This window comes from Drosophila miranda, chromosome 2, assembly GCF_003369915.1.
Source record: "Drosophila miranda strain MSH22 chromosome 2, D.miranda_PacBio2.1, whole genome shotgun sequence".
NCBI lineage: Eukaryota > Metazoa > Arthropoda > Insecta > Diptera > Drosophilidae > Drosophila > Drosophila miranda.
Window position 1 is genome coordinate 20,882,207 of NC_046675.1, and position 54,904 is coordinate 20,937,110.

A 54,904-nucleotide genomic window follows, 5' to 3' on the forward strand; every position below is an offset into this window, starting at 1 on the left:
TTTCATATGCCAAATGTTGGTGTGTGCACTCCTGCAGGTCGCAACAAAGCCACGGAGCAGCACCGGGAAGGGCCAGGACGGGATGGGTAAGTGGAATCCGTATGCTGATTTTCATGCTCCGATGCTTGCGAACAAAATGAAAACATTCCGCTGTGCGATATCTTATCTGCTCTGCTTGGTTTAGTCTGCTTCTCCATTTGTATCTGTATCTGTATCTGTGTTCTGTATTTTATATTTGTCCCTACTTTTGCAACCTGGGTTGCTCCTGATTGAGGTTCGGTTCAAAGATTCTCTTCATGCTGATGCTTTAGGTTGCCATTTGATGGAATTTTATGCTTCACCATTTTTCATCTCTCTCTCGATATTGTCCTCGATTTTTGGTACTGTCGCAATCCTTAAGCTATCTGGACGAACAGAAATTATGCAAAAATCAACAGGGGACAACGATGAGCAGGAAATGACAACATTGACAAGGGCAACGCGCCACGAATATTTTTGGGCCCATGCAAAACGTGACACAAACGCAACGCACGAATTATTAATACAGAGAGACAATGGCAGGAGAAACGAACAGGACAGGACACGAAAGGAAGCCAAATTAGACCCAGTTGGGTTAACAGGAAGCGGAGACGAGACTGCCGGGACTGTAAACAAAGTCGGTTCTCGTAAAATCGAAAACGTTTGGTGCTTCATTAAACATTTACGCCTGGAAAACGAACCGAAATTAGGAACCACAATATAGCAGATATTTAATTAAATTTGAAGAGCTCTTGCTTCAAGCAGACCATGCGGAAAAGTCAACTGAATCACAGGGAATGGCAGATACTTCTATATTTAGTCAGAGATCAGTCAGAGAAAAAAAGAAAACAGGCGTTAATACATCTATGAAGAAAATAATTTTGCATACCATAAACAATCTCATAGCAACCAGACCACAAAGACAGCACAATGGATGATTTAAGCATCATTGAAGCGGATTAAATATCAAAAAGGGTTAATAAATTGTCTGCCTTGCAGTTGGCAAGGCCCAAGCATAGCCAGAACGAGCCAAAAATGGGCGCAAGGATAACTGCGTACAACGCTGCGTATGTGCAATGTGTGTGTAGAGGGGATAGTAGTGGGGGTTGTCTTTATGTTATATATGGTTTTTTTTGTTTGAGTGGCATGCATGGGCGTAGGGATGTGCCAGAACGGATAGGGCCATGGAGGCACATGGACTGAATCGTACATTTATTGCAACATGAAACATTATTTTGCATGGCCTCAAAAAAAAAGAAATGGGAAGAAGGAGGCTACGAAAAGGAGACAGTGAATGAGAATAAGAATGAAGAAGAGGGGAAATGGCACTGGCAAATGCGATGGCGTGGTGGTGGGGCGCCGAGGAAACCGGAGTGCGCGCGTTGGAAAATTGCAGTAAGGAAATGCGATGTCCTCGTTGCAGTTGGAATTTCCATGCAAAGTGGCAAGCGAATAAATATAAAAAATGCTTTTCTTTTCTACATTAGTGCACCATTTAAGGAAGTTGCTCCCCTGCCGCGCTGCGTCTTCAGATATTTCGCAGCGAGTTTGTCGTGTTTCATTTCCATTTTTTCCTCACAACTCCACTAGCAGCAGGAACAGCAACAACAGGAGCAGCAAAAAATAAAGGAAACGTGCCGTAAACTACAGCAGACAATCAAAATGCATTCATGTGCGCTTACTTTACGTTATTTATAATCAAAGCCCGCACCGCCCCGTCCCGCCCAAGCCACCGTCCTCATCCTGTGCCATTCATGCCCCGGCATTGCCATTCATTCAGCTCTAAATTCCATTCACTGCGAATTGTAGCAAACAGTCAATGTGAATGGGCAAAGGCAAAGGCAACCAACCGACATCTTCTTCGACACTCCACTCCTCGAAGGAACTGCCTTCTTGCTGGGCAGGAATGCCCAGCCCCCACTGGCTGGTGTAATAAGGTTTCTCTCGCGGCCTTTCAACAATTTTTGGCTCATACTACTTAAATTTAACAAGCATAAAAATACATATTAGATATTAATAAAAGTCTGGTAATGGAGGGTATAACACATGACCAGACAAAACAGGAATTCAGATATATGTTTGCGGAAAAACAGCTGATAATTTCCACTAGATCGAGGTTCGAAGAATTCGTACAAAACTTATAAATATGATAAATAAATTTGTTATTGGAAAAATAAACAAATCTGTACATATTTTTTTTAAATAAACAAACAAACTAAAACATAACAAATCGTAATCTAAATAACAAGAGTATTTACTATTTTTTTCAGAATCTTAAGCAATTTAACTTTACAGGAAAGTATTTACTCTTTTAGAAATAAAAAAAGAAAGAGTTACTGATTTAATGAAAATATATCGATGAATAGATAATGATAAATATTTTGATGAATGAATTTTGTTCAAGATCTGTATTCAGATATTTTAATTTATAAGGTTATCGAAGGAATAGATGGCTTTACTCTCAATAGAGTAAATAATATTAAATTTCTAACATTTTCATAGATGGCCACATGAATGGTTTGCCACCTCAGAGCCGCGTCACTCCCGGACGCCCTCCTACCACCCTAAAAATGTTTTCCCATCAAAATCATCGCAAATGTGAAAGTTTCCCTCTACGAGGGTATGGCATAAATTAATTGAATGGAACCCCAACGACAGAAAGGGACTCATATGGCGAATGGCGAAAGAAAACTGGCGAAAAAAGGAAACTTTAACAAGGATGCTCTATGTGCTCCATGTGTTCTTTGGTTTATTGTGTTTTCCTCCACATTGTGCTCTCTCCCTCTCTGGGCAATAAATAAGCGAAACTGAACACAACAATTCTGCAGAATTCTTTTGAGGGCCCCGGCAGGAGTAGCAGAAGCACCAATACAATGACACATAAGCAACGGTTAACGGCTAAGGACCCTGGGGCATGCCAAATAGTACCAGAATGAATTGAAATTATTTTACAACATTTCATGTTTCTTGCCGTTTGTTTGATTTGCCTTTGCCTTCGCTTTTACCGTTCTCCAATTCCTTTTGCTGTTTTTATTTCTCCCTACTTCTTTCTGTATGCATAATTTATGCTCGACTTAAGGCCAATTGCGGGGAAACGATGGCGCCAAGAGAGGGGTAGAGGGGGCAGTTAGAGTGTAGCTTAAGCACAAAAATGTTGACCTAGAATATATGGAAATAATATGTATGTTGCGGCATGCCACAAGTAATCTGAAATAGAAATGTCCAACAGATGTCCAAAAAGGACGTCCATTAGTACTCGTAAAATAAAAGAGAAATTCCCATTTTTGGTTTAAGGAAAATCCCCAAAGTAAAGTATAATTTTAGACCAATCTAAAGTGTAAGAGAACCCAAAATAAAGTCCCAGTCCAGTCAATTTTGTCCAGAAGCACAAATTCCTATACTTATGCCATGAATACAATTAAGGACATAAAGTTCAAATCGAAAGTGTATCTCCAATAAGGTACAATCGAAGACTATACAATTAGCCCAAGTAGCCTACTGGCCCGCTACTTATCTTCATCTTTTCGTCGCTCTTCGTCTAAGTCGCTCCCCAGAATCCCACAAAAAAATACGCATTCTTTGGCGAGCCGCATAACTCGGTCTTTGATACACTCGAATGCAAAAAATTATAAATGATCTTTTTCTAAGGAGTTCTGACGATATTGAAACCATGAAAATATATAGTTTAAGCTGGTATAAGGTGGATATTATTCCATGGAATGCAGTTGATTAAAATTCGACATTTTGCACTAAGCAAAACTCTGTTTTTTTTCTTAAGCTTTGAAAAAGTTCTAAGTGGTTTATAACACAAGTTTGAGTCTGCCTAAACTCAAGCACTCAAAATCTGCAATGGAGCTCTCTCACACAATCCCAGCTTCCAAACACTTTCAAACCACAATTTGTGCCATTTTCAGAGATTGTCATTCCTGCTGCTGTATGCCACAAAAATTTTAAATTAAACAAAATGCCAAAGTCTAACCCATTCACCAGTGACCGACAGCACTCATAAACACTTTGTTCGAATAACAAATAAAAACAAAACGGAGAACAACAGAGAATAGCCTGATTGATAGCCGACTATGGGATACCCATTACAGTGATTTATAGTTTGGGCACCAGCAGAAAAATTATTTTAAAGGAATAAATCCTATCAAATGGCAAAGTTGATGAAATTATATATAAATTACATAATTATCTATTGATTGATAGTATTCCTTATCTATCCTATATTTTAGACAATTTCAAGAAGTGACGACAAGGCTTGAAATCTACCAGAATGTATGCAAACATTTGGAGGTAAAATGTATCCGATTATCCGTTTGAATTTTGGTAGATAAGAATAAATATCTCATGCACTTAAAGTTCTACAAAAAGTGCCATCATGGTAATGAAAATTGGGAATATCACAGCTGTTTCAAAGAAATACATTGTTTCATGCAATAAAAATACAAACGGACAGGAAACTATTGAATCAAAAATACGATATACCTTCTTCGACCTTCGACCGCTGAGTACAAAAATTGCAAAACAAGGAAAAAGGTAACAAGAATTTACAAATGGCACAAACAAAAGCTAGAGAAATGTAACTAAGAGTTTGGGTTTTTGGTTGAGTTTTGTGTGTGGAGTTTTTGTGGGTGGGTTGAGTGGTATGCCCCCACGCTCAAAGCAAATTGTTGCGGAAGGCAAGAATCAGCATTATCATCAGCAGTCAGGAAGCTGCTCAGTCGGTTATAGGATACTCATTCTCGTTCTCATTTAGGGCAGAATGCAGATGAGCAGACAATGGGTGTGGGTGAGGCAGCGTCGCCTGTCGCATATTAATGAAGGGTTTGCCGAAAGCGCTACCATCATCAACCACAAATCGGCGTATGAAGTACATGCTGTATATATATATGGAAAAATATATACTACACGCCATAAATTCTTACCAAAACGGCTTAAACTATTTAACATTATATATTTTTGTTTTTTTTTGCTTTTCACGTTCTTTATTTTTTGGCTCCAATTTAACACTGAAATGCTGGTATATTCTCTTGTTTGTGCACTCCACTTTCCATTCACTCAATAATTATTATTATTTCGCTTTGATTTCTGCCTCGATGGGGCAAACGGAGAAACGCGCAACGGAACGCAGCGCCAGACAGGCGCAAGTGGGAACGCAACACGTGTGGCAGGACAAATACCGAACGATGGCCACACTACTCGACCGGCCGACGCAGGAATTCCAACTGAAAGCAGCCACGGATGACACTGGGGCAAGCCCCAAAAACCCCAACAAGAGGAGCAGCACTCCCACGAAGGCGTTCCGCACGAAGGCAACAGCCGAGTGACGCCTAAACGAGAGAGAGAGAGAGAGAGAGCAAGGACAATAAAGAGCCATGTGGCTGTGGCAGTGGCTGCTGCGTTAGATAAGAATGCGCCCAAAAACCTCTATGGAAACCGATATTTTACTTATGTTTTTTGTTGGGCTTAGGGGAAACTAGCCACAGATTACTTACGGAATCAAAGTATCGCAATTAATTTATATCATACTCGTACGAGTAGTTGTTCAGCGTAAGCCCTAGGAGTACATTAACCTCTTCATTGCAAACAAGGCGCAACTGTGCCAAGAGCATAGCCACTGCGAGAGAATTACTCATGAAAAAGAGTCCTTTTACTCTTTCACTCAAACAAAAACCAGTAAAAGAGCCTACAACTGCACGCCGAGGGTTAAATACCCTCAAATTTTGACAACCATTCTCCCGCCCAGAACAATATTTTTTTAATATGTGTTTTGTTAGGTACTTTTTTCATTGGTCTATCTGTCTTGTCTTTTGATAGATCGTTCTTTTGTTAGCTATGATGTCGGATATTCTTCCTTCTCTGCGTTACAAACATCTAACCACTTTGCAGCAACTCTCCAAAAAAAATACAAATACAGGGAAATTTCAGATTTCTCTCAATCAGCTGTTTGCCCCATTGCATGTGTGTTTGGGTGTGTGAGTTGAGTCCTTTAACATTGGAGGAGGTCAGGCATGGCGTAAAGTCAGTCGCATGTCCCTCATTTTTTCTTTTTTTGGTGTTACTGCTGCTGAGGAGCACAAAAAAATCATGCACCCCTCGAAGTAAAGCAGGTCGCATGAAATTGGGGAGGAAATTCCATGCATTAATTAATTATTAATTGGATACATATTAGACTACGGTGTGCTACCAAAGGAAAGAGTTTTTAAATGGAAAATATAAGAAGGAGTATACCCCTAAATAAAACAACAAATTAACTTTTCAGTCAAATACTTAAACAATTTCAAATTTCATAATTTACCCGCCAAACACTCAAAACCTCAAGCAGTGCACAGCTTTACACCAAGGACAGCCACCCACCCACGCGGTTGGTGCATTCGCTAAAAGCTCTCATTTCGGTGTTTTGCCACACATCTGTTGCTGGGAATTTTTCAACACCGACCACGGACGACCTCTAAACAACCTTTTGACGCGCTCCGTTCGGCCCGTTGATGGAATTTCACGTCAACGCCGACGTCGTCGTCAGCCGCGCAGCACAGCAGAGGCAGAGGCAGAGCAGCAGCAGCGATACGGACCGAAAATAAAAGCGTTGAGCTCTCTCCTCCAGTGCAGCAGCAGCAGCACACCCAGTCAGACGAACTTCCCCCAGATTTAGTCTCCAGTTCGGTGAGTGCGACGATAAGTGATAAAAATGTGTACCCCTTTTTTCGGTGAAAAATAAGTGAATAAAAAGTGAGCCATCGAGGTGCATTCGATTCGGCTATTCGGGCTGCAGTCTCGTAATCCTCAATGGGAAATTTTCCATTCCGTTAGACGGCTGTTTCGTAATCGTTACAAAATATTCTCACCCGAGTTTCTGTGTGTGTGTGTGTGTGTGTGATGGGAATTATTTCAACATACATATATTTATTTACGACATTTTCTAGAACCCTGAGTTGGAGCTTTGTCTAGTACAGTGGTCCGCCTGCTGGAGCGACACCCCTATCGAGACCTGCTATCGGGTAACATCGGTCCACTCGCAGGCAGTTTTACTACCGGCTCGACCGGCTCTCTTTTCTTCCACACAGACAGTGGCAGAGACACGTCTCTCTCTTCTTCTGCCTTTTGGTGCCTGAGCTCATTTGGTTATTGGCAAAGTTTCAACTGCAATTTGTAGTCGCCGCTGCGGTCTTTCTTTATAAATAGTTGCCGCAAATGTTAGACATATTTGTATATACATATGTATATAATCTATCTTTTGCATTAGGCTTCAATTAGCCAACGTCATCGCCAGTTTTTCGGTTTGTTGACTCTTCGGTCTCTCTCTGCCTCTCTCTGTACCTTTTATAAGTTTTATTCACCTTTCGTAATGGATGTATGACAGAGGTATGTATAATGCACTGTGAATTACAGCCGTATGGGCAAGAGCAACAAACTGAGAAACGAGAGATCTTCATCTACGACAGAGAGGGAGAGAGATACACTCAGAGAGAGAGAGAGAAGGGTGTTTGCCCGATAGAAACAAGTTTTCGAACAACAGAGACTTCCTTATTTTGAAGGTCAACCCGAGGTACCTACAACAAAATTAGATAACAGAATGATATGGTAAACATAAGAATAAATGAAGTCAGAGATAACTTGGATGTGGAGAAGATACTTTTCACTGCATTTACTCCAATAAATATCTCTACAGAAAGTGCAGTATTCAGAGTTTGTATTTCCTTTACTCCCATGAACATCTCTCTACAGAACTATAGGTCTTTGCACTGTAGCAATTACTGTATATTTTCCCATAGACTTATTCTGTTTTCACTGCACTCTTTAAATGCATCTCATCTTATATGAGATAAAGAGATAAAAGAGGTTAAAGAATCACAGCAGATGGAAAGAGAGGAAACTTTTCTCAGCTGTTGTCCACTGCTCACTCGACAATTTACAAATTCTCCCTTGACGTCAGCTTGGTTTTATTACATCAGCATCAGTGTAGCGGTTCTTATCAACGCTCGCCGTGGACTGTGGCTGTTCTTTTGACCCACTGTCGTCTGTGGTGCCCTGGGAGGCCGGACCTAAAATCTCGTTATGATAATGTTGGAAAGACCTTTGGATCGTCTGTTCGGGGGGGCTTGTTTTCTGTTTCAGATACAAAATGTGGCCACATCAGAGGAGCAGGCAGAGCTCGTTTCCAAAAATGTTCCACACAAGACACTCACTGTTTGTTTTTTTCCAGTTCATGTCGTTCTCTTTTTTTGTCGTTGCCCGTTTTATCAGCTTGTTTTTCGACACACAGATACGACCAATTCAATACTCGTGCATAGAGGAGGGCGACACATGTGTCGGTTTTATTTTTATACCAGTTCCTTGATAGCAACGTGAATTTACTTTGATTAGTGTCTTTGCTGTTGCTGTTCCATCTCTTCTTTTCTTATATATTTCTCCGACTTTCGAGCAACGTTTCAGTCCTCATTGATTCCCCGACCCGTGTAGGTGTGTATTTTCAAAGTGAATCGGTTATAGATAGATTTCGCTGTCTATAGATACAGATAGCTATCTATTCAAAGTGTTATATGGTGCTTTTATTGTGTGAGATGGAACATTGTTTTTGACACGTTTCGATGGTCTTATCTATAGATTTGGTATTTCTCTCTCCAGTCCTTGACTCAATGTCAATGTCAAACAAGTCAATGCGTGTCTCTGGAACACAAAAGTGTAGCCAAAATATCTTCCTATATGTGTATTTTTTCTACCCCTTCCCTTTTTCTCTCTCTCTTTCTCCGTGCACGCGCCGCACGAATTTCTCAACAACATCTCAGCAACACGCAGCACTGTCTCTAGCAACACTGTTGCCGGCAACATTGCTGTTTGACCTTGTTCAATGTCAGGCCCAAGCAGCGCATGCCCACCCAACCACAGGCTGAAAGTGAAAGTTTCGACGTCACGCATTATGTGGGTGATAGAAAGAGATGGGTACAGCCAGTGGTATGAGAGAATGAGCAGGGGCACACATACATATGTGTGTGTAAATTGCTTCCAGGGCTTTGCCTTTGATTACATCAGAGGAGAGGTTGACGTCGAAAGAGCTTCCGAGTCTTTGCTCAGTTACTAAAAAATCGTCGTCGAGGTTGGTTTACTCTCTAACCGCTCTCTTTGGTTCTGTATATTTAGTAGGTTTGCTTAAAGGGCAAATAGGTGAAAGTAATAACTCAAATAGTGTCATAAATCAAACAGGGCTTAGATACACAGAGTGGGGTGATTTATCCGGAAGAAATATAGTTTTGGTTAATTGTTTTCACTTGCAAATATAATGAAGGAAAAAAGCTGAGCAACATTTTGTGTGTACTACGTGAAATGTGGTGGGACGGAGAGCGCACTCGCACTCGCGCTCCCACTCTCTCTCCCTCTCTTTTCTGCTTGCTCTTTGTTCTTGCCATCAGCTGTGTATTACACTAGCCAGAAAAGAATTTTAGTCAATGAAAATAAATTCTTGCGATCTATGGTAATCGTAAAGATATAGGATGAAGAAGAGACCCACAAAATCTGGTAGATACACCGTGTAGGTATTATGGTGTGTCCGCGCAGGTGAAATTTAATAAATTGAAGTGAATAAATAACCACGTCTATATCTGAACTTAGGGACTTAAGGGGATCGAAAGATTTTAAGCTCAAAACACAAATCTGACAAGTCGTTTTAAAATGTATCCTTCGCACTAGTGTTCTTATATTCTAAACACAGATCTTTCAAAATTGAGTACACATATTTTTGCTGCTGTCGCGTTCACACATAAGCCGTCAAAATTCTTCGTATAGGACTTTCTTTGGTGTCCTGCAAGCCATTGCAGAACCCAATTTATCGCCTACTAACATGTCACGAAAACTCTCTTTCTTCTTGCCACATTTGCGTGAATCCGTCGCAACCATCAATTGGAAAAAAATGGACTCGCATCTTGCAGAACTACACTCGAATCTCAAACATGACCACCTACTTCAACTACCCCAGCAAGGAGCTGCAGGATGAGCTGAGGGGCATTGCCCAGGCCATCGTCGCACCCGGCAAGGGTATTCTGGCCGCCGACGAGTCCGTCTCGACCATGGGCAAGCGTCTTCAGGACATTGGCGTGGAGAACAGCGACGAGAACCGTCGTGCCTACCGTCAGCTGCTGTTCAGCACCGACCCCAAGCTGGCTGAGAACATCTCCGGCGTGATCCTGTTCCACGAGACCCTCTACCAGAAGGCCGATGACGGCACTCCCTTCGTTGATATCCTCAAGAAGAAGGGCATCATTCCCGGAATCAAGGTCGACAAGGGTGTCGTCCCACTGTTCGGCTCCGAGGATGAGGTCACCACCCAGGGCCTCGACGATCTGGCCGCTCGCTGCGCCCAGTACAAGAAGGACGGCTGCGACTTCGCCAAGTGGCGTTGCGTGCTGAAGATCGGCAAGAACACCCCATCCTACCAGTCCATCCTGGAGAACGCCAACGTGCTGGCCCGCTACGCTTCCATCTGCCAGTCGCAGCGCATCGTGCCCATTGTGGAGCCCGAGGTTCTGCCCGATGGCGATCACGATCTGGACCGTGCCCAGAAGGTCACCGAGACCGTCCTGGCCGCCGTCTACAAGGCTCTGAGCGACCACCACGTCTACCTGGAGGGTACTCTGCTGAAGCCCAACATGGTCACCGCTGGCCAGTCCGCCAAGAAGAACACCCCCCAGGAGATCGGCCTGGCCACCGTCTTGGCTCTGCGCCGCACTGTCCCCGCCGCCGTCACCGGTGAGTCCATCCGCGAGCCCTTCTATTCTGTTCTTAAACTAAATGATCTCTTGTTTAGGTGTCACCTTCTTGTCGGGAGGCCAGTCTGAGGAGGAGGCCACCGTCAACCTGAGCGCCATCAACAATGTTCCTCTGGGCCGCCCATGGGCCCTGACCTTCTCGTACGGTCGTGCCCTGCAAGCCTCCGTGCTGAAGGCCTGGGGAGGCAAGAAGGAGAACATTGCCGCCGGTCAGAACGAGCTGCTGAAGCGCGCCAGGGTGAGTTTTCTACTCCTTGAACGGATCTATATAAGATTGGGTCTAGCTAAGTGGTGTCTAGTTATATAAGTGCTGGGTGACAGAATATTTTCCATGGTATAAGCCCCATTATCGACCTATATAAACCACACAATCCGAACCTATTGATCCCATTATGAAACGAAATTGCTTCCTATCTTATCTCCAAGCGAAGTAATCCTCATTCTTAACCTTTAATCGATTTCATTATCTTATCCAGCCAATCCTAACTCACATTCGTTTCATTTAAGTCGTAAAATTTCATTATCGGTTTCAAGAGCAAAGAGAAATTCCTTTCAATTTAATCGTTAATCGAGTTCATTCATTAATCAACTAATTTCCTGAATCAATCCTAATTCTTAAACACATTGAACCCATAATCTCGCTCTAATCTCAATCCTAACCCCATACTCAGGCTAATAGTGCGGCCAGCTGTGGCTGCTACGAGGCTGGTTCTGTTTCCGGTGCTGCTGGTGTGGATACATTGCATGTGGATGATCACAGATACTGAAAGCAAGAAAGAGATGTACAATGATGTAATATTCGATAAAAGATGTAACTTTTGCAATATAATGAACATAAACCCATTAAAAAACCCCACAGACATTAACAGAATGCTTTCCCATGATTAACTCTTCCATTCCATATTTAACCTATTCGCATGCATTAACCCCCATGCACGCTTCGCTAGATGTAACCCTAAATCCGAAACCCAACAAATGCTCCCTAATTGACTAATCCCAACCACAATCCTACCGCTCTCCTTCCTTTCCGCACCGCACAGGCCAACGCTCTAGCTAGCCAGGGCAAATACGTGGCCGGCTCGATTCCCTCGTACGCCGCCAATACCAGCCTCTTTATTGCTGGCCACAAATACTAAATAAAAAGCTCAGACCTAACACCGAGTAAGAGCCCCAATCAAAATGCAATAACCTCAGGCTGAACTCTGCACTTGACTCGAAGGGCCTGGAGCTGAACTGCGACTGGCAGACATTCCACTACACATGGATCACTTTCTTTTATTAGACTTTCCTATACACTATATATTTACTGACTAGACTTTATGATCGTAATATGTTGCTGATGATCTGATACTTCAAATTCAGACAAAGAAAAACCGACAAGCAAAATAAATTATCTATTAAATTTTACACACTTCTTTGTTTCATGATTTAATCTATTTATATTAATTGTATATTAGTTAAGGCTTATATATATTTTGTATATTTTTTTTAAATCTATACTTTTGTATACACTTAAGGCAAATGTTAAGCTTATTGTGGGATAACCAGACACCCCCATTCACAAGAATTGGGTTCGTCTTTTCACCACTTCTAGTGGACTCGTACTGGAGTTTTTAGTGTATTTACATTTAATCGAATCGGGCTGTTCCTCAAAGAAGTTTTTAAGTTTTTCTGGTATTTGTGGGCGTAAAATGTTCCTGTGAAAAGTGCCGCAGGTGGGCGGGAAAAGTTTTTGAGCGAAGCGAAAATCACAGGGGAAAACTTGAAAGAGTCAACGAGATGGCAAAATATAACTTTTCTCCTGTGGCATCCAAAGTTATGAGTTAAGGTATAATTAAGGAAAATTGTTTGTAACTAAGCGAGGAAATGGGTTAGTGTTTTCCACATGATACTAATGCTGTAACTTGACTTTTCTTTCGCAGGCTAACGGCGAAGCTTCCGTCGGCAAGTACGTGGCCGGCACCGCTGGCAGCGGCTCAGGCTCTCTGTTCGTGGCCAACCACGCCTACTAAGGAGCTGCGGCAAATCGCCCACCAACACACACATATATTTATACATATATCTATCTATAAAGCAGATTGCTTGAAATGTTTGATTTTTGGCAGATTTGTTTCTTCATATTTAACTTAGTTTCGAGAGCTAAGCAGCAAGCATATAAAAACCCAAAAAAAAATACAAAAAACGAAAGATTACAACACAATAATGTTATAATGTTATCATATATTTGAGAATTGAATACATAAACAGCCCCCAACAGATATAATTAAACAAACAAAAAAGTGAATACATATATTAAAGAGAATTATGTTGATTGAGACGCAAACTCATCTTTAGTTGTAAGCACACACGAAAACACAATTGTTGAAGTTATGCAATTTCTATATCTATCACTATGATTACTATGAGTAAGATTTCAATGTGGAAGTGCAAAGGTCGTAAATCGTTTGAAGCATACTAAAAAAAAAAAAAATAAAACCTCCTCTAAGAACATCTCTAGCACAATCAACATCCAAGAACCTGTTGGTCTCTGTTGTCGCGGAAGCATTGAAATCGCACAAATGTTTTTATTACTTTTTTAAACGTTTGTATACAAAACTGTTAAATGAAAAACGAACGTTTTATTATTATTATTATTATTACAATTTATATTTATGATTAAATAAGTATAAGTGAAAATACAACAAATGACGCAAATAAACAAACACAATACAACAAAAAAAACCCAACAGCAACAATCACAAGAACTACAACAACATTCATTCAATGTGAAAAAACATATTGCTGTTACCAAAAAAAAAAACAAGAATATATAGGCCACGGTGCAGCAGTGCATCGTGCGATTGTTACTCGTGTTTATCGTTTCCACCCACTGAGCCACGATCCAAAATGTGTGATCGATATCGATTGTATCCGATCAAACTAAACTAACCCAACAATAATGTGCATATATTCCTATGTACATGTCTATCATATTTATATTTATCATATGCATATACATATGTCTTATTTATTTATATGTTAATCAAAATTCGATATCTGCACCTGTTAATAGAAAGAAAAGAGGCATGGCATACAGAAAAATACCTGTAATTTAATGAGAAAACGAACAAAACCACAACAACAACAGAAAACACCACCAGGAACTGAAACAACAACTACATGTTCCACAAATATTGAAGAAATGAACATCACAAAATTAATTATGGGTGTTTGTTGAACGAACATCATTCAATAAAAGAACCTAAAGAGCAAAAACAAAAACATTGAACGAAATCTTTTCATTTTAACTTGATCAGGGATCAGTGATGGATTTCTTTCGATATGGCGAATGCACATGATTAGAGATTCATTGCATCAGATTTTCAGAAATGGGACGTAAAAATAGTACGATCCATTTTCTTGATGCATTATGTACTGCTGCTGGCTGACATATCGATTAGAATACGCACTAAAGGAATCGCTAAAAATTAATAGAAAAAAAAAAAAAACATGAATATGGCTCAATAGTTCGATTTTACGTGATTGTTCTTTGGTCGCGTCTTGAAGCTTCGAAGCCAACATTAATACGTTCTAAAACGAATATATTTAAGACGGCACGATAGTAAGAAATGTACTATGAAAGGCGCTCATCAGCACTCAAAATATGATAGATGTCAACTGATACAGGAAATGTATTGAATATGCGCCGGAGCAACATACAGTTAAAGAAGCACTGGAGCCTACCCAGGACTCAGTTCTATTTTCAATTGAAATCCAAGAAATTCGCTCTGGGGGCTATGTTGAGTGGGAAAAGCTAACAGAAGTCAAGAAGTGTAGGAGACCTAGGGACTTACAATTCAAATTTAATCAATTATTAAAAAAAAACTTTGAAAATCTTGAGTTGAGATTAATTATATTTGTATTGTTTGCTGCTGAGAGTGGCTTTAGTTGACAGCTATAATTTATAGTTGGGTTATCATAATGAACAAAGAAAAAAAGAGAACAAAAACGACGAAAACTTGTTCTGGAAAATGTTTAACCATCGATTTCCGTTGTTTCCTTAATTTTCTTGCTTTTGAGACGTGCTAATGCGAGAGCGGTCCGTGTGCCCTTTGGCAAAACCTGATTGGATTCTGGTGGAAGGCTATTCATGCTATTGGCAATAGGTTCCAGGGGATGATCAGCTGCGAAAAGGACTTTGGGTGGTTGGGGTTTCACTCTCAATACGTGTGGTCTGGGAACAGGAACCCCAGCGGATATCTTGTCATATAGTGATACCGAGTAATCGGTGCGGATAATGCAGATATGGATAAAGGAGCCAGAATACAGATCGTTTCTTATGCCAGATCTCACCGCATCGATGACTAGAGACTCTGCACTCTTCTCGTCGAGACTTGCGTTCCAGCCTTTTTCCAGCACAAATAAGCCAGCACAGCTTCCCGAGCCCTGAGCTGCGAAGGGAAGCTTTGACGTGCTACCCTCAAACCAGGTGGAATAGAGACTGGGCCCCCCATTGTCAACCCCACCGATCAGCATGGTGATCTTGATGTTGCCCTGATAGCGGTACAGCATATGCTTGACAAAATGGTTAGCGCAGACGACAGGCACCTTGCACCCCATTTGGAGTTGATGCAGATCCATTTGGGCGCGAGTGAGTCGTGCGACCTGGTGCAGATCGCCACAGACCCCGGATCCACCTGCGCTGTATTATCAGAATTCATTAGAACGATAAGAGCATGTGGCACAACCACCAACAAATACTCACTAGATGTTCTCCTGCAAGCGATATATTTTCTTCATACAATTTGTGGTTATCATGCCGTCGGCTGTCCCCTGTCTGTCGGTGGCAATGATGACGCCGTCACGGTACTTTACACCCACGACAGTGGAGCCGGTGGTCGTTGGCGGCTTAGGAATGAATCCTTCGCGCTCAGCAAGTTGGTTGTCGCTGCAGATTGTTTCATATAGAATATGAGCAGAATAGAATAGAATAGAATATGAATATACCAAACATCAAAACACGGAGCACGGGACATACTTACCGTTCGCGATTGTCAAAGTTGAATCCTGTTGAACTTCTTTGGAATAGCGATTGGCTAGGCGCCTGGAGATTTGGGGTAATGTTTAACATTATGTGTTTATAGGATTTTGTATATGATATTTTGAACAATGTTCGAATGTTAAATCCCGGACTACGTGTGATCTTTAAAGCTGTTAAGCCTATGGCCTCCGGCCCTCTCCAGACCTTACGATATTTGCTGCGCGCCTAATAAGACGTTATTTTGGAACTCTTTGACACGTCCCATTTCCGGTATGAGTTCACATATCATTTTGATGAAAGATTTGCACCCAAAAAATCAATTTTGTATCGCAATCATTTTTCTTGTTTCGATGGCAGCATGTGCTGCCGCTTTCTATAAACGGTACTAGCAGATACGAAAGGTATATTGTATTCACGGGCATGAGGTATATGTATATATAGGAGGCATATACATAGGTAAATTTGCCAGACAAAGTATCAAACAAATATCAAGGAAAAGTATTTTTCTTTGTCAATATCTATTAAATGTCCTCCCGGGTATCCCACAGTCGGAATACTGTGCCATTACGATTTTGTATTTCGTTGACCACAAGTTCAAGACCACCAGACAGCCTCGAGGCAGAGCAAGAATCTTTGTTCCTCTCTTAGTCTGTAATTTTATTGAATTTTGGTCGCATTTCGTTCGATTTCAATTTACAATTTCCTTAGTTGTAAATGCAAATGTAAACACGAGAGCAACCAGCGACGTAATCTGTGCACTGATCCATTTTCAATATAGCTTCTGTTCTGCTTTTGCTGCTGTTGCCGCTGCTGCTGCTGCTGCAGCTGTTGGCTGCTGTCCGGAGTGCAAAGTTCGCTTAATCGTAACCAAATCCAATGCCCAACGCACCAGACACGGACGAGCCGAAGATTCTCAGGGGCCTTGGAGTATGGCAATGGAGGAACGGAGAGACGGTGACGACTCTGGGGGCAATGTAATTGCCATTGCAGCGGACAGAGGGTGCACGGGGGGAGGCATAGCTTTGGAGGTCACAGATTTACAGCATGGAGAAGAACATTCATTTGATGAGCCATTGCGTCATTTGTGGTCTTCGATTGCAGGCAATTTTGCACGCCTCTCAGTTCATTGCCGTGAACTAAGGATGGTAAAATGATCGATATTTATTTAGCCTTTGGATATTGTGCATGACTTTTGAGTTCAATTTGCGGGAGTTGCTTGTTCCTATGAATATATATAATCTCATTAACATCGGCATTGTACCTGTATAATTTGCACCTGGACAAAATATCCTACTTTGAGCACAGCTCCCTTCGAAATGTAGCGGAAATGTTGCACAAAGCTGGGGTTAACACTCATGTCGAAGCAGAGAAGGGTGAAAATATAAGAGAGAAAGCAACAAAAGGCTTGCTGACATTTGGCATCCTGATCCATCCAGCCTGTGGCAGTGTCAACATTTCCGTTGTCATTCACTCGCTATCTGCCCCTCTGTCTCTCTCTTTCTGCGCCTCTGTCCCTATACCATTTGCTGTGGCATCTGTTGTGCTGTTGGGCGGCACTGGTGCTAGCTGCTGGCACAAAGATTGTCCACAAAAGTGGAATTAATTGTATTTGCATAGCATGTAAACATCATCACGTTGCCGGCAGGATCTCGCCCTGCTGCTGCTGTGGCTGCCATTGTCAGCCAGTCGCAACAATTTCGAAACTGTTCACTCTTTCCCAACCCCAAGCTGCCACCCACACAACAGCCATTGTATCCTTCGGCTTCCTGCGGTGCAATTGTGATTTTGCCTTGTCCTGGCACGTTGCTGATTACGCTCCAAGGAGAGACCAGAAACTAGAAAGGAGCAAGGCGACATAAATATCAACTGCACGTCATGTGGCGTCAAAGAGAAGGTGGAAGTCGAAGGCGCAGTCGAGGCACGCAAATGTTGCGCCATCAACGTGTTCAGGCGGAAATTGACACGCCGTGGGATGCTCGATGTGCCCTGAGCCAGAGCCAGAGCCCAGAACTCCAGACTGCAAGTGATTGAGCTGTGGATAATTCAAAGCCATGCTACATCAATTATTGTAAATGCCCCGCCCCGAAAGCCAAATCGATACGAAATCATTTCGCCCCCTCATTCCTGGATACGCGCAGAGATGTCCTTTCTCCCGTTTCACATGACCTGACCCAATCACGGCCAGGGATAACCACATTGCGGCCAGCCAGCTCCTCGCCAACTGTAATTGCAGGTGGCTTCTACGTGCTCCCCACATGCGGTCATGAGTGTGTGTCTCTCTCTGTCTCTCTCTCTGCCACTTTATGTATATATGAGTAGTTTCTAATTAGCAGAAAACACCACTCGAGGGCCCAATAACAAAACCAAACGCGTGACACCAACGCCAACGCAGCAAAAATTTCTCAAAGCGAGCTTCGCCAACAACGAAGGCACCATCAGAGCCAAGCCACAACAGCGTCCGCTCCCAGATGCATTAGATTGGTCACCAATGGCTGCACAGTGGTCACAGACATCGGAGATGTACGAATTAAAAGTGAGATAACTGAAGGTACACATAGAAGGCAAGAAATAAGGAAGATAAGGAAAGATCTGTATAGGGGATAATTATAACAAGCCTATATCCGTAGGGCTTTATGTAAACAGCTTCTTCAAAACTTTAACTAGATATAATCAAACTAGTTTCCGAAAAAGATATACAGTAATAACCTAGTCGGAGAGGTTTCTTATTACAGAACGATATCAAGATATCAAGAATCTATTAGAACAGCCCGCTCAAAATTATCAATATATATGCATAAAATCTGCATAAAATAAGTACATATATTTATGTAGGTAAGAGTAGATGCAGAATGCATCGAAGCTATTCGAAGGACTCTGTTTTTTGTAATTCTTAAAGATTCGTAGAAATTAGATCCCTATTATGCATATAAGATTCTTAAGAATTCCAGCAGTAATCATTTTAACCATCCTGTTTAATTCCTTCTAACTGGTATTTAAGGAATGTTTGTTAATTACTTACTAAATCTGTTTCAAGACCTTCGCAATGATTTCCATTGTCAGTTGGTCAGTCCAAATGTCCTTTTCCTTTCCTCCTTCCTCTTTTCTATTGCCACTATTTCATCCTCCTTCTGTCTTTCCCTTTTCGGTTTCCCTTGGGGCTTGTGTGTGCATTTTGGGCCATGTGCGTTGTCGTCGTCGTCGTCATGGCGGCCAATGTGAAGGTCGATCGATCCATTTGCTACTCCCAGCCATTGTCCACCCGTACTTCTCTTGCCATCCAACAGCCAACCCTTTTCGTTCCTCCCCTCCACGATTCCCTCCCTCGTCTTGGCAATTTATGTTCATTAAGTTGATGTTGATTTGTGCGCCGCGGCATGATTTTTTAATGGAATGTATATTTTTGCGGGGCGTGTGGAGAGTCCAGTGGAATCGTAGACCGGCAGACGGGCGTGCACTCGACTGCATTTTGGCCCACTACATTGGCCGTGCGCCAAGTGCAACGTCGAAACGAGCGACACAAATTGTTTGGCGCTTGCATTCTGCTGTCGTCTCTTTCACTCGTTGACTGTCTGTCTCTCTCCATTTCGGAATCTCTTTCTCACGCGTTGTCTGGCTATGCATTCTTGTGTTACAATAATGACAATCTGTTATTCAAAGTATTTCAAAATGTCACAATGCTGTTAAAACATAAAACGGTGGCTGAGGCATTCAAATCCTACAATTGCTATCAATCTAAATAAAGTTCGATTTAGTTCCTGAAATATCAGACGCATTCGATACAAGCCATTTTATCTATATTTGTAGTCTGTTAAAATCGTATGGAGTCAATGTGAATGTAAATTTATTGACTAATTTTCCTACTTTCAATCATCTGCAAAGACATCTCCAATTTTAAAATTGTTTAAAGCTATTGTGAGGGAGGATCTGAATAACAAAACCGAATTTCAAACAGTAAAACCGCAAGGAAATTTACTGACTTCTGGTCCTGATTTGCCATTTTTGGAAAACAGTTTGGATGTTGAGCCACCCACTCCGTTCCGAGCATGAATAAATTACATAAGCCGAAACAATTAATTGTAGCACTCATTTTGTGCTTCTTATGGAGCTTAACAAAAACATGCAACAAGAGGCAATCCCAGCCGAATTTTGACAAATCCATTTATCTTATTTGCACGCATTCGCTGCCACACTCGACAGAGTAAATAAATTGAAAGCCAGAGAGCTGGCACTCAGTCGGAGGAGTATTTTCCATCTGCAGATTGAATGCTCGTGCTTGCTTCGTGGCTGTCAGCGGAAGCTGGAACTGTGCCTGGCTTATATTTATAATTATATATGAAGAAAATCTCAAAATGCTTTTCATTACATGCTCCTGACTCATTTCGTGCTGTTACGTGACCCGCTGCCATCTCCAATGAACGCTACTGCGCGCCGGTTCTCGTTGGAAAGCGGAGTCGCCGCACGGCAGAGAGAGGAAGAGTTTGCGGTAGACTTCTGTAAATCTTATGCGATACTCGTACACGATTCGTAAATGGCGCCGCCAGCCAGCTGCAGTGCCGCCTCAATGAGATATTGTCAGTGGAGTGGAAATGCGGGTGAAGTGGAGTGGAGCAAACTGCCAGGTGAATGAACGAAAGAGTGTTGTCGCGTCTCAGACTTTCACTCCGATTGCATCATAGAACTTTCCCAACACGCCTTGACATTCTCTCTGTCCCCGCTCACGTGCAATTAAAATGCCTTTAAAATGCAATCTGTGCGACATCGCGTGAGTTTTCGCTGGTTTGTGGCTGCCGTTTTGCGGGTGCTTGCATAATGGCCGCGATTTCCCTGGAACTTCTGAGTGCGGCGGGGGAGAGGGAGCGGTCTGGAAGTAATTATATGTGCAAATATTTTCTAACGAGCAAATGCAATGAATACCATTTAATTGACATGGCTGGGCAGGAGAGAGCCAACGTTTTGCAATCATGAATGTGTAATGAGAGAGAACTCATTATAGTCTTTATCTGTAGTCTCTGTAGATTTTTCTCTTTTGCCGTATTTTTCTTAGTATGAAAAATGCAAAGCCTTTTAGCAGCTTACATGAAAATCCCCTGCCTTGAAAAAGCGCAACATAAATTGGATTTCAATTGGAATTGGACTGCGCTCAAGGACTTCTTCAGAAGTGTTACAAACCAGCATCAATGGAGGGCAATCAGCTTATAAATTATTCTTTTGAAGGCTAATTAGTGGGAAATAAGAAACAGAGGCAGGTAAGAAGCTCAAATAAATCCACATAATGGCAGTCCAAAAATAAAATGTTAGGAGAATTTAAAATTATTATTTGTTTAGTTGATACATTTTTTCCACGAAATGCTCCACACTATAAACAAACCCCAAATGTTCTACAATTGTAAAAAAATAAAAAAATAAACACTCGTACAAAAACCAAAGAAAACAAAATAAAAAAGAAAATCAAGTTTTACCGCAGAAGCAAAAAAAAATTTCATTGGCCCGCACGGCCGAAACATATTGCGTATACGTCAGTGGCTGAGACCTTTAACCTTAACCATAGTCATAGCCAGGGAAATGAGAGGACGCAGAGGATCAAGAACTAAGCCAGAGGCAAAGTAGGTCCGCTCCCATCGCCATCGCCGGGCCAAAGGAAACTCTGATTTCACAACCCACTTGATGTCCTTTTGTTAGCGGGAAAGTCCTTCGCTGTCAGCCAGCCAGCACGTGAAGCTGACAAAATATTTTGGCATAATTAACTCCTGCCCCGACAAAGGGCTCGAAGGATATCTCGTGGGAGTGCCACCGCCCACCGCCCACTCGTGCAATTAAAGTTTATGCCAATGCGAAACGCACAAAAGCTATTTTACCATTTAGATTTCCCATTAAAGATTGTCAAATAGAACAAAACTGTGCGAAATCTGTGTCAAACTGTGGAGAAACTGTTGAATTTTCAACTTTTCATTTCGATTCGTCGGAGGAGTGCATTTCCAGAGGCAATGTAGATGGAGCTGCCTGCCTCTGCTTATTCTTTGCCACTTGAAATGTGTCTTGCGCTCAGTTGATTTTTGAAATTAATTGAAATTGCTTGTTCTGAAGGGCGAGGCGTGCTGAAGGGACAAGAGGACTCAGTCTTCAAATTGAAATGCTCAGTTTTGAAGCCACTGTCCCAGTCGGATGTCTTAAGCTCCAGTTCTTTAGATGAAACGAATCGAGGCAGTGAGAGGCTCAAGTGGCTTTGGCATTGAACAAACTTTTCACAGATATTTAGCTGGTTGAGAGCGCAAATTGAAAAGGTTTCCTGGCTGCCTGGATTAGGTGAATTGTTAATTTGAAATGGAAAAGTTTGAGTCCGGATAATGGGACGAGCTCTTTCTCCACTATGAGCGGGTGTCTCTGAATAGCTGTCCACATTTCAATTCAGCTGTATTCCCACCGCGACTGAGCATTTTTTACTTTGCACTTTCCACTTTGGTCACACTCAATAGCCGTGCGTATGCTAAGTGCAATCATTACCAAATCATTCATGAATCACGTGAATTGTGCTCGTAACTGCAGGAGCCACTAAGTCCAGAACTTAAAAAATTACGGAGGATGAGGGGAATATCACTAAGAAAAGTCGAAAAGTCACACAAAAACAAAGAAAAAAACAACGAAGTTCACTAAAGAAAAGAATTAATACGTCAAAATACCTCGTACTCCGGTAAGACATATTTTTACTCATGACAAAAAAACCTGGAATGGATAGAAATTTTCCAACCTAAATCTCGAAAATTACTACACTCAGAGAAAAAAGTCCTGCAATTTTACTATTCATATTCCGACTTAAAATGAATACCAATATATTTTCTACGAGAGTGGAAATTGTAGTGTCTTCGCTAAGATTTTTTCATTAATATGAAAATATATACTAAACAAATATTTTCATACTTTTATTAAATACAAATTTAATTTATATTGATTTTAAGTGTTTAAAAAGACTTTTTAATACATTTATGTTTAAATCAAAATAAATTCTATTTAGTGTCTATATGTTTGTATTTAAAAACTGTATATTTCATTTGAATATGGGCGTGTTTTAATTTTAATATGATATTTTTCTCCGAGTGTATGGTTTCTGCAGCTCCTCTAGTCCCGGTATTCTTTTCTTTCATGCAGACATTGAAATTCAGATCCAAAAACTATATACATTTTGAGCTCGCAAAACCTTTTCTCAGTCTGTCACATATTGCACATGAATGACATATACCCCTGTTCTCTAAAATCACTTGGCATAAGTTCTTTTTTGTGGCGTCAGTGTCATTGTCAATGCAAAAGAGAGCGTGGGGAAGAAGTAGCCAAAGTTGAAGGCGAGACAGTTTTTTAATGCATTGCTCGTCTGCCGCGTATTGCATTTTGCCTTCAATCAATACCTTGAACCCCTGACTGAGTGGCCGACTGCCCGATTGGCTGACTGACTTACTGACTGACTGACTGACTGACTGACTGACTGACTGCCCGCCCGGCATTTCATTTTGATTGATGTGCGCTGATTTATATTGATTTCTCCTTTTTGCATTTTTATTTGCATAAAGTGCAAAAATGTGCTCAACTCGCCCATTGGGATGCCGGGCGCGATGTCGTGGATGCCTCAAGTTCAGTCGACTAAGCAATTAAAGCAGCAGCAACAACAAACGAAAACTGCAAATCAATCAGGGGGGCGCGGGGGAAAGTCGCGAGTCGATCAGACCGAGACGGCGACGCATAAATTTCATTAAGCTGCCAGCTGTCGCTTAAACAAATTCAAGAAAGTCGAGACTTTGACACGGCTTCGGCTTCAGTGGGGCACCCAGTCCCTCGGGTTGAGAGACCTCAGAACTGGCAGATAAACTGCGCCTCTCTCTCAGCTGGAGAACAGTACGTTTTCCCTACACACACCTCGTTGTATTAGCCGGAATGCATTTCTATTTCAAAAGCTGTTTATAAATAGCCGGGCAGCGCCAAAGGCTACACAATCTAGAACAATTCACCTGACAGAGCCACTGCCACAGACAACTTTCAATGTTGCTTTCCCAGTTGACTTGACCCGACTTTTTTCATGACTTTCACTGCTTTTGGAATTCAATTCGCCTTTTTTCCCCCACATGCTCCACGTGGCTTTTGTTCTTGGCCATGCGGAAATTGTTTTAGCCGCAGCAGCCAAAAATTTCGTTATCCTCAAAAACTTTTTCCACTCTCTTTTGCTGCCCAAAAAAGTTCCCGCAAGGAACGGAAGGAAGCAGGGGCCACTAAAGTTTGCCACAAATAAAAAAAAAAAAAAAAAACAAAGACAGAAAAAAGGCCAAACAAAGAAGTAATATTAATAGGATTTTGGCTAATGAGGATGTAGAGGGGCATCTCCAAAGTGCCTAAACAATTTACGGCCCTCCAATGTTAAGGTCCAGAAACGGAATTTTGATCGAGAGTGTAAAAGTATACAGTTTATTGAATTTAAACTTATCCTTGAATGTTAATTTAAAAGGAAAAAACATTTAAGAGGCTTTGTGTGTAAGGAGATATTTGGATATATTTCCGATTTTTGGCTAGTACTCGTATGCGAGATTAAGATGAAAAGAAGCGGATGTAAATACTCTATATACTTGAAGCCGTTATTTGTCATTTGTTCTGTGACAGAACGTAGTTGATAACGTTCATCTCGTGCCTCTCCCGATTGAAATTTGTTGCAAACACATACAAAAATTGACTAAATTGATGTTTAAGCACAAAATTTGGTTGCTCATATAGGCTCTGAGAACTAGGCGTCAAACAAGACCGCCAGACAGATTGACAGACACGGCTATATCGACTCGGCTATGGAAGCTGATCAAGAATATATACTTTATGGAATCAGAACGCTTTCTTACGGGCGTCACACACATCCACTTTCCCCACAAATCTAATATACTATACTCTACACATACTCTTTTTAGGTAACGGGTATAAAAAACAGAGTAGTGTCTTAATGTTTATTGCCAAAAGTAGAGAACAAATAAGGCAACGATTCTCGATGGATGAAAATCTAGTCGAAGCGTTCGTCAAAGCTGGACTCAGATCATCCTGTCATAAGAACCCATTATAATGTGCATAGACTCTCTTTCCGCTTCGCTTAAAAGAAGTATCTGCAAATGCATAAGCTTGGTTTTATAGTTTTTCTTTTACTAAAAATATGTACCAATCCATTGCGTTGATCTTGTCATATTTTCCGTGCCATATCGTTCTCGATTTGAAATTTTGGAAATATTTTTTGTGTACACGTCTCCATTTGAGGAAGTTTGGGTTATTTCAATGGTTACCACATTGTGTATTGCATCATCATTGTCATTGTGTCAGATGGATAATACTGTCAGATGTTCCACCTTCCGGATAGCTTTTTAGAGTGTAGTGATATTTACGCATACAGCCACGGAATAGGAACTATCAATCGGAATGATGAAGTTTGGATTATTTCACAGGTAAGAACATAAGCTCATGTAACGAATAGTCATTCGAGTGTCAGATGTATACAAAATATCCGAGTAGTCCGAGTAGTCCTGGTTGACTTAAGAGTTTGAAAATTTGTTTCCATAAAGCCAGGGAGCAGGAGCAAGTTTTTGTTTGATATAGAACCTTTTACATTTCCCTCCCACATAGGGCCAATGGGGAAAATATTTGCTGCACAAAATAGATGAAGATCACAGGAAATAAGCCAAAATGTTGGAGTTTTGTTGCGCCTCCTTTTCTCCCTTTTCTCTTTTTTCTACTGTGCTCTTCTACTTCATGGCACGGACACCCCATTGGATCTGATTCTGTGTTCCAATTCCATTTGGCACATACAGAGCAAGGGTTTCTTTTATAGGCTTTGCTTCTTAGTTGCTGACAACCCGTCTGAGGTGTCCAGAAGCAACACATTTGGCTAATTGCCTCTGAAATTGTAAAAAATAAACTGGTTACCCTATAGGTTACAATAGCAGTAGAAATAATCGAATTCGCATACTTTTGTTGATAAAATAATAATGTTGGGGTATGCACTCCGCCAAGGAATCCAAGCCTTTCGATAAATTGCCGTCATGACTGTAATGAAACTCCATCCTGTCATTCTGTGAGGGACAAAAAGAGCCAGTCGTTTCGATTCTGCAATCCTGTTGAGCGTCACATTGTCCACATTCCATTGACCTTAAATACTCCGGTATAAGATCCTTCTGGCCATTGGCCACTGCTGCGATGAACGCGAAAATTAGGTAAAAGAAGAGCCCGGACATTTTTGCTGTGTGTAATATATTTGAAACTTTCGTTGAATGAAATATCTGATATGTCGTCGAAATGAGCTTCTGCGTGTTTACTGAAGCCAATAACGTGGCCACCTTTGTTGTCAGGCTGAGGCTAAACGAGGTGGAACGTTGTGAGTTGCTGCGGACACCGCAACTCTACAGTTATACCCGATACTAAGTCAGTATGGCTCTCCTCCGGCAGACGCCGCTAATATTGAACCACACGACAAAGAGTGCGTGCGAGAGAGACAGAAAATCAGTCTGAGCGTGACGTCGGGCGCTGCGTAGCCACTGAAAATTGATTTCTTGCTTTTGGCTACAAAAAAGATCCGATCTGATCCAGATTCAGCAATCTGATAGATATGGTCATTATCTATGATTCTGCGTTTTTAGTTTTCTCGAATGTTCAATATTGTGGATGCAACAGATTTTCGTCTTTTGTGAGGGCGGAAGGGGGTGGGGCGAAATTCTGAGATATACGTTTTATAGTGAGATTTAACAGAAGTGCGGATACCAAATTTGGTTACTCTAGCCTTAATAGTCTCTGAGATTTGTGGATGCCCCAGATTTTCGTCCTTTGCGGGGGCGGAAGGGGGTGTGGCGAAATTTGGACACGAAACGGTCAAGGTCCGATATCACAGGAGTGTGGATACCAAATTTGGTTGCTCTGGCTCTTATAGGTTCTGAGATCCTTGAACTCATATTTTGCAATTGACAAAACCGACCATGAAACCTGTGTGTTAGAGAGAGACAGAGCGAGAAAGAATGAAATTGTTTTCTTGATTCTGGCTATAATCATTATACGATCTGGTTCAGATTTTGCACTGTAGAAGATATGGTCATCCTCACTGATTCTGGTTTTATCGTATCTTTAAAAATGTGGATGCCACAGATTTTCGTCCTTTGTGGGGGCGGAAGTGGGCGGGGCGAAGTTTTGAAATATTTTTGTAGCAGTGACATATCACAGAAGTCTGGATCCAAAACATCGTTGCTCTAGCTCTTATAGTCTTTGAGCACTATGAAGGGGACGGACGGACGGACGGACGGACGGACAGACAGACAGGGCTCAATCGACTCGGCTATTGATGCTGATCAAGAATATTTATACTTTATGGGGTCGGAAACGATTCCTTCTGGACGTTACACACATCCACTTTTACCACAAATCTAATATACCCCAATACTCATTTTGAGTAACGGGTATAAAAATGTATGTCATTCGTGGAAAAATGTGATTCAAGAGGCACATTCGAAGGAGAGGCAGTCCTTATCCCGGGAATAGCGATTTTTCCAATCCAAGAAGCTTCAGCTTCCCCTTCGATTGGCCTTGGCGATGACAATCAATATATCGATAGGCCAATCGTTGCGGAGTCTCTGGAAATTCTGTCAGTCTGGATCTTTGGGGCCCCGTTGGCAGTGAACAGGCTTATTTATTAATAATTTCTTTCGATATTCGTGTACGAAAATATTTGAACAGATATAAACGCTAAACAGGGAACTAAAGTGGAATGCAAAAACAAACAAACAAAAAAAAACGTTAAACAGTAAATACAAATTTGGACAGAAACTACGATTGTGGGAAAGAATTGGCGTGGGAACAGATGAATGGGGAATTGGTGATATTTTAAGTCGACCCCGAGGGTTAGGTTGGGTTGGCTAAGGCGTTCGTGATTTAGCTTAAACTAACATTTTGCCTTAGAATGATAGTCCGCTGGTAAGTTGTGGAGATGGTGAACATAATCCAACAATTAAACAAACATCTTCTCCAGCATTTTTCTAAGTTTTTCTTGGGCATAGCGTATCTTTTGATATAAATCTTTGGACACACCGTTCTCCACGATGGTCGAGAAGCGATATGGTCGAGAAGCTTGTGTCGTAAATACTACAAAAATTGTAAAAGTTTCTTGTGTTTTACAAAATGGAAAATACGAAAAGCAAGATATCGTTCCCATCGAACGAAACAATGCGCAAACTAACTACTACAGTAGTGAGATTCAGAGAAGCATCGACTGGCGGAGTGGCAACCACACAGGTATCGACTGGCGGACAACCCTTGATTCAGCTACTGGGCAAATCCACTCAACCCGATACTGAAGACGACGATCAAGCTGGACCATCGGCTGCCAAGCGTCAGAAGACCAATGAAGAGAATACAGAGAAGCTGTCCTACCCTTTCTGCAGCGTGTGTCGAAAGAAGTTCACCGATGGTTGCGCCATGGCCCCAGCATGTAGCCATATCCTTTGCGAGTCGTGCCTATCGTGGTTGACGGCGACCATTCAAAGCCCCCGCTGCCCCACATGCAATCGGGAGCTGCGCAAAGCATTTCGGCGCCTTTATTTCGCCTGAGATGTGGACAAACTGCGACAGAAAACGAAAAGCGACCTAAATATATCAAGGGGAAACTGAATCTTCTTCAATTAAAAGGGAACGCCATTATATTATAGAGTTTTACTGGATTGTAGATGGGTGGATCAACCACTTGGGCTCCAAATGAGGTAGTTTGAGAGCATCTAATGGATGGTTTTCCAATTTTCCAACCGATACCAATGCAGCAAAGATCTTTGTGGGCGATTGAGGAATTGTATTCGAAAGCGATCAATCGCTGAATTGCGCTCAAGGCTATCTGGAAGGAATCTGGATCTGATCCAGATTCAGCAATCTGATAGATATGGTCATTATCTATGATTCTGCGTTTTTAGTTTTCTCGAATGTGCAATATTGTGGATGCAACAGATTTTCGTCCTTTGTGGGGGCGGAAGGGGGTGGGGCAAAATCCTGAGATATACGTTTTATAGTGAGATCTAACAGAAGTGCGGATACCAAATTTGGTTACTCTAGCCTTAATAGTCTCTGAGATTTGTGGATGCCCCAGATTTTCGTCCTTTGCGGGGGCGGAAGGGGGTGTGGCGAAATTTGGACACGAAACGGTCAAGGTCCGATATCACAGGAGTGTGGATACCAAATTTGGTTGCTCTGGCTCTTATAGGTTCTGAGATCGAGATCGAGAAAGAATGAAATTGTTTTCTTGATTCTGGCTATAATCATTATACGATCTGCTTCAGATTTTGCACTGTAGAAGATATGGTCATGCTCACCGATTCTGCGTTTTTGGTTTTATCTTATCTTTAAAAATGTGGATGCCACAGATTTTCGTCCTTTGTGGGGGCGGAAGTGGGCGGGGCGAAGTTTTGAAATATTTTTGTAGCAGTGACATATCACAGAAGTCTGGATCCAAAACATCGTTGCTCTAGCTCTTATAGTCATTGAGCACTAGGCGCTGAAGGGGACGGACGGACGGACGGACGGACGGACGGACGGACGGACGGACGGACGGACGGACAGACGGACAGACAGACAGGGCTCAATCGACTCGGCTATTGATGCTGATCAAGAATATATATACTTTATGGGGTCGGAAACGATTCCTTCTGGACGTTACACACTTCCACTTTTACCACAAATCTAATATACCCCAATACTCATTTTGAGTATCGGGTATAAAAAGAACCTGACACTTTGTTCTGGTTTTTGCCATACGTCGATTATGGGGTAAGGTTAGGTTGAGGCGATAGTGGGAGAGAAGGGCGAACCAGAGACGAAGATGAGAAAATCAAAGGGTCGGCCAGCGCCATCTTAAGAATGCTTGACATTTTTATATGAATGCTGGGAGAATGGAGCACAACGTAAACTCATGGAAATGAGCGTGTAAGCGTATGCTTGGATCTCCCTCCATTTTATTGCAACTGTATAGAGGCACGCAGTGCCTACATATATAGTAAAATTCTTTTAAAATTCATTTAATTATATATATATAATCGCTTAGAATCGTACACATAAGAACGATAATGAAAGAGTTGCAGTTACAAAGTTTTCCTCCACCGCAACTCGGCCCACATGGACAACCATCTTCCCCGTATGAGGTACATGCAGAGCAATGCGGTTTTTTTGAATAGCCTTTATTTAGTAGTTGCTGACAACCCATCTTAGGTGTCCAGAAGCAGCACATTTGGCTGATTTCTTCTGAAATTGTACAAAATAAAATGGTTACCCTATACAGAAGCAGTAGAAATGATCGAACTCGCATACTTTTGTTATAAAAATAATAATGTGGAGCCACGCATTTCGTCAAGTGTTCCAAGCCCTTCGATATATTGCCGTCCTGATTGTATTGAATCTCAATTCTGTCGAACTGGTCCGGACAAAAATATCCAGAAGTCTCGATCTGGCAGTGATCTTGAGATTCACAATCGCCACATGTCATTTTTTGTAAATACTCCGGAGTAGTCTTCGCTCCATTGGCCGTTGTGGAGGTGAACCTGAAAATTAGGTAAAAGAGGAGCGCGGACATTTTTGTTATGTGTATTATATAAGGCAACATTTCGTTGGGTGATATATGTTGTCAGGCTGGTGCTGACAAGCCAAGTAAGTCCCAGAATATACGATTTACACAGCCGATGCCGAAAACCCGGAGGACAAGGTTGAGAAAATCAAAGGAGAGTCCAGCAACATCTGAAGTATTCAGCAGCTAACTTCAGAGATGCATTTGGATGCTTTGAAAGTGGAGCACAAGGTGGAAAATCAATGTAAATTTATGGAAATACAAGTGTTGCTTGGCTCTAATTATTGAACTTGATATTAGAGGCAGATACTTGGGGCTAACTCAGCCATTAAAACAGGTCCTAAAAATGTATCTTCTTACAATGCCTATCTGTTAAAATGAATTAATTTATTATATATTACCATACAATATCGTACACATCATAAAAAGAATAATAATGAAAACGATGCATTCAAGCGGATTTTCTGCACCGTTTTTTCCCTGTGGCCCACATGGACAGCCCATTGGATTAAGATCCAGAAAAGAGCCTCTTTCATGGTAGGTAGCACAATCAGAGCAAGGCTTTGTGCGCATCTTGTTTTTGACTTGCTGGCATCCCATTTCTTGTGTCCAAAAACAGCAGGCCGCCGAAATTCCCTCTGAGCTTATTTCAGCAGATCATTAATAAGCACATATATGGAGGTAATTCAGGAAAACTTACCTTCAATAAAAAAGAAATGATCAGGGCCCATGCAATTCCTCAGATGTAGCAATTCCGCCTCGACTTCTTGCCGGGCATCGAGCTTGTCACTGTCGTCGTGCTCACGGCAGTAATACCCAGAAGATACGATTTTGCATTCCTGGTTTACCTTCTCGCAGTCACCACATTCCATCGTTTCCAAATAATCGGTTCGGTTTGGTGTTAAAGTATGTGTAGTAACAACTATGGTGGTTGCGAGTATAAGGAAAATTATTGGATGCATTTTTATTGGCTATAAAAATGTGACGTATGACATTTGTTAAATTCAAGGCCTTCTCAGTTTTGTTTTTTTGTTTAAAATATAAAAAAACTGATTTTTACAAAGTTTTGTTTTAGTGATTTTAGCAGGTATATGAATACTACGCTCCGAGCAATTGGAAGGCACAAATATTCAATATTCCGCTCATCCGCATCAGCATCTGGAATTAAAAAACCAATACCAAAATTGACTAGCGCTGACTCTGACTCAAATCTGTTCCTGAAAAACATTCGCATATATAATCCATGCTTCCAAATGACATGGCTTTCCGGGTCAGCTAGTAAATATATAGGATTTTGCTTGAATTTGGTTGGAATTGCGTTCGATTGTTCGCTAAGAGCCTTTATTTTCTTTGAATATATTTACTGCCTCAAATACTCGTTCGCCTATCCGAGCACTCTTTTTTTTGTGTAAATCTATTAGTTCTCTAGGCCTTATGCAATTTCCAATTCAACTGGCCGGAACCTTCTGGGGGAAATATTTTTTATTGACGTGACAATTTTACATTTTCGTTAAAACTTGGAAGTGAAGGCGTGTGGGGTTGGAGGGCTATTTATATTTCGGTCTAACCCAGAGACACTGCCAATGTCTGGTTGCAGGTCTGGGCTGGGGTCTCCTCGGTCTTTGTGATTGTCATTCCACCGATCTTTGGCTCTCTGGCTGACTCAGACCGCAACCCGGTGAGAATCTACAAATAAACACGAGCCATAAATGTGAGTTTATAAACCAATGCAAAGACCAGTAATGAAAAAGCTAAAAGCCCAAAAGCCAAACTGTGAATAGATACAAAACTCATTTAGTTTCTTGCTGGTATTCTTCCAACGATTCAAGCCAACTTTAAACCATTTTAGGCACGTGCCTGGCTTTATGCAACTCCCATTGCACGGCACACTAGATTTCCACAGCGGAATAGCCGCCGTAGTGACTTTCAAACTGTCAACCAGTCATGGCCACATTTGGGTAGATTAGTATTGGTTTTGGGCCTGTGGTCTGTGGTCTAGTTCGAGTCTGAGGAGCCCTTGCGGTGTTCGTCTCTCATCTCTGCTTTTCTGTGCGTGTATCTGTATGTATTTGTGTGTGCGATATAAATATGCGATTGTCTGTAATAGCATGAAATCATGACATCATCGATGTGAGACTTTGGTGTGTAGAAGAAAGCAGCTGGCATATAATTTACCAATTGTCCCCTACCACAGCAACGAACCCGATTGAAGCAGGAGAAAGTTTCTTAGCTAGAAATTATTAAACATGGTAGCTCTATTTGAATAGTTTTTAATTTTTTAGTTTTAATTTCTCTACAGTCGCTGAATAGCTCTTTAAATCAATGTTCTATACTCTCCTACCGTCTCTTGCAGCGGCCCCACAATTCTCTAAAGCTGGTAATTTCTTGTTTGTTTTTTTTTTGACTGTGATTTTCTTTTCTTCATATCTTTGTTTTTGTTTTCGCTTATTTGCCGCCAGTTTGGCTAATAATCCACATAAAATAAAAGCCAACAGCAACAATTCAACATTGTGTAGGAAAATCACAACCAAAGAATGAAAAAAATAAACAACATCTAGCAGGCAAGAGTCAAAAACACTATAAATGTCATAAATAAAAGAGTGCTTATTGCTAATGGAGGAAAATTTGGTCGAGAAAACGCGCCTGAAATCGCTGCCAATTGGCAAGAATTGGGAGGCCCCTATCACAAATGTACGAGTATATCGTATGTCGATCGAATGATGAGAACGAAGTTCAAGCGCAAGGCAGCGCGTAATGACAGCAACATTAGCCAGAAAACAAAATTGCCGCAATTAGCGGGGGGAAATCGCTAATTTGCATAACAATGGATACCCAATTTTTCCAGGCTGTGACTCCCCACAAAAGTTCACAAACCAGAGCAAAATTTAACAGGTTTTAGGCTTCCAATAAGTAACAATTAGTCGAGACCCAGCCCCATTCCCATGCCTCTCTGTTTTCGGTACAGATTTTCGGTTTGCCTCTTGTTTGGCAACCGAAACGAGTGCATTCCCGTGCACCACGTTGCGTATGAGCGATAAATAAAGACGGCTAAATTCGGTGTCACTGTCAGATAACAAGATTTAGAGGCCAGTCCCTCTATAAATATCCTATATACTCGTGCACTCGTATGTTTGGGCATGTGCACGCATCACATGCAGACTTTTCTGTCTCTCTTTTGTCGCACCCGAAACACACGAGTATTACGCATACGTTACGTTGCCGTTTACCTGCATCATGCCTGGGTATGAAATGAACCACTTTGCTTAGAGAACCTCATTTTGGGTGCAAAGCTGGTCTCTGTTTCAACAGTAACTAACGATTGTTAGTCATAACGTAGCGATTCGAGTGGACTTTGAGCCAACGGGATATTTCATTCCAGCGGGAGAGTTCATTCTATACATATCATTATGACGTTGCAGATTTGGTTTCTTTAGTAGCGAGTTAATACCTTTATGAGCTGTCCAAAGTCTTTCCTCCGCAATTTTCCCAATCCAAAAGTTAGATCATGCTTTTGACTGACAACATTTAATTGTATATAATAAATGGCTTTGGTTGTTCGCCATTTGTTCATTCGTCTCGCACGGTTGACTCTGTCATTCTCTCTTTCTCTGCGTGATTTGTGATTTTTTAGAAATTTCTGTGCGAAGTTTTCTTTTCAATTGATTCTTGATTTCTATTTAACACTTTAAATCGATATTGCTTAATTTTTTGTTTTGATTTTTTGTTTGAATCAACCTCAATGCCATGAAGCAGCAAAGTAGTACCTGGTTCTGGCCGCCTTTGTGTTTTATACCGCTTCATTTTGCTGTGGTTTTTGCTGTGCTTTTGCCTTTTTTTGGGCAGGCGTTGTCACTCTTTTTAGGAATATTTTTTTATTACCACTGGGCATAAACGTTGACGAAATGGATACTTACCAGAGTGCGAGGTGAACCCCAGTCGACGATGAGGCACACGACTCGACCATCGATCGATTTGCAGTCCAAGTCGGACAAACGAAACAAGATTCTAGCGTCTTGGCCCATCGGCAGTTATGAATAATTTACGTGCCCGAAATTTGCCCTCGGCCGGGCTCAAACTTCTCTATCTCATCTTGACTTCAAAGCCTAGCGACGCCGCTGTGTCTGGCAGCAGTTCTCGAAATATCTGGACATCATTTTTATGCTCTAGCGACTTTTAATTTAATTCGTTGTTTTATTTTTAGCAAATCTCGATATACTTGTATTGTCTACACAGCCACAGCCCCCAACTCTCGATCGATTTCATAAATATTTATTACTCTATTGGTCTTATTTTATGCGTACACATGTTGCCCTCGACGAGGGATGCCACAGCACTGATTTCACTCCGACGAGTTCTGGCAAGTGAACGGATCCCATCTACTTTATTGCTGTGGTTTTCATTCAAGCGAATTCCCAGGAGTTTGGTGGAAAACCCCTTTAAGTTAATCAGCGAATGTATCTACAAATAGTTGAAAGTTTTCTGCAAAGTCATGGTAAAATTAAATGAACATAATTCTTTGTTTCTAAATAAATTTAGCGAATTACAATTTGCTTATCACAAAAGCTGCCCAAAGATTTGCCAGCCCTTTCGAATGTATCAATTCTTCATCGTGCATATATAGTATATATATAGATACAGATGTATGTATGTACATATGTATCTATAGACAAACCGAAAACAAATAGCAGCCACATGGATCAGGCGTTATAAGAGCCGTAAACATGTTTCAGATTATTGCGGTTTCTTAAGCAAATCTATAAAAAAAAATACATTGTGTTTTTGTTACTGTTTATCGGAATTGAATTAGCATATTAAATAATTAAAGACCGCACATAACCCACTCCTCCAAACGAAAAGTGGCAAATAAATTTATGCAAAATCGTGTTTTTAATTATCAAAACCTAAAAAAAGATTAATAAATGACCTTTCTATGGATAGTCGATCTTCTAATACCCTATTACTTCGGAACAGATATTGCAAGGATAAGAATAATTTTATGATATAGAAATATCAGTTATTTATTTATTTGTATTAAGTCCCAGCAAGAGTGTATCTCTTCCTATTTTCTCCATGCAAAACCACTATCAAATTCAAAATACCTTGGAAAAAAGGCCATGACTCACCGGGCTGGAAATAATCTAGAAGCTTAATCAGTGACATGAAAATTGTAATTGAAATTAAAGCCCAAAGCCGCAAATAATACATATAGAATCACAAAATAATAGCTTCTCATGTATCATATATACGCAAAAAAAGATTAGCATTTGTATATTATAAAAGAATTCGCACATCATAGAAGTTCATATAAAATATCCTTTTTTAAATCACTTTTAATGTTAATAACAAACTACTATTAACTGAACGGTTTATAACGTTTTCCACTTTATATGGAATCAAATAGAATCAAATAATTTTGGCATTTATTTTGCCCCAGCCGCAATAAGAGCTCAATGATCCAACCCATGCCCCCGGACGACCAGCGACCAGCACGCGCTGTGCCTCATTTGGAATGCCAATCAGTTGTCGTGTTTATTGGCATCCCATCCCCCTGCTCCTGGAAGGGGAAGTGAAAGAGAGCAATACGTGCAACAGCCGCAGTAGCAAAAGCAGCAGCGGAAGTTGTTTTTGAGGGCGGCTCAAGTTTGGCATTCTGCACACAGCATTCGAGGGGGCTCGTGTGTGGCTGGCGTCTATTGTTCGTATTGAAATCCTCTCCTTATTTGTGGTGGCTGCAATGGAGATGTGGCACCTCTTTTGCATTGCAATGAGCGTGCGGAATGCGAATGCGGAAGCACAAAATTGCGACAACACGGGTGAAAATGGTCCGAAGAAAGGTAGGAAGTGATTTCGGAATACATTCCCACAGAATGGAAATGGAAATAAAAGGGAAGGCATTCATAAATATGGATACTAAAGAACGCAAAAGATACAATCATGAACATGAAATTGTTTTCCAATGAATGTGGAGGCTCGGCAATCTCGAATTACTCATACGCAGGCGACTGCTAAAATGAATGGATTAATTATGAACAGACTTAGGCAAAACAATTCATCTCAAGGCATGTTGACTGACAACCTGGACCTTACGGGGCAATTATCTATTCATCATCTAAGAACTGCGGCCATAACGAGTGTCGTTATCATTAATAGCCAAAATGTCAAATGCTGTACACCGAAAAACGACAACTTTATTTGCGTGTTGCCCTTTACCCAGTTTCGGTATAAGTATATTTTCCCTTTGGCTTAGTTTTAGCCATTTTCTGAGAGCCAATGGCAGACCACATTTGACGCTAAGCGATAAAGTCCGCTATACTCGTAAGCAATTAAGTGTCTGAGTCTCTCCCTCTCTCTCTTTTTCTTTCTGTCTGGGCTGAGCAGAGTCCAATGTGGTTAAGACTGCTTGTCGGCACGAGGAATAGTCGCAAAGCAGCAGCCGCTCATAATTGGCCAAAGTTCAAGCAGCTGGTGACGAGAAGACATCTGCCAGACGTCAACCCGGGACGCACTTGAGAGCCCAGTCAAGAGCCCAGCCAGCCAGCGGCAAGTAATGCACTACCAGGTGCACTGAACTCTGCTCGGTTAGATCATCGGCCAGCCAGCCACCCAGCCAGCCAACAGGTCTATTCTTAACCACCGGATGCTGGTCAGGCAGCATTCGTGATGATGGCAATCACAGTCGAATTTGTTTAAACTGAAATTTATTTGCTGCGGCACGCAATTAAATCCCATTTTCGACGTACACAAAACATTGCCACCCACCAGGAGGCAGGGACTATCAAATCCCAGGTGAATTACCGCAACTCTTTGGCGACAGTTGACCTGTCGCGAGGGAGCAAAGGTCGCTGCTGACCCTCTCGGAGTGCACTGTCGCCGGAAGTGGAGGTCCGTCCACTCTAGTGTTTGGGTTGGGATTTTTTATTTGCTTGGGTTCCGTTTGCATTCATTCCTTTTTGCCTGGCTAAATTCGCCAATTGTTTAAACTTTCCTAGAGGAAAAATCTACAGAGAAACAAACAAAACTAAGTTGCGAGCGACAGCTCGTTGAGCGATTTACAAGCTCTGAAAATTTATTTGTTTTGTACTTTTTTTGCACTGGTACTGGAACTTTTTTCTTTTAAGAGGCAATCGCTTTGTCACTGTAAATGAAACGATGGATGGCGTTGGAAACACGATTCAATCGATTGATTGGTGCTGGTTCCAATTTGGCTTAGACCAAAATCCACTCCCACTTCCACTACGAAATTTGGAGTTCCCAAAAAAATAAATGCCGATGCAATCGCAGCGATGGAAAACCCACAGCGTCCGAAATATGGAAATCATATTTATCGAATCGTGAAATATGCGCACTACTCGTATAATTAAGTGGAAGCTAATATTTTTTATTTTATACAACATATTTTATACTGCCACCAAAAGCATAAATACATTTGAATAGTTTTATTGCTTTTTTGGGTTATCTCTTTTTTTTTGCCTTAGCTGCATGCGGCGCTTTGACCTAGAGGCCAAATCACAGTGGGGCAAAACTATTCACAAAAATAATAATATAATATGGTCTATTATTTTTTTCTTTATTAAACATCAAATTAAAATAAATTTATACATAGCATAAAATAAATTAATAAATTATTATTGCTATATATTATTTTATTTCTTTACTTTCCGATCATGTTCCAAATGGGAAAATATTGATAGATTTGTAAGCGCTTTTTTCAGTCCCAACTCGCTTGAGCTCTGCCCACTGTAGTAGCAGCTCAAGTGGTCGTTGGGGTCAATCCACAATAATATATCTTCTTTGTATATATACTCTAAGAAAGTGTGGATTCATTTCCAACAGAAGTTTGTTCCATTTTAATCACAGTTCACGAAAATTATTGAAACAAATCTCAAAATAATTATGTTGCTCATATTTTTAAGAAAAAGGTTTCATTTGATAGTTATTTCTTTACTTAATTTACTTATTTCATGCTTTATCCTAGCGCTCCAAGTTTAAACTTATTTTTATACCGCCAGTCATTTTAAATTTATAATTCGTGTAGAAGGCTGATATTTATCCATTTACATTTATTTAAAAGCTTATATTTTTCCAATAATTGTAATTTAACATATATACATATATATTTTTAAAATTAAACTAATGTTTTTGGCAGCTAAACCTATAAAGCGTATTCTTATCTTCGGTTTGCTGGATATCACATATTTCACCCTCGCTTTTGGTATTTTCTCGAAGCCAAAATAAAACAGTAAACAGAAAAAAAAACCGAAGCAACAGCACAAACATAAACAAAGCTCAGCATCAACTGGAAATACCCCAAAAAGCAAAAAACTGCTCGTAAATAAAACAGACGCCCCGAACAGAAGTGGAAAAACTTCAATGACTGTGGACCATAGAGAAATACCAAAATTGTTTAGCAAGTGGCCGAAAAGTCTCAGTTCAAGTGTAAAATGTCAGTCAGCCGGTGGGTGATGCGTGGGACAGCTTTATGAAATATTCAAAATCAATGGAAAATCTAGAAAAAGTGGCCAGCGGAAATATCTGTCAGCGATTTGTCAGAAATGGGCCTCTACGGTTGCCATCCATCATATGCGCTGCTCCACAGCTGGGAAAGAGACTAGCAGAAACAATGAGTACAGCCCTGGCCGTGGCAGGAGAACGTGTCGTGCATTCGACCACAAAGTGTTGCATGTTTTCCAGCTGCTGCTGTTGTGCACTCAATTGCTGCCACATGACAATGCAATAAAAGTGCGGCCTCCAAGTCAAATGCAACCGCACGCAAACAGCTGCCAAAGTTTCGCCTGGTCCGACCTTGACTTTGGCCCTGTTTTGTGGGTTGCTCAGACCCTGCCCCGTTCCCATTTTCGATTTCCCATTTTCCGTTAACATTTACAATTGCACAGTGTGTGATGTGAAGCTTCCATTCGTCCTGTGCCAGCAGAAACTAAAGTGAGAAATGGCCAAAAAAGCAGAGAAGCGTCACAGCCACAGCTGTACCCGTATCGATTACCGTCACTAGCCTGGTTAGGGGTGTAGTTTCAATTTCAATCAGAGGTGTACAGTTCCAGCCATCTCGTCATCGTCGAGTTTAAAACAATATTCTCCACAATACACCCACACAGTGTGCCACTGTGTCCCGGTTGCCACTCTCCAGCTCCTTCGCTAGAGACCGTAGTTGCATAATGTCGTTGTCGGTTTTCATTTTCGCACGCCATCGTTTCGGAAACCCACATATTGCTGTGACCAGGAGGAGCTGGACATCCATACTCTGAAGTTCGCTTCTCGGATCGATTGCACTGATTCATGCATGAAATACGAGTATTTCAATCTGATTTCACTTAGCCCATAGTTCTCTCTTTTCAATGCAATGAAGTATTTCAATTGTACTTGCATATAAGGCCGCAGTTTCGTATCTTCAATGGACGTAGTATATACTTGGAGTATTTCACTTGGCCAAAAGTTCTCTCTTTTCAATGCAACGAAGTATTTCAATAGGACTTGCATATAAGGCCGCAGTTTCGTATCTTCAATGGACGTGGTATAGTACTTGGAGTATTTAATAAAGTTGAGCATTCTTCCGGCACTGTTTCAGTGAACAACTCTTCAACTAATCACAGTGAAGCATCGTAGTTTAGTCACTCCTTGTGCTTGCCCTACTTTAATTCCGGATGGCAGGAACGACAGGAGGCTGACGCTGACGATGCCTGGCAGGCTGGCAGGATAGCAAACAGGCAGGCTGGCTGGCATATAGGCAGGATGGCAGGCAAAAATGCTATCAGGCATAAAGCAAAGGCAAAGGCAAAGAACATTCTGCGAGAGTGGTTTCTGGGGGCAGGACATCAGAGAGAGAGAGAGAGAGAGTGATAGTGGATGGCTATGGTGGCTCTGCGGCTGGCGGTTAACCCTAAGTGTTGTCGTGCAACAGCCCCACTACTCCCTCTTCAACCGCGCCACACTCTTGCCCCACTTCACTACCACTTTGCTGGCTGTTGGCGTGAACTGCAAAACTCGGTAATTTTCAATAGCAAGGAAGGACCGAGAGCAGAGGCGTCATCTGGGCTGGCCTGGTGACAGTGTGCTGTGTCCTGCCTCGCACGTGTGCTCGTTCTTGGCTCAAAATCGTGCTTGGTTCGTTCTCTGCCGGCTTGTGCAAGTTTAATAAACAATTCACCCCGTTGTGGCCCCAATAGACCTAAAGAGTCGCATGTAAATGCAAGTTTATCTGGCGCCATTCCATTGTTTCCATTTCGGTCTCTTCGCTCTCTCGGATGACATAGAAAATGCACGATTTACAGCACATGGCTTGGGGAATAAAGTCAGCAAACAACAAACATGCACATGCCGCATGCTACATGCCACATGAAGGGCCCACAAGACGAAAACTGAATTACGAGAATGAGAAAATGTCAGTCAATATTTTAGCTGCACGGCTGACAGGCTCAGTGGCTTGGGGACTGAGCAACAGCAACTGCAATTTGGATGTTTTCAGGGAGAAGTCTATTGATCCATTTTTTGTTACTGTGCAAAGAGACCAAAGGATAAGTCCATTTGTTGTATAAGGACTTAAGGTAAAATCCTGCACACTCCCGTAGAATTGCAGAAAAATCAAGCCACAGATCAAATCTGTTACCAAATATTACGCATACGCCGCATGTGCCACTGTGGCCGGGCACGTATTCCGAATGTGTTTTTCCATTTATTTTAAATCAGTTTGCCACAAACACTGCCATGCTACTTCTTGAATGAAAGTTAAATCTCTTGTGGCGCTCTTTTACCCTGCCCCGGTTCGGTGCAGCTCGCTTCGGCAGTGGCCGACGCCGTGGCGCCCCAGAGCAGGAGCAGAGAAAACAAAGTTTTAGCAACTTGTACAAATAAAAATAAGAAATAAAAATGTTTTTCTGTAGTAGTGATAATACGTTTTTTATGGCTGCAGATGGCTGGAAGTTCGGTGGCTATCGCTGGAGCCCAGAGTCGATCTGAGCTGAGCCAATATTTGCTTAGCTGTGTTCAAGTTTGGCTCGACTCGACTCTACTCGCTTTTATGCAAACAAGCAGATCAAACAGCAGTTTGAGAGTCACAGTTATGATACAAGTGTTCTGCTGGCCAGGTTCTGTGAAAAGTTTTTCCCCCTTTTTTTGGGGCACCTTTTCGCAGCTTGGCCCCAAGCCAAAAAGTGCACGGACAAGTCCAGCCAACTGTTGGCAATAACCGTAGAATGTCGACGGGGGAAAACGGCAGACTCTGCTAACTGCCACAAATCCAATATTATTGCCCAACCGTCTCTCTTTTCATTTTCAGCTGTTTACTTAACTATAAACTTTTTCGTGCGACCCCCTATTGTTAATAAATATTTAAGCGGTAATATGTACAAGTTAGCAAACGAGTAAAGCTAAATTTATAATCATGCGGAAATGAATTTGTTTCTGCTGCGATGTGTGGCACTGACGATGGCGGATGGTTGGCAAAATCGAACCATAGAACAATATGTGCATCGCATAGGAAATGCTTCGTTGTCTCGAGCGGCGGGCTTTTGTCTCTCCGCTTAGTCATAGACAGTTTTGTATTTTGGCAGATATAATAAAAACGAGACATCTGTCACCGCCAGCCCCCGCAGTGCAAAAAGGCTGACAACTATCAGTGGATGGCAGACAAACATTTAATTGAATTGATAAAAGCAGAGCCAAACAGATAATCGATAGTGGAAAATAGAGACTATTCCCTGACACTGAGAAGTGCAGGAGGATGCAATAAAAAAAGACGTGAGAAGTACGGAGAAAGGCTTCCGTCAGGCAGAATATCCTTCTCTGTGCGCTTCACATATTATCAAGCTGAATGGGGAAGCTCATCAATCAAATTTCAAATTAATTTCACTCCCACTTTTCTGGGAAATAATCCAGTTTGAGACAAGAAAATCCCATATTTAGTGGATGCCAGCTGGCAGCTCCTGCTTGAACACGATTCAGCACTCGACAGTTTCTTGGAAAATGCAATAAAATATTTTTGTTTTCCTGCTATTTCGTCTTGGGCTCTGACTAATAAATTCATTTTTGTCAGCACCAGAAGTGCACTCAGCCATACTTTGGCTGCTTTTCTTCTGTTTTCTGCTTTCTGTTTTCTATGCATACATTTTACAGTACTTAGCTGCACGAGCCAAAACAAAACTAAAAATAAATTCTATGCAAAATTGGTAGGAGGTTGGCAGCCGAGCCAAATTATTGGGAAAGTGTCAAAATTAATTTAAATTTATTTCTTCAAGAGATCGCATCTCCTTGGTCGTTTTATCTATGAGATGTCCGATAAGCGGGACAGGAGAATGGTAAGAAACTTACAAACAACTTCGGAGGAGATAGAATCAAGCCTCCAGCTGCAAGGCTTTTGCTTGCTCTGCGACAATATTTGAAACGTGTCATGGAATATTCCGTGAATCCGAGTTGAGAACTTGCCTCCGCTGCCTCTACTGTTGACGGGCCACAATAACAAGGCGACACATCCCTTGGCCTCAGCTCTGTGCAAGTTCAAATATTGTCAGGCAGAAGTCGCGACTTTGGGGGAGGGATGGGATGAATGCCTACATAGCGTACGAGTATCTATGTATGTTTCTATTACAGCTGTGACGTCACCATTAGCCAAACATCAGACAACGAATCGTGAATCGTGAAACGTGGTAGCTGGTTATATGTGAGCGATAAGTCGAAAGGCAGCCACGGCTAGCAGTAGACCGTAGGAGACAGCCAGCCCGACGACGGCATATTTATGAGCCCATTTCCACAACAAATCCCTACCAAAAAGATAAAACACTGTAAGCTGCGTGAGAATGGCACAGTTTTGGATGGAATTCAAAACGAAGAACCTTTCCTGCCAGCGGGTGCATTTATATAATATTACTCGTATTTTTTAGAGAAGACATTCGAGAAAACAGAACCCAGGAGAAAACAGAAAACTCGCCTCGTTTATGAGCAAATATATTAAATCATTTTGATTATGCTGTTAGATGTTCTAGAGCCCCACCCATCTGTGATAACGCGGAGGGCTGATAAGGCCGTCATATATTTACATATTATAACGTGGCCTGACTCTGACTCTCCTTCAGTTCAATTTTAGTATAGTTTGGCGCAAAACAAACCACTTAACATTATGTTTAGTCTGGCCGACTCGGCTGCAGCTGTCGTAAATATCTCTCCCTCCTAGTGGCTTCGCGGAAAACTGAGCCAAAATTGAACATAACATAAAACCATGTACCCATATCAGAGACATGGGCTCTGTTCTCCATATCTGCTCAAGGGTGTGCAGCCAGCAAAGTCAATGCACTCATTGCCTCATTCAAGTTCACATGCAAATTGGATAAATCCGAAATCGTTTAGATTTATGATACAAAACAGGCCGCACCGCATCAGCGATTGATTGATATTTCATTCTATCCCCAATACCTCTGACAGCCGCCACAACTTCCGCGAGGTTCATTGACACGACACGGAGTTTAGATTATCAGCTCAGTCGTCGTTAGTTTTCCATTCTTCTGGCATCTGCTCTGGCATCATCTGGGGGCACTGACGTGTCTTGTCGTTTCATGCTGAAAGAAAAAGGCAATATGTCGCAGTCGAACAATTCATTTCCTTCTCTTGCCTAATCGACAAATTTGCTTAAGATGACAGCAGCTTGTCCACCCACACCATCTTTCCTACCTATTCACCTGACTCTTGACTCTCGGCTGTTTTTAGAATTTAAATCCCATTTATTTTTTTGCTCTGAAGAAACACAACAAAAAACCATCAAAATCTGTGCCTCTGTGCCAACAACCAAACTTTGTTCTAATGACATTTGGTCGTATTCTCTTTTTCCCGTGAGTCAAAAATTGTTTTTTAATATTATTTAATTTTTATTTAATTATGCAGCTATTCAAATGGATGTGTTTTTATGGCTTCACACCACGGAAGCAAGTTGACATTTTGGGTAATGCTTTAGTTTGCAAAGCCGAATAAGAGCGGGTTTATATTTAGGACAATTATAAAATTATAATTATAATTAATGGCAATTTTGAAAAAACCTGATTTGCTTATAATTTCAATTAGTCTGATTCGGTGTTGGCGTATAACGCTGGTTTTTTATGAGATTCCATGTACTTTTTAATATTATACATTTTAATTGTGTAGTCTCCCATTATGCCTAATTTATATAAATGGAAAACATCGAACAATTAGGTGTGTCTAAGAATACCAGAAGAATACTTTCCATACTACTCTCGCAAGCATAGCTCAAAGAAATTAATTGAATAAAGGACATCAAGAAGATCATCAAATTTCACAGTTAAGATAAAGGCTTAAAGCTCAGCTTGGGAATTTAATGGGTACTGGCGACTCGAATTTTTCCTTGTGAAATCATACATATGTATATATCCTACAGGAAAAACTTTACGTTTGGGAGCTGGTGCGATGATCCGCCAAACCATATTGCGTCAGAGCCACTATCACTTTAAAATTCCTATATGCATATATCAATCAGCAGAGATTATTTTATTTGGGTTCCTGTGCTTCAAGTTTCTGTTCACCATTATCATGTAAAAAGCTAATGGCTGCTGCCCCAAGAACAAGTTCATATCTCGTTTAGTATCGTCTTAATTAATGTATGTATTAAATATATAACTAACTAACTATAATGCCATGTATTGGCCAATGGTTGGGTTAGAGCCTCACTCACTGCCCAAAGCTGAACAGTAAAATTCTTAAATCTAATATCTTTCAAAGGACCCTTCAAAATGCTACAACTATATCGAATTAAGATTCGTTCTGTGCGCTTGTTAAATGGTTTTATTTCCTAAAAGTTTGTATCTTTCAAGAGCGACTATCATAAAAATTCTCATAAAATTAATTCCTAGCTATTCTATTAAGTTGATTTTTTCACACCGCTTTTTATGAATAAAACTGGAAATTCTATTTTCAGACCATAATTGGCATATAACAGAAGTCTTTCTGTATATCCCCACTCTCTCTGTTTGCTTCTGATATAAGAACGAAAATGTCAGAGGCCTCATTCCCTGGGATCCATGCTAAACGCACTATGGAGCAAGCCTCAAAGTGAATCATAAAATAAATAAATAAGTGCGACGCTCTCAGTGACCGATTTGTTGAGGGACAGATACGCATCCGCTAGATACTCGTCGTACTCATTCGCTGTGCACACATGCCGGCTTTGGGTGTCTCTGTGGGGTATCGCGGGTGCTGTCGGGTGTTGGGGGTTTGACTTTGGCTTTGGCTTCGGTTTTGATTTTGTTTATGTGAGTGCCGCATTTTTTCTGGGGAAAGACCAAACAGACGGTTCTTTGTCACCGCATTGCTGCAAAAATTAGCAGGCAGGGAAAAGTTTAAATAAAAACATATGGAATATGGAATATCAGATTTACTTATCACTCAGCAAACTCAATGTCCCATGCCTGGGCATGACATGAGTAGTGGACCTGTCCGGACTGGACTGGACTGGTCTGGACTGGAATGTGAGTCAGTTTGTTGAGGTAAGCCATGACTTCTTTGATATTAAACTGGTACCAGGTGCCAAGCGATTAGTCACGCCTCCCATTTGCCGGCAAACTGCAATCAGAGTTGTCAACGCCCATGCGCCCTGCCACTCTCGGCTTCATCTGGGTATTTGATCTCCCTCCCTCGGATGCTAAATGTTCGGGTGGTGCTTGCCTGACTTTTTTGAGTAGCAAACCCGTTGGTGCCAATCACCGACACCCATATAGAGCAGACATCTCTCAACCGCTGTCCCCCTTTGGGTTATACAATATACATTTTGAATTCTGAATTCTGAAACGGAACACGCGTTCCGTTCGCCTCAATCAGACCAAATCAAATGTGTAATATTTTTTGCTGCTGCTGCTGCTGCGAGTATTTCTTTTCGTTTTATGAATCAATTAATACGCTTATGGGCAGAAGCAGAAGCAGAGGCTGAAATGCTCAAAATGCTGAATGAAATGTTGAACTTGTGCGCCCCCCTTTGGTCTGGTCTGGTCTGCTCTGATTAAGTGCTTGTTCGTGTTCTAGAGCTTCTTGTCGGGGAAGTTGAGGACAGAAAAGGTTGGATCGATGAATTCACTCAAAAGAGTTCGGCAAATTGCTCCGGCTTCTCTGCCAATATGCTGAAAACTTTCTGTTGTTGAAATTAATTGGTTGGGAAAATGTTTCACTGCAGAATGGATCTGTTTCTCTCGATCTGCGCGTGGGTTGGAGGCAAACAAGTTTCAAGCCAATTCCAATTGAAAGGCCCGCAATAAAAAGTCAGGAGATTAATTCTTTTAAGACACATAATCTTTTATTTGAATAGAGTTTTGTTGCTTTGTGTGTTGTTTGGTTTGGTTTTGTTTTGGATTGGTTTTTTCCATCGATTTTTCGATTAATAATTAATTTGCAGTTATAATATTTTTCTTTCTCTTTTTTTGTTTGCTGCATTTGGATTTTTGTATTTGTTTCGGTTTCAGATTAAAAGCTAATTTGTCACATTGAATTATTTTAATGCTTTCATTGCATTTACAATTAATCGTAATGGTTTAGCGAATGACAGTTGAATAAATTTGAAAAAATATCACTACTATATATAGTAAATGTATACATATATGCTTTGTGTGTGTGTGTGTGTTTCTCTGCATCTGTATAGGTACACACATATAGTATGTAGTATGTAAACTATTAATACATGTTTTAAGTTATTTCTCAATGCATTTCGAAATGACATTCTTACATTCTTGTTTTCCTCTCAGCTCAACATCACAATAATTGGTTTTGAAATACATTTTCTTTGTCCGAACACACATGCATAAATATTTATAGATATTCGGTATGCACACGCTCTATACATATATAAAATATAAACTTTAGAAATATAAATTCGAGGTTGGTTTTTGTGTTGTATCTTGTGTTTGTTTGTGTGGAAAGCGAGTCAGTTGGGCAGGCGGAAAATCAAAGCGGGCTAAAGCGAACTTAGGATATAAAGCTTTCTGGCCTGGAGGCGGCGGCCAAGGCAGAGAAGAGACAAATGCCAGGGCCATTATAGAGCACTGCAGACCCAAGTATGTATAATACATGAGCCGAGGCCCGCCACCGATGATGGCTCTGCTCTGACTTCTGACCTACTCGCAAAGCCGCCGTCCATCTCTCACTTGAAATTAAAACTAATGAGGTATTTAGCTGCACGCAATGCCTGAATTCTAAAGAAAGAAAATTGACTTTAATGGACCGACCGCCCGCTCTAAAATAAGTTACTGACTGACTGACTGTCTGGCTGTCTGACTCTCTGGCTGGTTTTCTCTGGAACTGGAGCTGGAGGCGACCATTGCATTGACTGACGCGTTTTCAATATGAAAACAGCGGCCATTCAATGGTCGCCCCTCTAGGACACAGGACACAGGAATAGAGCCACAGGAACAGGACAGTTTGAAAAGCACTGATCGGCACTAGGTGCTCGGTTGTAAGACTACTATTCTTATGGCTCTAGAATACACATATGCTTTGCACATTGACTTAATTAACTTATAATTGAATGTTTAGCGTTTCTCTTAGCCAGAATGTTTTGGAGTTAAAGCTTTTCGTGTTGGTTTTGTCTAATAAATATTTATACAGATTTCTAATGATAATAATAATAGTTCTATAAAGTTAATAAATAATAAATTAGCTGGTGCTTTCGTGTGTGACTGGTTAAAACTGTGCTGTCTTTGCTATTTTTGTCGATTGGTTTTCGATTTGTGGTTTTTTTGTTTTGTTTGAGTTTGAGTAAAAACATTAAATGTTAATATGCTTTTGTTGCTTAGGTACATTGATTCCCATCCGATCCGATCCGATTCGATCGGATCCCGACTTGGCTTGGTTCCAGTTTACAGTTTGATATTTCTTATACGAATGTGCCATTGTATTTTAAATTTAATTTGACTTGTACACAGATGTTTCTATTTTTTTTGTTAATCGTTTTTTTAAAGGTACTTTTGTTCTTCGTATTTTTCTTATATTTTTTTGTGCTTATAAAACTGTTTGAACAGTTTGACAAGCACTCGAATTTATCGTCTTTCCTTCTTTCTTTTGTTTTTGTTTTCTTTTTTTTTGGCATGAGAAGCTTCTAGAGACAGCATTATTTCGGCGTAAAAATTCAAAGTCAAACACTTGTTGTTGTCTTTGCTAATTGGTAACTTACAAATTACGAATACTGTTTTAGAATTCTTCAGCAAGCGAGTGTACTCCGCTCTTCGATCTCTCAGGCATCTTAGACCTCTGTGGGCATGCCACAGTTGGACTGCAGCTTCTTGGAGCCGCGGAAGAACATCTCAAACAGGCGGCCGCGGCGCGCCTGGTACTTACGCGGCGTCGGCGGGCTGAGGGAGATGTGCTCCACAATGGTGATGCCCCGCTGCAGCTTGGGGCGCATGTTCCTCGTCTGCGACGGGGGTGGTGGTGGGGCCGGTGGTGCCAGTGGTGCCAGTGGCGGCGAGGGCAGGTCCTCGGACTCTGCCGATCCCCGTGTGGTCGTCCCAAAGTTGATGATGGTACTACAGCTGCTGTTCGGACGCAGGGTCAGGGTAGTGTGCACCGCTGCGGGCTGGCACTGACTTACGAGGGAGCTCTGGGGCGTCAGATAGCGACAGCTGTTGCTACTGTACTGCGAGAGCTTGCTGCTGTTCCTCTGCAGCTGGGCGGCATTGGGTCCGGACACGATTCCGCCTGCCCCACCAGTGCCATTGGTCTTGATGCTGCTGCTGCAGTGGCGCTGAAGGGAGCTCGAGGACTCCAAACCAAAGAGCCGTTTGACTCCACGCCGCACCCGCTTGTTGCGATACGCAAAAATGAAGGGCGAACTGAGGTTGGCCAGCAGGATCATAAAGATGGCTAGCTGCGAGGAGCCCCCAAAGTTGGCCGCGGAGAGGCGCGCTTGCAGGAGCACCAGCAGCCCGAAGGGCAGGTAAGAGACCACAAACATGATCACCACCAGAATGCTGATGCGGGCGGCACGCGACTCCTCGCGGTATTTGAAGAGCGAGCTGGCATTACTCAAGCGATGACGCAGCGAGCTCATGTAGCTGAGGGCCTTGGGGGAGGCGTGGATGGCGGGTATTTGGAGGGCATGGCCCGAGGGTCCGCCCAAGCTTCCATGCAGCTGGTGCTGATGTTGCAGCTGCTGGTGCCGAGGCGAGCTAAAGTGCGGGTGGTGCTGCTGCTGATGCTGGTGGCTTTGCTGCTGCTGCTGATGATGCTGCTGGATCGTCTGCTGCTGCTGGAGCTGTGCGTGCCCCAGCAGGTGCGGCGATCCACACTCATCGCTAAGCGAGTCCTGGCGCAGCTCCGTGTACTTGTGCAGATTGGGAGAGCTGTGCACCTGGCGGATGCCCTGCAGGCGGTTCGTCTCGCGCAGATCCTGCGAAGATGTGCCCAGGAGCGGCAGCTGGCGGGCCGAGTAGTTCCGCTTGATCTCGCCGCTGGCCGTCTGGAGGGTCAGCAGGATGTTCTGGTTGCGATCGGCCAGCGTCTGCTCCGGCACCGGCATTAACTGGATGCCGACGTTGCTCTCCGCGTCCCCGTCTGAGCCTCCGTCATCGGAAATGGTGGGCAGGAGCACCTTGGCCGCCGAATCGCGTCGCAGGCAGCTGGGGGAGCTGCGCTGCTGGCGCTGATCGATCTGCATCTGAAGACCCCCTACGCTGGAACTGCCTCCTCCGCCACTGCAGCCGCCATGGGAGCTGGCCGAGGAGATGGAGTGCCTGTGCACGCAGAGGCTGTTGGCATACTGATTGGCCTGCGCCGCCTGGTGGGCTCCCGTCAGATTTAGGGCGCTCTGCAGCAGCGGCGAGGATCCGTTCTGCCGCATCCGGAGTCCGTTGCCTCGCGCCTCGCTGAAGATGCGCCAGTACATACCGCAAACGAAGCCGAAGGGCAGCATAATTATCACGATGAAGTACACGCAGGCGTAGACCACCCCAAAGATGCTGTTCGTGCTGCTGATGTTGAAGAAGGTGGCTGCCAGGCGCCGCTGTCGACTCAGCAGCGTGTCCGCCTCAAAGTCGAGCACCCGGAGGGCCGATAGTGCTCCAAAAAGGATCCCCACGGCCCAGGTAAGGGCGATGAAGACCCATGTCTTTACGCCCGAAATGCGGCTGTGATAGCGCAGAGGATCGGTGACCGCGCACCAGGTGTCTCCAACGACCAGAAGCACAGCGAGGGCGCCCAGGGCCGCCGTCATGTCGATTGACCAGCAGCGCATCTCTACGGGTGGCAACACGAACGCCGGAGTGGGCAACGGACTGGGGGTGCTGCCAAAGGCGCTCAGGTTGTCCTCATGGGTCTCCGTCTCCGTGATGACGATGCCGCCATCGCCCCGCTCGTCGATCGTTAGCTCTCGGCAGTAGGTGGCGTTGCACTTGAAGATGGTCTCGATGGTGTCACCGTCGCTGATGTTTCGCCGCACGACGATGCCGTCTTGCTCCACGACCTGGCCATGGCGCCGGATGGTGACCTGATGATTGCCCGGCTTCGAGTAGAACTCGATGCTCTCCGCAGCGGGACCGGACTGGGGCTCGTTGAGGCTCCTGACGCCGCCCAGAAAGAGGGTGGGTGCGAGTATGCAGCAGCCGATCAGATTGATGGCCAGCAAATTGATGGTGAATCGATTGGCCGTGGTGCGTAGTCCGGGCGTGATCCAGAACGCGCACAGCGCCAAAAGGTTGATGAGGAACGAGACGAGCAGCAGGGCCAAAATGAGGAAATCTATTGCCATTCTTCTGGCTAGTTCTGTTGGAGTTCCCCGGCTGATGGTTGCACGCACATCACTTTACAGTTCGACAGTCACCTCTGTCTGATTTTATTTTTTAATTTTTTACTGTTTTGTTTTGGTTTTGGTTTTGGCTTTGCGCTTATGTGTGTTTGGCTTTGCTTATGACACAAATTTCACTCGCTTTTAACGTTTTTGGTATGTATGTATCTTTTTCACAATTTACAGCCAATTTCTGTTGTATTTTTCCCGAAAAAAACTGTGCGGTTTTTTGGTTAAAAATGTTTGTTTCTTGTTTCTTGCCGAACGCTTGCTAATTTACACGCGAAGTTCGTCGTCGTTGGTACAAAATAATATGAGGGTTTCTTTTCCCTCTGCCAATATGTGTTTTCAGTGATTTATTTCTCGCGGTGTAGGGCGCGCACCGATCGAGCACGATCTTCACTACGAAGCGTTCCAAGCACAACTGTCGTGTGGGGCTGCCGAAGCGCCCCCAAATATACGCGATGCGAGACTGGGAGAGCGGTAGGCCCCCAAATCAAGTTATATTGCACGGCGAGGTATGGCGAGCGCTGTGAGAGCGGTGAGCGTTGTGAGAGAGAGCGAAAGCAAAAGCGTTGTGGCTGCTGTGGCTGGCTGCTAACTGTGATTTGCAATTCCCACGCTCCGACTTTGAATTGCTGTTTCTGCTGCAAGTTCCTCTGCCGCTGCCTGCCGCCTCCTGCTGCCTGTTTATTGCCTGTTGCCAGCCGGTCTTTATCACAGAGTCTCTGCCTCCGTCTGTGGCGGGTTGCTGCTACTATTGCTGCCGCTTCTGTCCTAGTTCACGGTGCCTGCCAGCAGCAATACAAATTGTATAATCTCTTTTTTCTTTGTTGCAATGGCAATTGCTTTGCTGCTTCACTTTTGCTCTGTATTACATCAGAGCATGCTACTGGAGCGGCTATGGTTGTGTTCTCTCTGCAACATCCAGTAAAGTGCAGTGCAGTGCAGTGCAGCAGCAGTGGCCACGCTCTATTTTCCTAACCATAAAAATCGCATTTTTATTGGGCCGACCGCTGTGCAAATAAACAACAGCAGCAACACTTATTGTTTCGCTTTCCTTCGCCTTTTTCCAGCTGATGAAATTCTCACTGCAAGAGAAATAGAGACAGAGAGAGATGGAGAGAGTGAGTGAGAGCGAGCGAGCGAGAGAGATATATAAGCGATAAGGCTCTGATTGTGGGGACTATGCTGTTTATTATTTTTTCTGTTTTGATTGTGAAATTAAAAGCAAATACAAACTGGACCAAGATGAGACAGCAGAAAGAGAGGCTGGTTCCCAAACCGCTTTTACGAGTGTACCCTGTAGTCACAGGCCATGCAGGGTATGTGCTGCTTGTAGAGATAGCGACCTCCAACATTCAATAATATTATATTTGAATTAGTAATGGGCATCTAATAGTCTCAAGATGGATTACAAATAATTGTCTTCCCAGTTTTTCCACCAAACAATGAGTCAGAGGCGGAGTAACTTGGTTTATATTTAAATATGGCACGCGTCCGCTATGACTACATTCTCTTATCGAACGGATGATAAGGCAGAAATATTTCACAAGGGCAGGGAAAAAGCCAGAAGTCTCCAAGAGATGGACATTACATGAGGTTACCTTCTACCATTCACGCTCTGTTCACATGGAAGCTATACCCTTATACCTAACTAGTTGTTTACCAACTACTACGCATTATCCCCTCGGCCCTCGACCACCGATCAGCCGCTTACAACATGACTCCAATGAGCTCATCGCCACAAAGTATCTGACGCAGTAGCAGATACAAATACTCGAAGCTATTCAGCCAATTGCCTCCTCGAGATCATCCAAAGCGCTCTATGGAACACACGAGCGCCCCATCTCCATGCCCGATCTTCGCCAGAATCAACCACCACATTATTGAACACGCGACCAGCGACTGTGAAAAATCAACAGAAATCGTTTTCCATCTCGGGCGTTCTTTTTTTTTCGGTGTCAGGCCTGAGCGGCATTTGCATGCCCTACTTACGCTAGTGGGAGATATGCACATCTATATTTTTATAAATAGCCGGCGTGTCCACAAATGAGTCGTGAAAATGACAGAAGACGCCAATGAAAGATGGCCAATAAAGATGGCGCAATTAATTGCTGATTTTCTTCAGAATCAAGTCAGGGCTGAATTATTACGATTATCTGGATATGATTTACGATAATTATGGAATAAAATTAATAATTTTTCATCAGGGTTAAATATTTAACACATAGGATATAATTTATTATAAATCAGAAACAATTTTTTCAGTGGGCATTTTGGACTTGAAATTATTTCAAAAAGATCTGAACCCAATCTGATACCCTTCCCACAGCTGAAAAGTTCAAAACGAAACCTCCTCCCACAAATTAGAGTGTTATCAGGCAACTCAGAGCTCGATCAATGTCCGTCAGCCATCGATCATATGTAAAAACCAACTCCCCTAAAAACCCATCAACCATACATATATCAACCCATCCATCCATCCATCCATCTATCGCGTGTGATGTTGTGTCAATAAGGTGCCTGCCTAACTAATTCGTATTTGCTTTAGGTTCAGTGAAAGATCTCTCCGTAGATACCTATTATCTACGGCACTTTAAAGTGTGAGAGCGATCTTTTAGCGGCATTTTAGGGGTGTGAATTGTTTCACACTCGTTTCAACGCCTCCGCAGCCAAGGAGGGAAAATAGAGGAAATCGAGGTGATATTCTTACTCTTATCAGAGAGATTTGAAGGCACTGCATTGAAATATTTCGATTATTTATTGATAGTTGAACACAAAAGGCAATTTGCACTTGATTAAATATGAGTGAAAATGTTGATAATACAAAATACACACTGATTGTCGAGGCATACAAAGGGAAACGCAGTTTGAATTTACTTTGTTCTCAAATTAGAGCTTCCGCTCGCGTGCAGAATCTGAAAATTCTTAGAATTTCATGTATCTATATATATATATATATTCAGAGACGGGAGATCAAAGTCGATTTACCGCCCAGAAACGTGTTGTTCTTTATATAGTACCCTTGCAGCGGGTATTCTAATTATTGGGGTGAATGTTGCAAGTAATTGAGGAAAGAACTTCCAAATATATGTATAAAGCGGAATGCTCTGAAGTGGATAGTGCCAGGGCCCTACTGAAATCTGCAATTCTCTTATTTCGATTCCTAAGAAAATTATATTTATTTTTTTGAATAAGCAATTCAAAACATAGTTTTATTTGTTGATAGCTAAAGTTTAACCGCCTGGGACTAGATCTAGAATAAAACAAAATATCTCTTCTTACACAAATTCCTTTGGTTTTCATCTCCGAAATATGCTATGCTTTTTCTTTTTAGTGGCGTTTCTATATGGGTATCATATGGCCAAGATTTCCCAGAATGTAAGGGTATCGGTCTGGCTAAGCCACTCGCCCTTTGCTGTATAAATATGTATGCAGTTTTTTATTACTCGCGACAATTGCATCGAGATTTGGCGGAACAAGTGTTTGCGGCTCCGTCTGGAGGTGGGTGGATACATACCGGGGTGCTATCTATTTGTCTGGCTGTACGTTGTCTAGGGCGTAGCCTCAGTAGCTGGGTCCCCGCCCTCGCCCTACAGACTGTTGGACTGTTGGCACTGTGTCTGGCGAGCGGCGGGCAAATAATTTGCTCATTTCCATGAGTTGGCATGAAACAGTCACAGCACAACAGTCGCTGGCATTAAGATAAATTTTGCAGCCTGAGTAAACGAAATGTT

General features: G+C 42.2%; 5 protein-coding genes and 1 long non-coding RNA gene across 10 annotated transcripts; 1 reads left to right on the forward strand and 5 right to left on the reverse strand.

Moving 5' to 3' along the window:
- Positions 1-6,574: 6,574 nt before the first annotated feature.
- Positions 6,575-14,044, forward strand: LOC108156486 (fructose-bisphosphate aldolase). 3 transcript variants are annotated; one of them, XM_017287967.2, is made up of 4 exons: positions 6,575-6,684; positions 9,945-10,761; positions 10,820-11,019; positions 11,822-11,963. In XM_017287967.2, exons 2-4 carry the CDS (start codon positions 9,966-9,968, stop codon positions 11,915-11,917), a joined length of 1,092 nt encoding a protein of 363 aa, XP_017143456.1. In that variant the 5' UTR covers positions 6,575-6,684; positions 9,945-9,965; the 3' UTR covers positions 11,918-11,963. The 3 variants fall into 3 exon arrangements, with proteins under 3 accessions (XP_017143456.1, XP_033244664.1, XP_033244665.1); XM_033388773.1 differs by lacking the exons at positions 6,575-6,684; positions 11,822-11,963 and adding an exon at positions 12,704-14,044; XM_033388774.1 differs by lacking the exons at positions 6,575-6,684; positions 11,822-11,963 and adding an exon at positions 11,453-11,647.
- A 612-nt stretch (positions 14,045-14,656) lies between these two features.
- LOC108156487 (proteasome subunit beta type-7-like) lies at positions 14,657-15,947 on the reverse strand. The gene is made up of 3 exons (XM_017287971.2): positions 15,803-15,947; positions 15,526-15,708; positions 14,657-15,462 (listed from the first exon to the last, which is right to left on the reverse strand). Exons 1-3 carry the CDS (start codon positions 15,889-15,891, stop codon positions 14,796-14,798), a joined length of 939 nt encoding a protein of 312 aa, XP_017143460.1. The 5' UTR covers positions 15,892-15,947; the 3' UTR covers positions 14,657-14,795.
- An 8,809-nt stretch (positions 15,948-24,756) lies between these two features.
- Positions 24,757-26,132, reverse strand: LOC108154338. 2 transcript variants are annotated; one of them, XR_001774950.2, is made up of 3 exons: positions 25,778-26,131; positions 24,977-25,706; positions 24,757-24,923 (listed from the first exon to the last, which is right to left on the reverse strand). It is a non-coding gene; the product is annotated as an uncharacterized LOC108154338 (long non-coding RNA). The 2 variants fall into 2 exon arrangements; XR_004472133.1 differs by having other exon boundaries at positions 24,757-25,706; positions 25,778-26,132.
- A 3,698-nt stretch (positions 26,133-29,830) lies between these two features.
- On the reverse strand, positions 29,831-30,484 carry LOC108153899. Its single transcript, XM_033389547.1, has 2 exons — positions 30,139-30,484; positions 29,831-30,072 (listed from the first exon to the last, which is right to left on the reverse strand). The coding sequence occupies exons 1-2, from the start codon at positions 30,428-30,430 to the stop codon at positions 29,846-29,848; spliced, it is 519 nt and encodes a 172-aa protein (XP_033245438.1). The 5' UTR covers positions 30,431-30,484; the 3' UTR covers positions 29,831-29,845.
- A 280-nt stretch (positions 30,485-30,764) lies between these two features.
- On the reverse strand, positions 30,765-31,421 carry LOC108154551. Of its 2 annotated transcripts, none has more exons than XM_033389548.1 (2): positions 31,092-31,421; positions 30,765-31,029 (listed from the first exon to the last, which is right to left on the reverse strand). In XM_033389548.1, exons 1-2 carry the CDS (start codon positions 31,351-31,353, stop codon positions 30,782-30,784), a joined length of 510 nt encoding a protein of 169 aa, XP_033245439.1. In that variant the 5' UTR covers positions 31,354-31,421; the 3' UTR covers positions 30,765-30,781. The 2 variants fall into 2 exon arrangements, with proteins under 2 accessions (XP_033245439.1, XP_017140343.1); XM_017284854.2 differs by having other exon boundaries at positions 30,769-31,034; positions 31,092-31,420.
- Positions 31,422-46,666: 15,245 nt separating this feature from the next.
- Positions 46,667-51,639, reverse strand: LOC108157356. Its single transcript, XM_017289378.2, has one exon. It carries the CDS (start codon positions 51,126-51,128, stop codon positions 48,627-48,629), a length of 2,502 nt encoding a protein of 833 aa, XP_017144867.1. The 5' UTR covers positions 51,129-51,639; the 3' UTR covers positions 46,667-48,626.
- Between the last annotated feature and the right edge of the window lie 3,265 nt (positions 51,640-54,904).

Coding starts and splice junctions, on each gene's coding strand:
- LOC108156486 (XM_017287967.2), top strand. CDS start 9,966: ATGACCACCTACTTCAACTACCCCAGCAAGGAGCTGCAGGATGAGCTG. Junction 10,762..10,819: donor TGTCCCCGCCGCCGTCACCG/GTGAGTCCATCC, acceptor TCTCTTGTTTAG/GTGTCACCTTCTTGTCGGGA. Junction 11,020..11,821: donor AGCTGCTGAAGCGCGCCAGG/GTGAGTTTTCTA, acceptor CGCACCGCACAG/GCCAACGCTCTAGCTAGCCA.
- LOC108156487 (XM_017287971.2), bottom strand. CDS start 15,891: ATGTTAAACATTACCCCAAATCTCCAGGCGCCTAGCCAATCGCTATTC. Junction 15,709..15,802: donor AACTTTGACAATCGCGAACG/GTAAGTATGTCC, acceptor AACAATCTGCAG/CGACAACCAACTTGCTGAGC. Junction 15,463..15,525: donor CGCTTGCAGGAGAACATCTA/GTGAGTATTTGT, acceptor CTGATAATACAG/CGCAGGTGGATCCGGGGTCT.
- LOC108153899 (XM_033389547.1), bottom strand. CDS start 30,430: ATGTTGCCTTATATAATACACATAACAAAAATGTCCGCGCTCCTCTTT. Junction 30,073..30,138: donor TTATTATTTTTATAACAAAA/GTATGCGAGTTC, acceptor GTACAATTTCAG/AAGAAATCAGCCAAATGTGC.
- LOC108154551 (XM_033389548.1), bottom strand. CDS start 31,353: ATGCATCCAATAATTTTCCTTATACTCGCAACCACCATAGTTGTTACT. Junction 31,030..31,091: donor TCATTTCTTTTTTATTGAAG/GTAAGTTTTCCT, acceptor AAATAAGCTCAG/AGGGAATTTCGGCGGCCTGC.
- LOC108157356 (XM_017289378.2), bottom strand. CDS start 51,128: ATGGCAATAGATTTCCTCATTTTGGCCCTGCTGCTCGTCTCGTTCCTC.